The sequence below is a fragment of the Manacus candei genome, unplaced genomic scaffold, assembly GCF_025592945.1.
Source record: "Manacus candei isolate 608988 ecotype Guabito, Panama unplaced genomic scaffold, ASM2559294v1 h1tg000008l, whole genome shotgun sequence".
NCBI lineage: Eukaryota > Metazoa > Chordata > Aves > Passeriformes > Pipridae > Manacus > Manacus candei.
The window spans coordinates 22,531,479-22,603,567 of NW_026138056.1; positions in this window are offsets into that span (position 1 = coordinate 22,531,479).

Below are 72,089 nucleotides of genomic sequence, written 5' to 3' on the forward strand. Positions count from 1 at the left end.
CAATGCGTGTCAACAGTCCTGTTGAATTCAATCACACACAATTCAAATGCACACAGTCCCTACTTCAGATGTGTTTGCAAATCAAAGCTGCTTGTAGTGATATTAGGTAACATTCTTAAAATTGTCTGGGTTATTTAAGGTCCCACAGCCTGAGACACCAAAATCTGCAGCGGAAAAAAACCCCTCAGATTGTCAAAACATTCAGAGATCCCCTGAGGCTTCAGCCCCAAAGAAGGAGCTTCTGTTCCCATTTAGAGCAGAGGGCAATTAAAAACCTTGGGAAAACTAGTGCAATAAGAATTCACTTGGGGTTTCAAGAACTAGGAGACATTCATGGAGGGAAGCTTCGGCACTTACCTCTACTCAAATGGGTAATTCCTCTACCATGCGCATAGTCTGTAGCAGTGCATGCTCTTCCGAAAGTATTTTATCCCAGTTTTTCCATTGCTGAAAAGCTAGAGAGAAAAGGACTTTCAGTGGAACAAGACCCAGCAAGCTAGAGCAAATTTCAACAGAAAAAATGAGCTTGGGATATCTTTTGTACTTCTTTGAGAGCAAGGTCTTGCATATGGATCTGTTATGTTCCTGAAGTACCTTCCCAGTGGTGGTCTTTCGGGGTGTGGTACATGGACACAGCTGCAAAATTTCTGGCTTTCTGCACCTGAGATGCAGACTTCATTTCACCTTCACACCTCTCAATCATAACCCAGCACAATGAGACTAAACTAACTCGGGAAACTGACTCAGATCTTAGGACCAAGTATTCTAAGTGGTTTATTCTCTGTGGCAGCACGGAGATTACTTGGCTCAGACTTACTAGCAAAAAAAAAGGTGGGTTTTGAGCAGCAGTTTTGTGACTGTGCACTAAATGATGAGCTTAGGCACCTTAAAAAATACTTTTTTTGGAGACAGTACTACTTCCCTTGGGCTAATTATATGAAGAAGAGTCTGAATTTCTTTTGCTCTGATTCTTCCTCTGACTTGAGAAAAAAAATAACTATCATCTCATGCATTATATTTAAATATCCTTTGCATGAGATGAATATAAAATGAATAAAATAACCTAAGTCTGAACTAAGTCTTGTCATGCTGTGTGTCGCACACCTTTGGTACCTTCCCTCTCATAAGAAATGGAATGAATTTCTATTTTTATTTCTGATATTTTAACTTTGTTAATACAGTTGCTAAAGCAACTGTATGGAACTGGACATTTCAACACATTAAGGAATAAGTCAGATGAAGTATTAAGGTGGTGGGTTGTTCTATGTCTTAAACAAGTGAGATTAATATTTAATTTCTTGTAACTTAAATACAAACATGGGTATGGATGATCATCCTTGTAAGGACAAGAGTCTGCTCTTGATGGAAGAACTACTGCAAAATATCTTTTGTCACTTGTATTGGAAAGCATTGACTGAGTAGCTTGGTGAGAAATATGGTAGAAGACAATCCATATTGTCTTTTAGTGACCTTAGAAGAATTTCTCTACACAACTACACATGCACACATACATTTTTAATTAGTCTGCTAAATTACTAAGCTCTAGATTGTCCCTGAGGACCACTGCATGAGTAGTTGATTTGGACTAGCTTGTAGCATTCAGGAAAGTTGTGACCTTGTTTTTTTCTACTTCTCTTCTACCTTTCCTTACTGAAATAGGTAAAATATCAACCAATTCTACCCTAGACAGAGAAATATTCTCAACTTGACTTTGCTGGTTTTGGCTGGGGTAGAGTTAATAGCAGCCAGTATGGGGCTATGCTTTGTGCTTATGTTTAAAACAGTGTTGAGAACTCAGGGATGACTTAGTCACTGCTGAGCTGTGTTTACACAGCTTCAAGGCCGTTTGTGCTACTGATCCCACACTGACAGTGAGGGGGCTTGGGGTGCACGAGGAGTTTCAAGGGGACACAGCTGGGAAAGCTGCCCCCAACTGACTAAAGGGATATCTTACACCTTATGGCACCCTGCTCACCGTATAGAGTTGGGCGAAGAAGAAGGAAGGGGGTGATGTTGAGAGTGATGGCGTTTGTCTTTCCAAGCCACCATTAAATGTGATGAAGCCCTGCTTTTCTGGGTATGGCTGAACACCTGCCTGCCCATGGGAAATGGTGAATGCATCCCTTGTTTTGAATTGATTGAGTGTGCAACTTTTTCTTTACCTGTTAAACTGTCTTTGTATAAGCCCACAAGTTTTCTCACTTTTGTGAGCAGGAGGCTGCATGGGCCTGAGTTGCAGCTGGGCATAAATCATGACAATGATTCTCAGTTTTCATATCTCTCACCCATCCCTCCCTTAAATTGCATTTTTAAAAATGACTTTTCCTTTCTATAACCTTCTTTTGCCCTTTCAACTAATACAAATGAAACAGTATTAAACCAAAGTTTTAAGCATACATTAATGAGGTGGATCAATTATCAGAGCAAGAAAGCTAGGAACTGTTGCGTAAGCCCTGGCTGATAATAATAGATTGATGCTCACAGATATTCCAACTGTAGTTTTGGATATAACTTCCTAAGGTAGATGTATTCCTCTTCACAGCTTCACAGGTATGATCTATTGGCTGGTCCTAATTTGTGTTGAGTACCATACTCAGAAATATGATGTGGCTTCTTTCTGGTCATCATGTCTGTATTTCTTCCCATGGAAACTAGGATCTAGGAGAAGACAACAAGAGGACTTGTTCATTCCTGGGTCTTGCTCTAACACATATTTGGACTCACAAACTGGAAAGTACTCTGAGGGCTTTTGGTTTAAATACAACACCAGTGAGCATGACTAGCTTTCATAGACCACAACAGTTTCTCTACCCAAAGTTTCACAAATCCTTTCCTAACCCAAACCAGCAAGACATGGGGCTGCAGACACATGTTGTCCCTTGGCTCTTCTCCCCACAAGTTGGCAGGTGAAGCTGCCTTCTCCTGGGTTGCTGGGGCAGAAGGCCTGGGGGCACAAAGCGCAACAAAAAGTGTATCACAGGGGATGGACCATGCAGGCAATTTGACACATTTTGAAGATTCTTGACATTCTGAATATAAATCTGTATCTCCAAAGGTGTGGTTCCTGTTAGGAGGTCTATGGCAGTAGTCCCCTTGGCAAAATGCTTCTAAAATAATTGACAAAGACTTCTTAAAATAAGCAAGATTGAGACAGCTATCCTCTTGCAAGTTTTCTTTATGGGCAATCTTTGTGAGGTTTTCCTGTTTTATTCATCTTCATCTTTGGTGATACTGTAAAGGCTGGAGAAGTAAAGAAAGGAGTATATACCTCCAATTTTTATCCCACTGCTTAGAATAATTTCTCACAGACCAACTACTTCATTTCAGCAGACTCAGTTCAGGTCTAACAAAAATATGGCTTTTAGCAGTTGAGAACTTTTATTTCTTAGAACAGTTGACGCTTAAATTCCTTTTTTGCAACAATAATATGGAATATTTAACTGGTTTTCCCAGTCGAGAGCTATCTCTCCATATAAAAAACAGTTGCCTGTTTGTATATATAGGTGTGCATATATGTATATAAATTAGAAAGCTGCAGCTCTGAATAACAGTTTTATGTGCACTTGGATTACTAGATCTAAATCTTTTACATATAAATATCTTGTGGGTATTGTCATACTAAATGTTTAATACATTCTGGAAACAGCTAGTGCTAAAACGAATAGTATATAAAGAGAAATATGTCAAGTTACACTTTAAAAATAAAGTAATTACTTCCTAACATTAGACACGATTACTTTGTATATCAAAGCAGTGTGCCACACTTGTATTTTCAAAACTAGTTTTATTCTTATCATAAGGTTACCAAGAAAAAGGAAGTATAAGTGCATGATAACTATTCAGAGGTTTTATCCACACCTGTATTCTTACATCAAAGTGGGTTCTACTTTTCAAACTCATTTCTCACTAATGCAAATCCAAATTTCAAATTCATTAGAAATGAAAGGAAGTATTTTATTTTCAGCCTTGAAGAACTTTGTCTTTAAGTAATATTAAAAATTTTTAACTAAGCAAGATACATACTTAATTATTTAAAACAAGGAAACTAGTCGGTGGCCACAAAAGAAACTCATTTTCCCATAGTACATCAGAATAAAATTTTTTTAATTAATTCATAATCAGTGTAGCATTCCTGTCTAAAAGAAGTTGGCAGATTTTTGTTTATAGTTTCAACAAAGAGCACATGTTGTTTTCATCAAAGGCTCCTCAACACGTAGAGCCAGACAGTACAGCAGATGCCACTGCGTCTTAATATTGAATTTATATTTTGAAATAAAAGATGAACTTTGGTTACACATTCTTTTGTGTCAGAAATCACCCCTAAGCTCTTCCTCTGAGTCTCCCCTTCCTAGCCCTCCTAGCGAGGCAGCAGTGCTCACTGTGGGCCTGTCCCACTTAGCACTTGCTTCTTGATATGGATATGAGTCACCACCACCTAAAGAAGCTCATTTTGATATTAGGAATTGGTACTACAGGCCATTTAAAAGAGAATTATATGACAACCTATCCTACAGAGAAGGAATAGTAAAAAATGTACAGTATTGTGTATTCCCTCACAGACTTTAGGAAGACTGATGAAAGTACTGTTTAATGTTTATTCATCTGGGACTTTTTAAACCAAAACAATGTTATTTTCCCTATACCATCCATCCAAAGGACACTGGAAAGAGAGTGTAGAAATAACATATGGTCAGATATTTTTCCAAGTACACTCTAAATACTGCACTATACCACCTCAAGATTTACTTTGGACAGTGGTAAATATTACAATTTGGCCTAAAGGTAAGAGAAGTGATGGTAGGGATGTTCAATGTGAAAGAGCAAGGTGGAAGTTAATTATGTGTCTTGTTTGATCTGCAGATCTCATTGAGATTTCTTCTTTTACTTCTTGCAAGTCAAAACTGATTATACACTTCTTTGTGAATTGGTGAAGTCTTGGACCACAGCACAGCTGACAGTCAGGTGGTCAATGCTGTCACAAACAGCCAGCTGCTACAAATACCCTGTAATTCAGGGTGGAGTTGGGTCCAATGCAGGATTTTTTTCCGAAGTTACCACTTTCCTCATTCTATTCTCCCCAGGCCCCAAACACATGACTTAGACAATTTGTGTGGTTGTGTTTTCCTTTACTTCTTCTTCCTGTTGTTGCTACCTCAAGGAGTAGGAGACATTGCTTGGTCTCTCTCTCTGATCAGAATTCCCTCCAAAACTGCATTTTCTGAAAACTGTCTCTTGCCTTCCTGCCTATCTTTGAGGTCTCCTATTCCAGTCTCCTTTCTTAGTTCACCAAGAATCCCCTTGATGTGTACTCAATAATGTTGTCAGAATGTAATCATAGGCATTAGACCATGGCTCCAGAAGGTGATCATCTGCCTAGAGGTGGGACACTTGTGCCAAGAAGAGGCAACATCCACTTAAGGCGTCAGGAAATTAAGTATGTAATTAGAGGGGGCCCATTTCTCAATTTTCCTCTGTTTCTCTCCCTTTTTTTTTCCAAAATACAGTCCTGAAGAGTGTATTGTACTGACTGATACTGACTGAGGAGAAACAGAAAGCACATCTCACTCTCTCTCTCTCTCCGAGCAAAACGATGATAATCAGCAGTTGTGCTGCTCCCTCAAAGTACTTACTTGAACAGAGGTATGGCACTGGCTGGGTTGCCTGTTTTCTGAAGTGTTAGAATGTGTGCACTGTGCTGGGTAAGCATTCTGCTAAATAGATAAACCAAGATACAGAAAATGTTCAGGAACTTGCCCAAGGCCATACGTCAATTCAATAACAATGCTGGGAATTAAAAACAAGGTTGAAGTTTTTCAAAGAGAAATACTTTCTCACAGGGAAAGAAGGCCTTTATCAACAGTCCTGGGGAAAGTGGGCAATTGTGAGCTCTTGAAATGCTTTATTTTTTGCAAAGGCGTTACTGAACAATGCTCAACTTTTAAAAATGGCTTGTTCTAGAACTGGAAATTATTAGCTAAAAGTGGAAACATATTGATAATCTGTTCAGATGTATTGTGGATAAAAAAGCAACATCTACAATGATTCTCAGTCACTTAGTAAATACAGCACAATCTGAAAATCTTGAAGTTTTCATGGAAATACACTGTTATTGGTGTGTTGTGCTTTGGGGTTATTTTTTAGTTTTTATTTTTCCCAAGAGCATGGCTTAAAAACACAGAGGTTACCTTCTGGCTTGACGCAGGAATATGTTTCCACTGGATGCATATGTGGCATCAGCAGAGGTAGCTAGAGTTTGTCCTGCCCAGTCCCCTCTGCCATCGTTTAAGCTTCCAATTTCTACCCTACACATGAAACTCAAGCATTCACCCCCTTACTCATCCAGTTTTTAACAAAGAAATTATAGACGCTTGTGTTCATCATGGCTACTTCATCAAGAATATATTAGGGAAAAGGCCAAATCCTTACCTGTGGTAAGTGTGTTTATACAACAATGAACTCCAATAGCCAGAACATCAGGCATCTGCTCTAGTGTTGCTGATGCTGCATGTGTAGGGCTGAGAGAGAGAACGTATCCCAGTGTCTTCTTTCATTTTGGGACATCTCAGGAGACCCATCACCTTATGAAGCTGACAAGTTCCCCCAGCCATAAGAGGCTGTTCCAGACAGATGTTTGACAGGTACAGCCACAGCTGTAGAGCTGTTAGCTGGTAGGGAAAACCTCTGCCTCTGATCCTGTCCAGTATGAGAGAGAGGCCAGTTGCTTCTGATGTGATTTCCCTCCAACAGGAGAAGAGGTCTGTCTCCCTGGTAAAGCTAATGACAACACTTTGTGACTGGATTGACGGTGATTTAGAGTTTGTCTTTCTACTAAGATGCCATGTAAATACAGCCAGAGCCTTCATCTCTCTCTAGTTTTGTATATTCACAAAAGCTCTGGGTGAAGGAGCTTATCAATTTTAAAGAAATATTTTTATTTTTTTAAAGGTAGAAAAACTTCTGAAATTGCAGGACATTTAGTTCCATTTTAAATTAGGACTTTTAGACAGCATTCCTAACTAACTATAGTTGTAGTAACAGGTTTAATCCATTTAAAGCATGAAACAGAGATGCATTCCTTATAATTGAAAATAAATTACTGAACAAGTTTTATAGCAAATATAATTCAGTTCAACACTATGGTTTAATAAAGAAGTAGCAAAAGAAATAATTTAGTAAACATAGACTTTGCAAAGGTAGTCTCATCACTGACACAAATGCCTTTGCATAAGCTTTGTTGTGTCAATAATACTTAGACAATTATAATGGCCATTTTTTTTCCTTTCAGTGTTTGTTTCACTGCACAGGGTCATGCTTTAGTGTCTATCATATGGATTATGTCATTTCCCTCACAGAAATGTTCTGACAGACACTCAGAAATATCACACCTCCATCCTGGATTGAACCTCTCTGTCCATGTCATCTACACCACGCAATGAGTGGGCTGATCATGTAAGAGGAGACAGTTCTGCCTATTTGCATGGCACATTTTTTTGTTCTCAAATGTTCATACAGACAGTTTCTGTGAACTAGAACAAAGTATTTCCTGACCTTCATAAAAAGTCAAACCTCCAGTACTTTGGCCTTTATGGCAGCAGCACTCTTCCATGTACGGTATGTAGGACAAAGTAAGAAAGATTTTAGGGACAGAAATTCTATTTAATATTGTTAATGAGTCATTCATAGCCGTAAGAACCCTACTTTCATTCAGAATTTATATACTGGGGTATTCTTTTGTGTTCAGAACACTGGATAAAAACACATTTGTCATTTTAAGAGATTATGCAGACACTGAAGACATAAGGCATTAGCTTTTCAAGAATGCAACCCTCTTTGGGTAAGATATTTTGTATAGCATGTATATTGGAGAAATGGTTTGGATGGGAGATGGAAGAACAAATGGATGACAAAACTTCTGGTGTTGACTAAAAATAGCAGCTTCTGCCTCTGTTATGATTCAAAACTACAGCTGGCCCTGTGACTTTCCTTACTACACACCAGTGGATACTACAATGAAAGAAGTTTTTTTCAGAAAGGAATATGAGATGAAAACAATGGCGAAAAACAGTGGTGTGGCCTGGTGACTTCAAGAAAGGGTCTTTTATTTTCTGAAATCTTACTGGTTCTATAAAGTGAAATAAAAGCGAGAAGATTTCTGAGATGATATTCCTAAAAAAGCATGTACATATCCACATTTATCAAACTGTGTCTACTTCAAATTTTTCCTTTAATAAAACTTCATCCCCGTGCATTGTTGTTCACATTCTATAGCAAACAAGTAGATGCAGTCAAAAACTTGAGTCTTTCACAATAACAAAATTGGGAACCAGATTTATCTGAAAGAATTTGACTCAGAGGGAGCACAACAGTGTCACTCAAAGGTATCTTACAGAATGTTATTTTTCAGAATAAATACTTTTAAAAAATGAAGCAGGATCACAATGTTCCTACTTTTCAAGTAGAATCCGACCTGTAAGGAAAAGAGAAATTAGTTTATATGAGTAAAATATAATAAATGACGCTTCTTTGAAATCAAAAGAGCCTTCTGGATAAAATTTGGGTGTTTATTTTTATACATAAAACATATGTACTAAAGGACAATTTATACAATAGGATTTGGGCAGAGTGCACTTTCCCTGGAAAGCCAGCATAGCAACAGGAAAACACTTCTCATAAGGGGCATACCCAGGCTATAAATGTTTATTGTGTTATTGACAATTATCTGTTTAAGACTGGGATTACTCAATGAGTAGTTCAGAAAATACTGCATTATGGCTTAATTGCTTCAGTATCTAATTCATTTTTAAAATACCCTGTAGATAAAGAAGATAGCAAAATAGTGGATGCATGTTTATGAATGGAAATTTTGCTCTAACTGCCTTCCTCTCATAGAGGTGCTTCATGTTTGGTTCAATAAAAAAAAAGTCTGTAGTTGTCCCTTCTTTTCCTCATATCTAATTAACACATTTGAATTTTAGCTAAAAAATTAAGATCAGAATTGCTTGTGAATTCACTGCCCTAACAAAGTGATAGTAGGTGATATTTGTTCAATCTTTTTGTATAAATGACAGCTAACTTACAAAGACTAACAAATATTAATGTTAATGTTGTGGCAACATATGAAATGCCTTTGATCTCAGAGGTATCACCACAAGAGAGCCAGCAGTTGTTCTAAAGCTTCATGGAGAAAAGATATTTCCTTTACTGTTAAAGAAAATTATCTTGTGAATGGATATTCTACAGATTTAGAAGTCTTATTAGGTAACCTAGTTTTATTCCCAAACCAAGGAAGAACCATTTCATGTAACAAATTTTTCAGTGTAAAATTTAATTATCAAGTCATTGGCTTCTATAACTTCTCTTGCGACTATTCCAAAGACTAAAAAGATTTATCAGTCAGGAAGCTTTACATATATTCAGACTATATATTAGGCCATTACACCTAATTCTAATGCACTAAATAATTTCTTATGAAGGGCTGACCCTCTGAATACTGTGGACCAGTATCATCTTGCACTTAAATCATACATTTTTAAGTTTTCTAGCCTACCACCATAACAGAGACTATTCTCCCATCCCCTTTTCAATTTTTAATTTATTTCTATTAGATTGTGGAGGCAAAAATGAGAAATCTTTCACTCAAAGGATTGGTTGCAGAAATCAAGGGTTCCTAAGCATGTTTCCATCTAGAGAGGCAAAGATCCGGTAAGTATTTGAAATATGAAAAAATCATTCTTAGGAAACACATATGGAAAGGCAATTCTGAGGATGTAGTTGGGTTAGAAAACATAGCATGACTCTACTTCTGCTCTCTGCATTTGCCAATATCTTCCTGATAAGGAGGTGAGGCCAGTATAAGAAAAGAGTCATTGCCTCTTTCCTCTATGACAAGACACTCCTATCTATGAAGCACTAAATTAAAACAGACTTTTAGGTATGTATTCATGGCTAATGAACAGTCTATAAAGGCAATATGTTCTTCCCTTTCAAATCCCTCCTTAAAGGACACTTAGTGCTAATTATTTGTGTTATTATAATACCTAGTTATCCCAATAATAAATTGGGTGTTTCTTGTAGTAGGTGCCTTATTTGAACATTCCCCACTATAGAAAATATACTGTTGAGGTATGAGACATGACAGTAAATGGAAGTGGATCGAGCACAGGGGCAAATACAATAATGTTTTACAAATTAACAAGTTTCTTGAATCAGGGTTTTTTGACCTTTTCATCACAAACTGTGTTATGGAATTTTACACAGAAGAACACATTAGAAAAATCCCAAAACCCATTTCATTTTAATGGCATTTCAGATCTTGAAAAGGTTTACAATTCAACTGGCAGCATCAACAAAGCTACCTGAGACCTAACACGGATACAAACTTCATCCTCCTGATTTCCATGGCCCAAGGAGATGTCTGTCAGGAAAACCTGGCCTCCAAAGTCCCTTTCAGAGCAAGGTCCTCTCAGACATGGTGGTCCCAGAGCTCTCAGTGTCTGTGAAATTAGTACAGCTACTACCAGATTTGTTTTAAATTAGGAATTCAGGAATTCCTCAGTCCACAAATCTAGGGTAACCCAGAACTATATAGTGTCCCTTAACACTGAAGACCCTTGGTCTGTTTGGACATATTGCTCTTTTCTGCCAAAATGCTTTCCTCTTCAATAAATTGGAAAGGAGGAGAAAGAAAACCCATTGTACTATTTCTATTTTAAAATAATATCCATTGGCTTAATTGCTATTCAGATTGAATAATTTAGAGCACAGCTAAAAATCAATAGTATGAAACAGAGGAAAAACTTGATCATTTTCAGTCGCCCTACTATTTTCTTTCATCTAGCAGATAATCCTATCAACAAAAAAAAAGGAAGTGCAAAATTTTTGGCACCACTAATTATAATTCTTTCAATTTTTTAATTCACAGTGAATCACATGAACAAGAATAATTGACAATTGGGGACTTATTTGTGCCAGATTTGAACAATTTGCATCCATTTCAGGAAAACAGTTACACATGTACTTAAATTTCAAGCAGCTGAAGAGTCCAAAGTATAGCAACTTTATAAACCTCTTGTAAAAGTACCTCATACGTTACAGGGCATTTAGCTAAAATTCTGACCTTTAAATCTTGTATTTAGTTTGTTAATCTCCATAATATAACCCATTAGGAGGTATTTTATAAACACAACATATGTACCTCAAAACATGCATATTTTTTCCAAAATGTCAACCGAAGGACACCTCCTTTCTTTTCAAATGTTGTTTTTTGCCTATACACTGACAACAGCAATATCACATATGTTTGCCTACTTCATCTATGCAACATGTAGCAATTCACCAGGAGAACCAAAAATTCCCCCTTTCCCAGACACCTCCTTTAATCTGCCAACGGTTCTGCAGGGTTGCCACCTAGACGAGAAAAACATCATGTCATCTTCCCAAAGGATCGCCACCAGAATCATTGCGCCACCAAAAGGGCTCTTTCCGGGGGGAGAAGTGGGGGAGGTGAACAGGAGGAAGCTCTCCTGCTGCAGGCCTGTGGCTGTTGGGCATATGGGGAGTACGTGGGCACCACAGGCAAGACTGTGGCTGAGCTGGGCTGCACCTGTAGTGCAGAAAACTCATATTGCAGAGATTGTGGCAATATTGGCACTTATTGACAATTTTTGTTGTAAGCTGGCACTGAACAGGTATGTTGTGTACAAAGAAGCATGACTCTTAATAAAGTTGTTGTAACTTTCCAAAGTAAAAAAAAAATAAAAACTACAGGCACTACCTGTTCTTATCTAACTTTTATATTTCAAGTTGGGGGTCTTCGGATTTGTGTTTTTACTTAAAGAATTCCTCTTCAGAACACAGACATTATGAGTTCAATGACAAATAGAAAGGCATTTATTCTAGCTTCTCTAGCATGCAAGCATGACCTAATGAAGAAGACAGCGTTTCTTTGTATACAAAGGAAAATAGAAACAACAAATCCAATTTTTTTCAAAGTCTCTTTTGAGGACATGTACATGTCTGAGCCCAAATCCTAAATCTTATAATCTCTTTGGAAGGGTTACATCAGAGCTTCTAATCTTATTTGCAGAATACTCCCACATCTACTGTTCACTTAAACACATTAAAAATCTAAATGGAAAAGTCAAGAAAAGGTAATTTTTATCATCAAACTTTTCTGAAATAGTACTTACAACCTTTAAAGAACAATTTCCTACATTGTGTAGGCTATCAAGAGAAAATAGCTTGGCTTTTTTTTTTCTTCAGAAATAAGGAGACAAAAACCGGACCCACACCACTAATTACCCCAATTCGACTCACATGAGATTTTTTTTTTTCTCAGAATGTCCTTTAAACCACCTCAGAACTTACTCAAACAAAATCTCACCTCATACTTATAGGGTGAGAGCACATTAAATAAAATGCCAATAAAGTTCCATGCCTTTTTAATTTCATACTTAAGTTAACATAACATTGGCATTAGGTTTTGTCCATGAAGAAGTGACCTAAGAGTGGTAGAAACCAAGGAAAATGCATACAGAATTTTCCTAAGCCAACCACCTAACATTTTTTATCCATAATTATTTGTGCTACTGAGTTTCCTATACAATCTATTCTGGCACAATGCAAGGCAGAGAGCACCAGCTGAACAAAATGCTCCACATGAAAGTATTATATTTTGTTTCCTTCCCAGATATTATAATAAAATAGTGGATGTAGAACCAGATTAGCCTATTTCTTCAGCTAACAATTATTTCTTTTTAAATTCCAAAAAGTTTAATGTCTGCCTAATCTTGAGTGATAGCCCTAATCAAACTTTGTGTTGTCTCTTTCTTGCAGCAACTGAAGAGTGCTTAAAAGTAAACAGTAATGATGGGAAGGGAATCCCTATAGCAGAAATTAAGAAATAAAATACAGGGATTAACCTTCAGCCTTATGTGCCTTTATCTCTTCTCTGCCTTGAAACTAAAGGGAGACTGTTTAACCATTAAAAAAGATTAAAGGTATTAATTAGACTAAGAGATAGAAACCTATCACCCTTCTGTCAGAGCAGACCAGAAATAAACCTTCTTCCAGATTAAAAAAAATAAAAATCCATACTTTTAGAGTTTGATCTAAACAAAAGTCCTGTTGATCAGCTTTCTGTATTGCTATTGTTGTCTAAAAGATTAAACAAATGAGCCTGAAATTGAATAAACATTTTGACAAATTTGTATATGAGGGGCAGAGCCACTGCTTCCTCTTCATATCAAAGTAGCAGCACTACACACAAACAAATATAATTCTGTTGGGATTTCATAAATCTATGTAAATAAAACAATGGAAGAAGATTAAGACAGCCCTCAGCAGTGGAGCTCTGAATTGCCTTCTTTTTTTCTCCCCCAAAATGAGGAAACCACACAGTACATTTAAATTATGTAGAAAGTATTATAAATGCCTTTTGCAGCAGAAACAGATATTATACCAAACTGCAGCTATATGCCATGTCTAAGGATAGATTAGACATCTTTTAGAGTCAGTTGTCAGTAGAAGATTACAAAATATTATTCAAGACAGAAGACAACTGGCAGAAGAGAATATACTTTTATCTAAGAATAACCCGTTTTCGAATTTTTCAAAGTTGTGTGTGATTCTTTTTTAAAATCTTATGGTTAAAAAAATTGCAGCCTTCAATCAGACATCCTTATAAAAAGAATAGATGTTAATAAGATACATTCATCTCATCATATATTAAAGGTGACCCTGTTAGAAAAATAGATTATGATGAGGTTGGAAAATTGTAATGGGCTATATTAAATAGCAGTATTTGAAATATGTTAAAGTCAGCTGCTAAACAGCAAATTGAAAAAATTATTTTAAAGGTCACAATCAAAGAAATACTTTGGATGCATAGTATTAGCTAAGAAAAGGTAAGTGACTATTCTATGGAAAAGTTCTTTTATGTGTATATATATATATATACAGAAATACTGAACACAGTCACACAACTTACAAACAAAATACACATACCTAACTGCTCTTTTTTTTTCTGACTTAATTCAGTCTGTACCTAGAGCAATCACCCTGGGGCAGAGTACACCAGGTTCACACAACTCTAAATAGCAAAACTTTGGCTCCCAACATTTGATACTTAATACTTCTTTACTTTTAACAGCTAAATGAAGAACAATCTCAGAGAAATTAAAGTAGAAAGAAACAGAGCACTAGAGGAGCTTATGCCTGTGCTCTTTAGCTGCTGAATGAACCTCAGTATCTCATGTAGATGAAATATGCATAACAGAATAGAATGATCTTTCCTAAATATTTTAGTCTCCAAACAAGACAAACTATGTTCTCTGAAATCACTTCAGGATAAATTTGAAACTGTTTGGTGAAAAATTAAAAAAAAAAAAAAAGACAGTTGTGTGGATTTTGTTGGAAAGATAGTTTCTAAGGTAAGGATTCAGTCCATAGGCTTAATTCAGTAAAGGTCTTTCTGTAAACATTAAGCCAAATTTTATTAACAGTCACATGGTACAACAGTGCATTAGCAATTATAGTGAAGGTGCCCAAACCCTGACATGGTAAAAAGTAATATTTTTTTTTCATCTTATAAAGTGATCTAAAAATGCGCCAGAGAAGACAAATAACTAAATACTGATGCTCATATGCAGAGCTCCAAAGCAAAAATAATTTCTTTTAAAAATACATCAAAAGCATTGTCCACAGGAGTATTAGTCAAACAAGCAATTCTAAAGGTGCCTCACCACCTTCACATTAAAGAATTTCTTTCTAACATTTAATCTAAGTATCTCCTCTTTCAGCTTAAAACCATCACCTTTTGTCCTATCAATATCTGCCCATGTAAAAGTCACTCTCCCTTTTTTTTATGAATCGCCTCTATGTAGTAAAAGGCCACAATAAAGTCTCTCTGGAATCTTCTCTTCTCCAGTATAAAAAACCCCAACTCTCTCAGCCTGTCTTTGTAAGAAAGGTGCTCTATCCCTTCTCCTAACCCAAACCACTGTGTAATGGGAGTAAAAGCTGTAACTGGTAGTAAACCCCTCAAAAGGAGCCTCAGGTTCCTCATTAGCCACATTGTTGACGAAATCCAAGTTTTCTCCACCAGCTATGCAGTGTAAACTGCAGTTTTCCAAAGGAGCAAGAACAGGCCAAATACAAGGTTGGCAAGAGGCACAGCCACAAAACAGAGCACAGAAAGCTCCTTTCTACTAAATGCCTTGCTCCAAAGCAAAGGGATGCTTGAGCTCTTCAAAGAGAAATGTACCAGAAATTTCCTTTGTTTTCCTGTGTAGGGTTAAAAGGGTATTTCTGCTGCTTTTCAAACCTGCTTACTGAAAATAACCAGAACATTTTTGAAAGGAACTTCAAGAGAAAGACAGAATAAAAGGAAAGAAATCTGCTGAAGCAAATACCCATTAGGGAAAACTTCAACCCATGTACTTAAAATCTAGCAAAACTTTTTCAGGCTGAAACATTTTTTACAATATGAAGTATATTTAATACAAAATATCAAACAATCATAATATGCACATCAAGAAAAATACCAAAGACCATGCCACAGCTAAGAACTCCAGCATCTATGCTAAATGGCATCCAAGGCAAGGGGATACCTCTAGCAGCTGTTCAGCTTTAGCTCTCCCTCTAGTACTTGGGGACCAGGGTAGGTGGTATCACCATGACCCTAGACGAGGCTACAGCTTTTGAAGAGAAGCCTTAACCAGTGTACTACTATTCAATAACATCAGCCAGGATCATGTGGAAGTCCTCAGAAGCCCATCAGCCTGGGCAGCAATTCTCGTGAGTGGGTAATTGTATGTGTTACCACACAAGAGAGAAAGTTTGCTGGTGAACCAGAAAAGTGAGTTGCAAAACCAGCACCATTTTTAGCATGTAGACAATAAACATTGCAAATACATCACAAGCATGATTCAAAAAGAAAATGCACACAGAAAAAGTGTGAGAGTTTTCAGTCTCTTCCATAATCAGGAGCTTTCTACAGACCTTTTTCTGAGTTTAAAAAATGATCATAATATAAATCTGAGGAAAGGCCTAACTTACTATACAATGTACATAAATCTTTTTATTCCACTTAAAATGTGAGAAGAAACTACAACATTCTTCACTGATATCATAAGTAGGTCTTTTCTTGATGCCTCTGTGTACTTCATGCAATAAATTGTGCCTCTTAAAAAAACTTTAACTTTCTCAAGAAACCCCCACTGAAAAACTGATATATGAAAAAGTCCTCCATCCTTCACACAAACAATGGGCATTATTTCATTCTCATAATAATCTTTTGGGGCTTTGTTTTCTCATCTGTGGAACAAGCTTTTCATGTCTAGGTGTCACCATATTTATAAAACTACACCCTCTCGACTTTTGTAAAATCTGTAAAAAGGGAATGGTTGAATTCCACCATGTCTTCAGAAGGATAGGAAGGATTGCATACGCTGACTTAAGGTACAAATCAAGTTTTAGCTGTTTGTCTTGAAAGTCAAAACTGAGAATAGAATATTGGGGGTGACTTGTAGATAACGAGGTGTTGTAGTTTTCTAGACACGGAAAATAGTAGATTAAGATATGACAGATCAATTTTTTTAATTATTTGTAGAATTATACTGTTAATAATTTTAACCTCTATCTAATATTCAAAATAAGAAGAGAAAAAAAATTGGTCTCATTTTTTAAATTTAAGAATGAAAGAAAAGAAACAAACAAAGCCAAACAGACTTTCATACCTTTTTAGTGGGAATTTACAAAGACTGCAAACTGCTGTGTCTCGGTCCAAAGTAAATTAAAATGGTTGAATTACTATGTAAAATACTCAAAACAAGGTTCATAATGGACGTTCTAAAGGAACATTTGCTCTGGCAGTGACAGTGACTGCCTCTGTAATAATGTATTTCAAATTATTTAGCTGACTAAGTGCTTCAAAGAACACAAGAATATATCATTTTTAAAATGTGTTGATGCAGCTGAGCATTTTAGGTGAATGCAGCTTCTAAAGCATTTAAGATGGCTCTCCTTCCCAGACAGAGATGATCAAAGATTTTGACACATGGAAAGCCTGACTCTTCCTTCACATGCACCAGCATAACTGTTGATTTCAGCACTGTTACTCCAGTGATTTAGCAGCGTACATGAGAGGAGAATCAGGCTCAGTATGTGTAATATCTCACCAGCATGCTTTACATTCCTGTTCGCCTTCCTATTGATGCATGAGCTGCTGTATGGTTCTCTGAGGGCCATTGACTTTTGAATCAAAGTGATGATACGATTGTGCTGCTGCATTTGCATGTTCTTACACCTTCTAAATTTAAACAAAAACAGAACCCACACACATTAAAAAAAAAAGGCAGCATCATTTTTTTATATGAAAACTAAGATGAATTCATTCTAATTGTAATTAAATATTCACATGACTTAATCATATTGCTATTGTGCTACCTGATAAGCTTATCTGTAGCATACAAACTACAGAACACGACACATGAGAAACTTCCCAAACCCTGACTATATTCCTCTAGAACTTCCTTCTTCGTCTCATCCTCTCTTTTTTATTATGGGCAAATGCCCAACTGACCAGCCCTTCAGATGAATGATCTGATTCTTCAAACAAAGCTGTAGTAGAACTAAAAGCTCTAATTTCATTCTGCCACCCATAGACCCTATGGGAAGGATTCCAGCTCCCGGTTTCCTCTGCCAGTGACTTCTAATGGTATCTTAAACTTACCCTTCTGCTGATTTGTGCAGAGCCATGAACAAACCAAACCTTGCACTGTGACCATTCCCAACCAACCAGAAAAAGCAAACTAAGCGTAAGTAGTATCTGCTCAGCTTTGAAAGTGCCATGTCTTACTGTGAGCTCTTCAAGCTGTAGACAATTGATAACAATGGGATTTAATTGTTTTTAAAAGAATGCAGCTATCTATGATCAGCAGGTACAGTAGAGAGATTTAAATTCAAATTTATACCGATGCACCTTTGTGAAAATGTACATCAGCCTACATGTATGCAAGACACTCAGTCCTAGGGAAAGAGCTTATTCTTAAACCTAATTCTAGGTCAATGAACCTTAGTTCATGCGAACAATATCATTTTAACAGTAACCTGGGTTTATTGCTCTAGAAATTTAATATTAATAAACATCAGTGATGAATGTGATAGGGCATTCAGAACTGCTAGCTGATCACATTTAGTAACCAGGGAACATTCCACTGTGTTGTGGAGGAAGGACTGTACTATCTTCATTTAAAATGCCTTTTTTTCCTTCTCCTCCCAAGATTTGGAGCATCTGAATTTAAATGTTGGCACAGCCTGTCACACACAAAATGTTGGCAGCTGTTTAGGCTGTGCAATAGAGATATTGAATTTAATATAAACAATATTGTAACATTTCAAAATGCTTATGTATTTTTTATTAGCTTGTCCCCTTCTGCTTACTGTCATCCTTGCATAGTTCATTATCAATAGAAATTCACCGAGTTTCGAGACGAAGTTTATACTAGTACTTGGTCAACCTTATGAAATGAAAAGCAGTAAGAAATAGTCTGGCACAGATGTACTAAAGTCATTTATAAGTTCCACCTTAAAATCTGATTTAGTGCAGCTCCCTAAAAACCAAATGCACATCTCAGGCCAATAGGCCATCTCATTTTCAATTATCATGAAGCCAGATTAAGTGCCCTGTCAGCTTTCTCAGCCCCACAGTTCCAACAAAGCCTCTCCCTGTCAAGGAAAACTGCTGCAGTCGCTGCCCTAAACCTAGGCCACTTATTGTTATACTCTTTAATTTAAAAAATAAATAGAAGTTCCTCATGCAAACATTTGCCAAATGGGATAAGAATACCTTCAAAAATGGCTTTCCATAAGGAAGCTTCTGAAGTAATTGAAATAAGGTTTAAGCTATACTTCTTCACCTGCTAACTTACTCTTAAGAGAGTCCTGTGTGCATCCTAGAGGCACTGAGAGATCATTATGCTAATCTAATCTAATGTTCTGTCATTTTTTGTTTTCAATTGCCAAATATTATTCCCCTCAATTGTTTTTAAATATAAAATGAAATTAACTGTATCTGTGAGGGTTTTTTTGCAAAGATCACTGTGTTTAGTTGATAAGGTAGAATTTGACAAACAGGCTGTGTACTACTCTTTCTGCCATTGGCTTCTTAAATGTCTTCTGACAAGTGATTCAACACCCCTGAGATACAGTCCCCATATCTGTACAATGGTAATACTAATACTGATCTGCTTTCTTAAATTCTTTGATGAAAACTCTATGTAAGAAGTAAGAATTAACAGGATTAGTAGCCTTTAAGGGACAGAACTGACTAGTCTGATCTCATGTATATTGTAGATCGTGTTATATCCTGGCACTTTTATTTGTGCTGAGCCCAAGACCCTGTGCTAGACAGCTATCTGACGACTTTGAAGGATGTGGAATCTAACATATCCTTGGAAGTTTGTTCCAGAGCTTATTAACACCCTACTTTTACCCCATTATTAATCCGTATCTCATATTAATCTGAATTCATGCTAAATCCAAGCTAAATCATTAGTTCTCACCTCTCCTTTTTTCTACAAGATTAAAAGCCTCTTTTGTACCTGGCATTTTCTCCTTGCCAACCTCCTTACACAGTGTGATCAAGTAATTTCTCAGTCTTTTTTCAATATTATTATTATTACTACTGCAAATGGAGTCAGACTGAAAATCTCTGCCTGAACACTGAAATCTTGTGCTTAAATACAAAATGAGAATAGCACAGGGTATCAGCAGTGCTAGCTCTCCTGCAGTGCCCTGCCAATGTTCTTTAATCTTGATCAGGAAAGACCACCTGCAAGGCTAAGCTGATAGTCTCATTCTTCCTGTCCATTCATTCCTGGGTCGCTGAGCTCAGTCTGCCAACATGGGTATCAATTAGTGCAAAAACATCATCAGAATTTCAATTAAGCTGTGCTAGTGTCCCTGCATCTAAAGCACTGTTGTCAAAATTGTGTAAATTGAGACAAAAAAGCTATGATCTGTAATTAAGTCTGTTCTTCTTTAGTCTGAGATCAAGTACTTTTCAATAAAAAAAAAAAAAGAAGAAGAAAAAATAAATTACTTTCAAAACATTGGGAAAAAAACATAGGACAGTCAAAGATGTTGTTATTCCTCTGGCTCAAACACATCTTTTATTTTTAAATGACATTTCACAGGCCATTAGTTCATAATGTGAAGTGCTGCCTTTGGACATTAAGAGTAATAAAAAATCCTTCTGCAGAGAAACTCATGTTCAGGTTACTTTTCTTCTTAAACACATTTTCAATTTGTAGACTTAGTGTGCAATTGTCATAGAGATACCCTTGCAGTGATTTACTCTTTCTTGCTTTGAAACAGAGAAATCTTTAGGAGACACATGTACATAGATAAAAATGCTGATGAAGGCCAAGGTACCTAAAATTACACAGAAATACTTATATTAAATATGGGGAAATCTAAAAATTTTCCAGTCTAGCTGAACCTAAATGTGATTTCTGAATCTAGAAATGAGGTGGATATCTCCCAGTCACAGACCCCGGTTCTCATGGGGAACTTCAACCACCTTGGTATCTAACGGAAAGTAGAAACAGAACTCAGCACACACAGCCTAGAAGATTCCTGCAGAGTTAGTTTTTAGGGAGCTGCACTAAATCAGGTAACTTTTTGACATAGGTGGTGAAGGATCCAGTGAGGAGAGGTATCCTGCTGGACCTTGTACTATCAAACAAAGAAGGACTGGTTGGGAATGTGGGGACAGCCTTGGTTGCAGTGACCATTAGATGGCAGAGTTCAGGGAGGAAGCAGGGCAATAAGTGGGATTACAACTCTGAACATCAGGAGAGCTAACTTTGTCCTCTTCAAGGACCTACTTGGAGGAACCCCACAGGTTAGGGCTCCAGAAGGTAGGGGGGGTCCAAGAAAGATCATTAAAATTCAAGTATCACTTTCTCTAAGCCCTAGATCAGTGCATCCCTATGAGTAAGAAATCAAGTAAAGTGATCAGAAGACCTGCATAGGTAAGGAACATCTGGCAAAACTCAAATGGAAGACAGAAATTTACAGGATATTTGAAGAATACAGAAAATAGATCATTTGGAAGGAATATAGGAACATTGTCAGAATATGCAGTGATGTGACAAGGAAGGCTAAGGTCCACTTAGAACTAAATCTGGCAAAGGATGTCAAGCACAACAAGAAGGGCTCCTTCAGTAACAGGAAGTACATCAGTACATCAGTACTGATTTTGTACATCAGTAACAAAAGGCTAGGCAAATGTGGGTCCACTGCTGAATGAGATGGGTGCCCTGGTGACAAAGGATACAGAGAACATGTAGTTACTGAATGTCTTCTTTGCTTCAGTCTTTACTGCTAAGGCCAGCCCTCAGGAATCTCAGACACTGAAGGAAAGAGAGAAAGTCTTGCCTCCTCCCTTGGTTGAGGAGAATTGGGTTAGAGAACATTTAGGCAAACTTGACACCCTCAAATTCATGGGCTCCAATGGGATGCAGCCACTAGTGCTGAAGGAGCTGGCAGGTGCTATTGTTAAGACACTCTCCATCATATTTGAAAGGTTGTGGAGAACAGGAGAGGTGCGTAAGGACTGGAGGAAAGCCAGTATTACTCCAGTCTTTACAAACAGCAAGAAGGTGGACCCAGGAAACTAGAGGTCAGTCAGCCTCACCTCCATCCCTGGAGACGTGATGAAACAACTCATTCTGGATGTCATCTTTAAGCATGTGGAGGAGAAGAAGACTGATAGTAAAAGGCCCTAGCAGCTGACTCATTGTCCTCAATGCAGTCACCTCACAGACAGTCCAAACTCCAATATTTAGTTTTGCTCTTTCCTATTACCTGACATGTACGCCCAAGTACAAGTAAAGCAAGCACTGTTCCTCTAAATAGCTCAATATATAGGAGTTTTTTAAAGTTTAGTAGCTTAGTTTCCAAACACATACATTGGTCTGTGGGAGAACTTTGGTCTATTTAACCCATATTTTAACAACATGGACATTCTTTTTCCTTTTGATAAAACTTAGTGTCTATACTGTAGAACAAAAATGTGGAAATGTTCTTTACAATTGGGCTTTGATTTTTACTCCTTTGCTTTTGCTAGTTTTCCAGAACATTGGACTACTGTTGTCATATTGTCACAGCATCTCAGATACTTTTCATGAAACATCATAACCTGGAAAATAAAGAGTTTCAAAATAAAGATGAAAGAAAACTTTCTTCTAAAAAGCCTTTATGTAGATGCAATCTTTGCTTTGATAAAACTGTGTCTCAGTGTGTCTCCTTGATATCTCACAAAGGTAAGATATTACAAATGCCAAATCTGACTATTTTCATTAGAGCGTTCCAACCAGACATCTTGGGGAAATTTTGGAGGACATTTTTTGGAGAGATTCAAGTTTCACCCAATCATGTACCAGGTTTTCAGATAGTTTCTTGCTCAAGCTGTGTGTTCTGTGCAGGAAAGTTAAAGAATTCTCAATCATTACTAAGAAAAGTGACAGATTTTAATAAACATGCAGAAAATCCAGCTTCCTGGCTGTAGAACCATGTGTATATAAACTCTGTATATCCTTAAATATACATATCTCGAAATTATTGGGAATAAAACTACATGAGAAAAATAAGTTATGATTGAAAAACTTGTTGACATAGTCAATAAAATGTATAGAATGTAGACTAGTAACACAAAAGTCAAGATTTGTATCCTAGCAAACTTGCAATTTATAGCACAAAATAAGGCTCAAGCTTTTAGACTGACAAAAATCTTACCAAGGGCTTATAGTTCCACCATTTATAAATAAATATTTCAATGTCAAGAACCTGAAGGAAATGTCTAATCTATATTTTACTAGCATGATCTAAAAGGACCTCTCCCATGATAGCTCTCTGGTTTTATTAGTAGTTTTTGCTTTTTCACTAGTAAGGTAATCTTAAATAAAAATACTTTTAAGTCAGTATTGGAAAGGACACTGAAGAATTTTTGAACAAAACATGAAAAGTCATCCACTAAAATCAGGCCTATATTATTTGGTAGAATGTGTAAGATCCAACTTCATGCATTCTAAGATTTCTGAGTAAATTTCATGTTTTCTAATGCACTAAGGGCTGGACGAGAGCTGCCAACTATGTATTGCGGTTCAAGGGTGATGATTACATTTACTGTCTCTCAAAAGTGACAGAGCACTGTCCAAGCACCCAGACACAGAGGGTGAGAACCACAGATGTAAACCATGGATGCAGAAGATGAGAAATTTGAACTCTGAGGCTACGTAAAGATAGTTTTGTATGACCTCTATGTGTTTATGGCACTACTGTGTTCTCAGTCATTAAATAGAGTGAACAAAGAGAAGATCCACAAAACTGTTCCTTGCCAATCTTCCAGATTTCCACACAGAAACCTGCCCAGGCATTCAAGCAGTTTTAACCTCTGCCAAGATTTCTCAAGAGCTCTAGGATCTTCAGCCAACAGCTCACAAAGGACAGAGATGGAGTGGGGCTGGAGAGGGGTGTTTGGTAGTTGAATGGCACTGAAGCTTACAGAAAGATAGCAAGTATATCTTTGTCCTTGCACATTTCATTTAATTCTCAGATTTAAACCTTTCTTATCATAAACCATCTCACCTCTGTTAAGTGCGTACACCAGCCTGTCATCAAGCGGAACCTGCCTAATCCGCATCTTGGCCTCATTCCTCAGCTTTGCTGTAGCCAGATTTCACTGCACTGTGGCCAGACACAAAGTGGCCAAGGCTCAGATTTGAAAGCCAACAGCAGGAGAACCACAGGAGGGCAGGGAGCACCTCTGCTGGTACACTCAACAAAATGGAAGGACGAATTTCTATCCACCTGCCGCTCCCCAAAGCATGAAATAGTTGTCTCTGGGGAAACATGGTAAGTACAAATTGCACTCCACTCCAGAAGAAATAACTTACCTTTGAACAACTTCAGATACATAACCAGAAAGGAGCTAGCACAAAGCTTTCAGCATAATCTGAGATCAAAATACAAAACTCTTAACAGCATGGGGCATCACATGCATTTGAGAAACCCCCTATTAAGCTTCAGTTCAATAAACTGATGAATGGATTACAGTGATATAGCTGTATGGAGGTTCTTTTTTCCTCTTTGACAGGTATGGTGCTTCTAATATTCTGCATGCTAATAGCTGACAGCCAGCTTAATGAAACAGGCAGGACCCAGACTCCTAGGGCCCAGTGCCCATCAGTCTATACCATATAATCTCTAGCTGACAGGAAGAATCTGGCAGCTATGTTCCACCACTGATCATTTTATCTTTAATCCAATTTTAAAATACAGTTTACTTAGTGAAAACTTTTTCATTTTATACAACAGGAGTGAATTCTTAGTCTTTACCATGGGGAAAGCATATAGGCATATGGAAAAACTTTAGAGAGGCATTTTCTCAAATATTTCAATTCAGGCAAATGCAAAGTGTGTGTATATATGTGTATAAGGACAGTGAAATCACAGACCTGAAAATATTTGCATGAATGTCAGTGCCAGTAGATGTGGAACCCATCCAGTTCCCATCTTTGTGGTCACTGCAAGCACTAAGGATTCACAGGCATAAAAGATATTTCCTACATCCATAACACAGAGAGGTCTGATTACTGCTACAGAAATAGCAGCAGGAGTCACAAGCTGTCACACACCCCCAGCACTCTCATGACTGGGTTAGAAATGCCAAGGTTACAGTTAGAACCAGCACTTGAAACAAAGCTTAAGGAAAAAGCAAACCCAGTGTGAATGCGGCTTAGAGGTATAAGCAAAAAGATTTTCTCTTTCTCCTTGGTGCCTACCAATTCAGGAAAACATAGCTTTGATTGTCCTCAAAAAATAAATGCACTCAATTATCAATTGCTTCTCTCAATGGGAACCATCTGTAAGACCCTGAGTATTTTATCATCCTCTGAGACAAAAGAGCCTCCTGAGAAAATATATGGTACTTCAATAAATATTATCTCTGGATATCATATCATTCTTGCAACAATGTATGTAGAGATTTTATACACATTGTGGTTCCTATAACTTACATAAAATTTGCAAGCTACCCATTCAAATACCCAAACCAGATAATCAATGTTAGTAAGTCTTTTGTGTGCTTTTTGTATTTGTTATCTGTGGGTAGAGCTGACAAGCATCCCACCCCAGGATTGCCTGGCACCTCTCATTGCAAGATTTTGCTTTCATTTACTTGTAGTGTGATCCCTTTCACCTTGTGGGCTGGCAGCTTCCTAGTTGATACCTACTTCAGCCTGACAACCTAGGATTTATTGGAAGACTTAAACTGAAAATCATATTTTGTTTCTGAACAGGGAAAAGGATACAGTTTTGTTCTTGTGGAACAAAACTTTGATACCCTCAATGTCCGATATGCCAGCACAGGGATTTGCCCTTAGATAGTAAAGTGATGACACTGTGCTTCAATAGCTTCACAGAGTTCACATGAGGAATTTCCTTATACAGTGATTGCTGGTGGATAAACCTTAATGGCCTGTAATAAGGGCTCTCACCTGATGTGAAGCACCTAAAAGAGATACAGCTTGCCTGACCTAGTTGTTCCAGTTCCAGTAACAGTCAGTGAGGAAGGGTGGCCAATTTTCAAGAGTAATTCATCCCAGTCTAAATCAGGTGTCTGGGGCAGATGACTGGAATTATCTTTGGCAGATTTCCTTTGTCTTCCACTGATTGCCTGAGTAACCAACATTTAACTTCTAGAAAATTAAAAAGACATACAGTCTATCATATCCTAAATGTTAACAGTGGCATATGCTATGTTCAGTCACTCAGGTCCTTTTCTTCCATGGAGAGAGAAAAGGATGAGACGAACCAACCTGCTACTGTGACACTGAATTCAGAGACTCTTCCCGCCAGATTTAGGAGCTCAGAGACACTGGATGCCATCAGCAAGGTCTCTCTGTGACAACTCTTCATAGATTTTCAGGCAGACATCAAAGAGCTGAGGTTGCTATAAAAATCAATAGAGCTACATTTTTAACTTTTTTATGCCTCATGACTCACTTTTCTATCTTAAGCCTTCTGGGATCCCATTTTCCAGCTTGTTCTTTACAACCATGAAGGGAGAAAATTTTTTTCCTACTTAAAAGCAGAGATTTTGGTGATTTCATATTGCTGCAATGACATAAACTTTCAAAATGCATACACAGTTTTTCTGAGAAGGCTATGTGTTGGTTGTTCTAATTCCTCATTATAAACAAGTAACAGATCATTCTCAGGGTGTGGGTTTTTTTAATGAGCTCTATTTAGAACATGTCTTTATTTATAGCTTCCTCACAAAATCTTGAAACCCAAATCTTCCTAACTGATTTCCCCATCTAATGCATGTGCGAGCACACTTGTACGTTTCAATTTTCTTTGATATTTGGTCACTCTCATCACCATTTTACCTTGACTAAATGATTGGTAACAATAATATAAACTCCCTGGCAGCTAGTTAGAAGAAAGAAGAGTTTTCTTTTCAACAAGAATGCCCCCATTCTCCTTCATGGCACTGATGTCACGCAGATCTTACACATTCAGGATTACACGGAAAATACTGATCCTGGCTTCAGCACTTCCTGCAAAACATTAGTATTTGCACATTTACCTTAATATGTTTTCAATCACTCCAAATGCCTTATACACATGAAGTCTAACCACCATGATGTGACCAACATTTCCTGTAAATATAACCTATTTGGAGAATTTAAATATTCAAAATGCATTTGTTTTGTAAGCTGCCTAATAACACACTGGAAATCCATGTGGTCTATTCACAAGAATTCGTTTTCAAGAGCCCCATAATCTTCTCTCTCATTGAATTTGGGAGACTAGATTAATAAAACAACAGCAAAAGTAGCTTTGCTGAAATATCTGAATGATTTTATTGAAAAAAATCAAGAAAGCATCATTACCAATGTTAGAAACACCAGCAATACCTGAAGAAGGCAGATGATTCTCAAAATCTCAACATATACCCATCTCAGAGGCTACAAGGAATGGGCATAGATGATGAGGAGTACTAAGATGGAAAACTATGTAACAAATATGAAAGAACTTTTTGTTTATAAAAAAAGAGATGCTCTCTGCATAAAAATCAAAGTATGGATAGATCAGAAAACCTTACAAAAAGGTTTTTTTTTTTTTACAATTATGAATGATTGCTCAAGGGAATTTTTATATGTCAGTTTTATACTTCCTCATGTTAAATGAAGTGAAACCACTGAGACCTCAGGCAGCTAACTGCATCACCAGGCAAGGATGGAGTTAGTAATTTCCTTTTTTATCTGGACAGTAAAAAATCTTGCTGTGCCACCATAACTTATAGCTTGTGACAAGGCAAAACTTTATGACTTCTGGATTTCTAAGTGGGTCGTAGGAGAAAAGAAAAAAGTCCAATGTACCAGAATCCTGAGTAAAGAAAAAAGTCCAATGTACCAGAATCTTGGGGTTTTTTTAGCATAATGACTTGAAGATGAAGTTTAAATTAATGGATTAATGAATATTTTCCCATCTATCTCTCATTCTCTGTATTGCTTTTAGAGTCCCATAAAAGGCAGTCTGAAACAGTTACTGCCTAAAAAGAAAGTTCATCTGGGGTAACTCTTAACATTTCAAAAGCAAATTGTTCAGATTTGATAATAAATGAATAGGACAACATTTTTTTTCTAAGCCTACACTACAGAAAAAAACAATGTAATGCTCTTCATCCTGATTTCACTAAGGCCTGGAAGTCTGATGAATAGGAGCAATCATCCAAAAGCTCCACTGTCAGTCTAACTTTGTAATTTCGGTTCAAGATCTTTCCTGTAGGCTACAACAATACTGAGACTGGGTTAAAGAATGTCTTAGGCTCTTTTTTATTTTTGTATAGAATGCTATCATTATGGTAACTCTGCACTGCAAGTATAATTTCTTCCCAAACATAGGGGTCTCTCCAGTCAAAATTTGCCCCTGTAATAATTACTTAGCTAAATAAACGCAGATAATGCACCCTAGCATGAAAGGAGTACTTTCTCTTTGGCATTGTCCACTATCTGTAAATCTCAGATGTTTATTCATTAGGACAGTGACTAGAAACACAGTCTTCCAGACAACAGTAATAGCCATTAAGTTATAGAGTCTGAATATTTACTATGAATATTTTAAGTATTTTATATTAAGTAGATTAGCTTCACCAAGAAGGGATGAGGGATTAATCTTAGAGCATGCTACTGTGTGATAGCTAGTGAATTCTTGATCTGGTAGAAGATTTTCTGTTGGGAGGGTAAGATATAGTTTCAAATCTGCGTACTAAAGTAATCAGGAGAAGAAAATGAGCCTGTATATTACGCATGAGTGTTTCATGCACTGGGCTGTTGAGCATTTGAGATGGGTCACTGGGTTTTGTTTGTGACCAAAGCTGATAAAGACATTATGAAATATTTTATTAAATCAGGGCTTGCCAAGAAAATCAGAAAAACACACCCATGGTTTGTGAATCTTGCTGTGGTTTTGGCACTGATCAGTTAGTTTGGTGTTTTCAGGTGCCCTGCTTGAAAGGTATCATGCCAAGCAACAGAAATGAAGGTCACTAGGAATTCTCTGACTGCTGTCTCATGCCAAGGTGCCCAGGGCATCAACAGGGTTAGGCAATAGCTAAGAATCATTGGAATGAGGTTCTTAGACATCTATTAAATTAGGAAGTTCTGTGAATTAACTCTTTCAGGACCAAATCTTCATATCTCTGGTCCAAATGACAGATCACACAGGAAAAACTGAAGGACCCAGACACCCTATAGTCAAACATTTGACTGGAAGAAGGGAAACATTGCAACCATTTTTAAAAAGGGTGGAAAGGAGGACCTTTCAGCATCACCTCTGTGCCTGGGAAGGTCATGGAACAGATCCTCCTAGAAGTTATGCTAAGGCACATGGAGAACAGGGAGGTTGTTTGAGACAGCCAGCTCAACTTCACAAAGTTCAAGTTCTGCCTGACCAACGTAGTGGCCTTCTATGATGGAGTGATTACAGCAGCAGACAAGGGAAGGGCTATAGATGCGATTTATCTGGACTTGGCTCTAAGTTCCCCACACTGTTCTTCTCTCTAAATTGGAGAGACATGAATTTCATGGGTCAAGAGTTTGAGAAATTGGTTGGATGACTGCACCCACAGCAGTCAATGACTCAAAGTCCAGCTGACAAGTGGTGCCCCTCTGGGGACCATACTGGGACCAGTGCTATTTAATGTCATTGTCAATGACACACACAGGGATCAAGGGCACCCTCAGGAAGTTTGCATACCACACCTGGCTGAGTTGTGATGTTGACATACCTGAAGGACAGGATGACATCCAGAGGGATTTGGACTAGCTTGAGAACTGGGCCCAAGGGAACCTCATGAAGTTCAACAAGGCCAAGTGCAAGGTCCAGCACCTTGGTCAGGGCAAGCTCCCGATATCAATACAAGCAGAGGGATGAAAAGATTGTGAGCAGTCCTGTGGAGAGGGACTTGGGGGTGCTGGTAGATGAAAGGCATGAGCTAGTGATGTGCGCTCACAGCCCAGAAGGCCAATCCTACCCTGGGCTGCATCAAAAGTGTGGCCAGCAGACTGAGGGAGGTGATTTTGCCCCTCTACTCCACTCTGACAAGACCTCATCTGGAGTGCTGCATCCAGCTCTGGGGTCCTCAGTGCTGGAAAGATATGAACCTGCTGGAGCGAGTCCAGAGAAGGTCCATAAAGATGATCAAAGGGTTGGAGCACCTCTCCTAAGGGGGAAGGCTGGGAGAGTTGGTGTTGTTCAGTCTGGAGAAAAGAAAGCTCTGGGGTGATCTTACTGCGACCTTTCAGTACCTGAAGGGGGCACATAAGAAGGATGGGGACAAAACTTTTCGCAGAGCCCGCTGTGAGAGGACAAAGGATAATGATTTTAAACTAAAAGAGGGCAAATTCAGATTAGATTAGGTATAAGGAAGAAATTATTTGCAATAAGGGTGGTAAAACACTGGCATGGGTTGTTCAGAGAGGAGGTAAATCTCACATCCCTGGAAACATTCAAGATCAGATTGGATGGATCTCTGAGTAATCCGATCTAGTTAAGGACATCCCTGAGCACTCCAGAGGGCTTGGACTAGATGGTCTTTAAAGGTCCCTTTCAACATAAACTATTCTATGATTCTATCTTCTGTTTTTGATTTACTAAGCTCAAAAGGAACAAAAGGACATTTGTTCAGTATTCAAGGTCATATTGTACAGCAATGGCACACAGCTTTACTGGCTGAATGACCCACCTCTTTCTCTGCAAATATCAACAGACATAATGCAGGCAGACCTAATCACAAATGCAGTAGACTCGATGCTTTCTGGAACTTATGCTTGGACCTCCCATGCACCATACTCCGTGTGTTCAGGGGTTGACTCACAGAACAAGTGCAGTCAGGAGTGGGTCCTCACTACTCAATTAATACATGGAGCCTGTGGCCCGTTTTCTTGGAGCCCTACCGCTATCATGTGGCCAGAAAAGAAGACAGCTGGGATCATGCAGCTGCCACCATCACTAGAATAATTAGTTTAGCCTGGAGCAAGCTCCTGTGCGTCTCCAAGGTGCCCTGGGAAAGAGAGTAACCAGGATTAGCAGACAGACTCTCAGTTGAACACTTGAGAGATGAGATATCAAATTGATTTAATTCATATGTTGGATGTTTTTTACAAAGTCCTTGAAAAATTGAGTGATTTGGGTCAATGCATGCAAAAGCTTCAAAGGAATAAGGATATTTTTGTCTTAGTTACTAACAGGCATCCCACTGCTACAAACATATGAGGCTTTATAGGTGATGTCTACCCTGATAAATAAAACAGACTAGGGAACCCTAAAGGCAAATGTCATAATGGCTCACAGCCATCTGGTTAGATTCTCTTTCTTCCTCCCCAAAACAATGTGGTCTAATCCAACCTGCCTATTGAGAGCAACCCCTCACTGGTGTTATTCTCCAGAACATGCCAACATTTTGTCTCAAAAAATGCTATTTGGCACAAGCCTGAATTGTGCCAAGGACAAGTGCTACTAACCAAATACTGTGGACATTCATGGTCTGGCACCCAAGCCCCCACCCTGGCTCCTCTCTGTCTACTGAGGAAAGAATAGCTGCAGAATCCTGTCAACTTCAGTGAACTCCTTCAGCCCTCACTGCAAGGTCTGCAAAAGCACAATTGCATCCAATTTCAGGGCCTGGAGCTCTGTATTAAAAAATCTTAATTCTCCAACAGCTTTGACCAGCAGAATTCAACATGCACCACGTATAAGAATGGTGATGACAAAATATTTCTCAGTTGGCAGATGTTTCTCCTAAATGCTGATCTAACCTGCCATGGTCCTGGAAGGATTTTCCATAATGTGATCTTGTGTGAGAATATATTCAAGGCACCAGAGTTTCTGTCCTCTTTACCAGAACAATTTTAAAAGACCATTTTAGCAGATAATTTTCGCTTTTCTAAATTGAAGGGCATCTCATTGCAGGAGGATTAGACTAGATTACCTTTAAAAATCACTTTTAACCCAAAATATTTTGTGATTCTATGATTAGTGTAAAACTAATCAAAATCAAAGCATTTTTTAAGATTTCAAAATGCAACAAAATATCTTAATATAAAAGATGGCATGGCTGGCTTTTAAAAATAACTTACAGAACCTGTCAAGTCTTTCATCCATTCATGACAGAATGCTGACCAAGAGTTCAACAACATATCAGCAAAATAGATAACCATAAAATGGTATGCCCATTTTAATGTCATAAACTGTGAGATTCTCCAGAATTGCTCAAATCTGTGTGTTTTCCTTTGTCTGATCAACGTAAACAATCATCTTATTGGTAACAAAGCTCATGGACAGTAGATGTCAGAATGACAAAACCTGCCCCTTCACTTGTAGAAAATTTATGCCAGATATTGAAAGTGCAAACATTAGACCTCAGCTGCACACACCAAGCTGCACACATGTTCATACTAGATTCTTGCTGGCAGAAGAAAATACAGAAGGAATGTATATTCAGGGCCTTCTCAATGTTGCCTTTGGTGTTCAATTCATCCTCACTGCTTCCTTCAGAAAGAATAATTTTGGGATATGTTTTGAATTTCATCTTTCCTCATTTTCAGCTTATGCCAATTTTCAAAATCCTTTGTTGAGTTACAGCCATCATGCTGGACTTATGGAAACTATTTAGTGGAATGTATTTAATAAAAGCCTATTTCTATAGTACAGTCAGCTACAGCTGTAAGATTGGGGCATAACATTTTATGGCAATATATCTGCATATCATACAGAGCTGGAATTTTTTAGCATAGCTTTCTGTTAAATTCAAATAAACCTGCCTGCCACTTAGACATCTGCCTGCCTGCCATGAAAGAAATAAGCCCTGGCACAACCATCACATCTTCAGCCTTGTCTTCACTCACTGGGTGGGTCTGTCCAACTCACATTAACATTAATGGGAATTCCATGCATCACTTGGTGAAAATACTCACTAAGATCATTATCTTTCTAGGCAGGTTAGGATGACATCAATCATGCATCCAACACAATTGCACAATATGCATTCCTAAAGTATCAGAGCGATAAAAAAGATAAAATAAAAAAGCATAGACATTTCCAAACACTTTCTTCTTAAAATAGTGAGAAGGATCTAATGGAGAATCTTTGAGAATCTTGTGAGAAGAACATAGTTGTATGTTTTTTTGTAATTACAAAAGATCTAAAACCTAAGCTCAGCCTTTCTCTTTCTAGAGAGAGCAGCAATGTGATAGTAAAGACCAACGTCATTATGTAAGCAAGTCACAGATAAGATGCACCCAATTTATCACAAACATCCAGTGGGTGAAGAAAGAAGGGACACAATGCTGCATTCAAAGCAAGGTAGCTTTTGGAAGCCCACACTTCTTTCAGGATACCATGGTATCCCACATCCTATTACATGGATGTATCAGCAGCAAGCAGCAAAGGAGTAGCAGGAGAAAAGGAAATACTTTCATCTGAGGATTATCAAAGCATCAAGGTCTACTGTTGAGGTAGGCATCCTGGCAATTTTCCCACCTCTCTCTCCAAAAGATTACATTACTCTGCTATTTTCTCCGGTAAAAGGTCTAGGAATAAACATCCTTCATTTCAATTTAAAATACAAATACAAGTTGCTAGTTGTGAGTGAGAGTTCAGCCTGGGCAGACTCTTCTTCTGTGCTCCCTGTGGAAGAATATACATGCAATACTTTTCTGTTTACATCCTTTGAGCATCAGGCACAAATTTGCTTCCACAGCCACTCTGCCACTGAGATCACCTGGGCTTTGGTAAGAGAAATTTTACTGAGAAATAATAAGTGAAAAAAAGGAATAGCAGAAATCCTGGCAGGCTATAATGAACTTGGTTCATCAGCTATATTGCCAAACAATCACAGCTCACTGACAGCTGGATTTTCCTGATATAAACCTCATGAAGTATAACAAATCCAAGTGCAAGGTCCTGCACCTAGGTTGGGGCAATCCTTAGCACCAATACAGTCTACAGGTTGAAATTATTGAAAGTACTGCTGAGGACTTGGGGATCCTGGTGGATTACAAACTAGACATGAGCTGGAAAAGGGCACTTGCAGCCCAGAAAGCCAACCATATTCTGGGCTGCATCAAAAGCAGCATGGCCAGCAGGTCAAGGCAGGTGATTCTGCTCCTCTATTCCACTCTGATGACACCCTACCTGGAGTGCTCTCAGAAAAATAGTATGAAGAAGACATGGACCTGTTGTAGCAGGTCCAGAGGAGGTCCACAGGTGTGGTCAGAGGGATGAAACCTCTTTCCCATGAAGCGAGGCTGAGAGAGTTTGGGTTGTTCAGCTTGGAGAAGAAAAGGCTCTGAAGAGACCTTACTGCGACCTTTCAATAAATAAAGGGTCCTATTACGGAGGGAGACCTTTTGCCAAGACCTGACAGGACAATGGGCAACAGTTTTAAAGTGAAAGATACACTGGACATAAGGAAGAATTTTTTATCGTGATAATGTTGAGACACATGATAATGAGGTTGCCCAGAGAAGTTGTGGATGCACATGGCAGGAAGTTGGACTAGATGATCTTTAGGGATCCTTTCCAACCCAAACCATTCTATGATTCTATGACAAAGAACCCTCTTCCTTTTTCTGCATTGCCATTCAGTCTGCATGCAAGGATGAAAATCACATCATCTTTGAGTTAAAAAACAGGTTTTTCCATGTCTAAAGTTAGAAGAGATGGTGACAAGTGGATGCTGTTAGAGCCATTGTCAGACTGGTTCCTTTTCTGCCTTCACCTCCAGAGCAGCACAGAGGAAGCAGCAAGTAGAAACAAGGAAAAAATTACCTGAGCAGGCACCAGAATAAGCTTCCACTTAAAGTCTTACAACTGTTGTGTTGATCCCAGGTCATAGGAGACTGAAGCTTCTTAAAAGCTTTGCTCCCAAACTTCATCCCATGCTGAAGGGTTCATGCTTTTAGCTCTTCTGTTGTCCAGTTGATGCCAGACAAATTCATGTCTGTCACATAAGAGAGCAACTTCAGAGAGGTCCCAAGCATAGGACAGTTCAGAGGATTAGTCCCTCTCTATTAATATTCAGGACCATCAAATCTCATGCTTTAAAAATCTAATTTTGAGACCCATTCCCCCTCTCCCTTAAAAGTTGACAGATCAAGAGTTGAAACAGAAATTAAGATATTTAGTACCTTCAGAAAAGCTACAGGCCTTCATTTTTAAAAAAGCAACCTTTCAGTTATTGATTCCATCTAGCAAACTGTCATTCCAGCAAGTCATACTGGGATCAACAAGGGAGGAACAAGAATTACAGATTCTTCAGTATGCTTCATTACTGTGTTTATACACCTGCTAGCACATCAGTGAATCACCAGTGCTGCCACACTACAAATAATAAATAACATTAACAGGAGAACTCATATTTGTATTCCCTCGTGTGCATATCACAAACCCATTTTAAGATGTTTCCAACTCTCTCAACTCTGAATACATTAGAAATTATTTCAAACAGAAAGTCTTCTTAAAAGAATGTGATAGTTTCAAATACTGGAAATTTAGTGGAATAAACATAGAATAAACACAGACCCCAGTGCACCAATTCAATAAGGTACATTCAAAGAGTAGCACGATGATGCCTTTTCAAGTCACTCAGATTTAGGAGGACAAAATGTTAGCTTTTGTCCAGAAATCTTGCTTGTGTTATTGTGTGTCATAATTATTTGCATTAGGGCATTATCAAGAGATAGAAGATTGTCTTTATAGTGTTTTTGTGGGATTGAGCATCCTCGTGAACTAAATCTGATTTGCATTTCTAAAATAGGTGGTCAGAAGTTATCTAGGACATAACAGTGCATTTGAGCAGTTTCAGTGCTTGAAGAGAGCAAGCTTTAGCATACTGATAGAAAATTCAGCAAGTGTGTGAAAAACTTTCTGAGGGATCAAACTGATTGAGCATGTTGGTCAAGAAAGATGAAATCTTTTGCCATACACATACACATAAACATGATTTCATCTCTGGTCTCTCATGATTAGATGACTGTTTCTAGCAAAATAGATTCATAAATAAATGGCAAAGCATGTGGAGCCAAGACAAAACAGTCTTACAACGATATTAAGAAACTGTAGCTTTTTATTCTGTTCAAAGAATTCATGTATTATTGGGATATTTTCTGGTTTATTTTTGTCATTATTCATTGGCACATGTGGGACATTACTTTTTTCTCAGTGGATCAATCCCGTACCAGCTAAAAGCATTCTGTAATTTCTAGTCAGGTGAGCACTGGATGGCTGCAGTTAGTCTAACCAGGATGCACTGCCTGTTTTCCAGTTCAATCAGGCAGAAAACCTGCTGCAGGAATATAGCCATATACACATTCCGAAACTGGTTTCTGCTGGAAAAAAAGTTCACTTACTGGTTCTAAATTTGATTTCCATGGAAATTCAGACCAGTGAAACTTATAGTGGTGGAGATCTAAAACAAGAGGGATATCTGGGTTGAAATCCTTCCAGCACTTGTTCTTCAGCTTATTTCCCCAGCTATTGCCCAAAGATGTTGGAATAACAGAAATATGAGCAAATAAAGCTGTCTGTATTCCCCTGGTTTATATGTTGCCACAAAATCTGCAGACTAATAAACCAAGTAACCTCATCAGGAGAAAATCTCCCTGCTCTCTTCACTGGAAGGGCAGAGGTCTGGAAGTAGGAACTGTGCTGCCAAGAGGGCTGGGGAAGATCTCTGGGCATCACAGGAGGCTGCTACAGCATCCAGCTGTCAGAGCAGGGGCTCAGATGGAGATGTAAAGGGATTGGGACAGCAGCGGTGAGGACCAAGTACACAGAACAATTCCTTTGCTGACAAATTAAGGGGCAATACAGCAACCAGAAAAATAGATGCAGTTCTTTTGCTGCTATTTGGCTCCCTACGGAGACAAGCCTGCCCAGGAAGCAAACATCCTGGGAGTATAGCTACAGGTATATTTGAGAAGAAGAGATGACCTTATCATGGAAAAGTGGCTTCAGGGGAGGTTGGCACAAGCACAGAAAACTCCTCTCATACAGAGAAGCTTTAGTCACTACCTAACTGGAGGCCCATCATAAATTTGAATCCCTAACCTTCAAGTCAGGCAGCCCACAGAGCACAGTGGGAGGAGGAGGGATGTGCTGGAGAAGGTAGCCTTTGTTTAGAAATAACTAAATACAAAAAAACTATGTTTAAAAATTTAGTTTTGTATAGTTTAACTCAAAAGTCACAGCTTTTCTTTTGATGCCTTATGAACTTGTTTTTCTGCATTGGATATCTCTGAAAAAGAATTTGGAGGAAGAAGCTAATTCAAGCTCAGTTCTTTGTGTCCGCTTGCAGCATTGTGTGTTTGAATAATCAGACCAATAAATTTAGAAGATGAGTTTTAATACCTACCACTGTTATGCTGTTGGTACTCCACAGAGAGACGTAATAGAACAACTACTCAGAAGCTAACATCATCCGGTCAGATAACCAGTTCAAACTTCCACCTCATGTTTTTAGGGGGGTGGGAGGGAAGAAAATTAATGTTCTTTTTACATGGAGCTTAAAAAAAGTGTAATTTAAGAAGATTAGCTGACAATTTAATGGATTGATCCAAAGATTGTTTTAATTTGCAAATAATCTTCTAAATGTCATGAAATCTCTAAAGTAACATGCAAACTATCTGAGTCCAAAAATAATGAGCTATTGATTCTTTTGTTATGAAATCACTCTGTAGGTTGGCAATATACCTTTGGGCCACAATCTATTACATGAGCGAATTACAGTACCTGATGCTGACAATGAAGAAATGACAGCAAACTTTTTCTCGTTAAAATCTAGGTTGGAAAAAATCTCAAAACTAACTTTTCCCTACTAAATAAATAAATAAATAAATAAATAAATAAATAAATAAATAAGCACCATTCCTTCATACACTCTATTTCTGAACAGATACCATTTCTGTATATAAAACCTGATAAAATATGTTACCTGAAATTCCCAGAATTGATTTGCTACTGAATCTAAACCACCTGCATCTGTAGACTATAAAGCCATATTTATCTATGCATAGGTATAAGGTCTTAGAGAGTTATATAAATGCCTAAAACCATTTTGGAGGCTAAAACTGTCAAAACCAAGTAGCACATAAAGCAGTTGAGCACCTACAGGCACAGATGACAAAGTCACTGAGGACTACAAGCTCTCATTAATTTCAAAGCTGAAACATACTGCAACCCCAAAAATCAGGAAGAATAACTTGAGTGTATGAGGTCCATTCAGTTCAGCCACCAACACAGCACCAAAACTTCCCAGTTCACCCAGAAAAGTTCTAGTCTTTTCTTAGACCACCTTTATATCAATAATTAGGGTAGTTTAAGTACAAAGTAAAGCAAAATGGAAACTTGAGCTCAGGGTACTCTACAAAGCCTAAAATTTAAACTGGATTACACAATACAATCATTATGACACTTTCCACTTAGAAATAGAAGCTTTTTTTCAAAAAAATCTTCAAGACCTTTGTCCAAACATAACTAGGGGCTCCCTGAAGCAGTCGCAAGTTAAAAAAAGAACACACTGCATCAGTCTCCAAAAGTGGCTAAGTTGGAGTCCAAGCCTGAGGTCAAAGCAGGGTATGAAATACCTGTATTTGTATTCTGATCCTTATCAGCATAGTGTCTCAATGCCTATTCCACCAGCCAAAAGGGAAATGCTGAGGGCCATCAGAGCCTCTGATACCCATTCCTGCTTTAGGCAAAGCTCTGAGGATAGAGATAATGGTATCCAGTAACTAACCCCTCAGCCCAGCCCTTACCATGGCCCAGTTTCACCCTCTTTAGTCCAGTTTACCACAGAGACTAGCTGCTCTTTTTCCAAATCTGAGTTTCTGGTGAGATGGTGGTACTCAGCCTTCCTCAGGGTCCCATCACAGCTCCCACCAAACACTTGCACTTCTTCAAAATATTGGATTTGTAAGGATAAGGGATGAGAGTAGAGGAAGAACAAGGCTAATAGCACACAAAACAGGATCTGGTTGGAGATCCAGAGATTTTGCTTGTGCATGGAGAGGTTGCCTGATTATTTTGATTCCCTTGGTAGAGGCTGAGTCTCTGTTTCAGTCTCTGCTAGGTATGGTTGCTCTAGCCCTGAGCAGCTGTAAAGTTGATAAAGGACTGAAACTCATCTGTCAAGTATTCCCACTAATGTTGAGCATAAATTAAGCTGACCCTGTTTGTCCCTGGATTCACAGACGATGTTTTCCTTTTGAAAAGAAAAGTACTGCAACATTGAAGAATTCTATCTTTTGAATACAGGTAACAATATAAAAATGCTTGATCAAAAATTGTTGAGGTTGCAAATGGGACTAGGATATATTCCCTGAATACAGATTACAAAGTGTTCCAGGTTTCCTTTTGATCACTTGCTTTCTTTTCTTGAAGTTTTTTAAGAGTTTTACTTCCATTGTGGAATTATCTTATAAACTGTCTTTCTTCACTAAGCAAATAAAGGTTAATTATTATAAATACAATGTGAAATCTATTGTATTCATCCATTGTTTATAGTTCTTGCAAAATAGTATAAAGACTTTCTACATAAAGACAAATCTTTAAAACTGCTTCAGGCTTCAAATTAAAAATTATTCCCTTTTGTGTTGATTACCAAGGGACATTTGGAGGATCCCCTGTGATCACGGGACATTTCCATATAGCCTGTCACGTTAAGGTGAAAAATTCGCAAGGACACTCTAACCATCTGTCATCAACTCGGTTCGGTGACACAGAGGGCTGGTCTGAAATGGCCAATAGGCCTCATGCATAACAAAGCCCTTGCACTTTTGCATTGTTTGTGTTTTGACCTGGGCAGATAATCCTTCAGAAAGGGGGGCTGTGTTTTGCTACTTCTTTTTTCCTTACACGGTGACCATTTCAATGCTGCCTTTAAAAGAGAAATCATCCATCCATCTAGAAAATAAATTTAGAGAACTGTCTCTCTGTTACTATTATGCCTAAAGACCTACGTTGCAGACTGAAGGCATTTTATTAACAGCACCGTGTTTTATGAAAGACAGTGAAAAACCTGCTCTTCTAAACTAAGGGTCTTTTTGTGAGTGACATAGTCACTTCATTTGAACTGTAAATCTAGGTGGTTGTGAATGCTTAATACACCGTCAAGGTTTGTTGCTAACAGTCTTTCATTAAATGGCTAATTTAAAAGCAGACAGCATCTGCAAAAAAAAAAAATAGCACCTTTCTGCAGCTTGACAAAACCATGTTAGCCTGTTTGTATAGTCACTCATATAACAAGGACCATTTTTCATAGCAGAAGTCAAAGATAAACTGTTCTTACCATGGTGTCAAGCACCACTTAAGACTTGCAAATACCATTTCCTCATACAATAGATGCCCCTCCAGCCTATCAGGTTTGTAGCTGACACACTTACAGCATTGCTTAAAGGATTTAAGAAAAAAGTTGGAAAAATAAACTGTCAGAAAATATTTTTATCCTGTCAGTTATCTACCTCAATGACTGGAAAATAAAAGTCTGATAGAACATTCATCCCAAGGCTCTGTCTGCCTCAAAGTCCAACAACTAACAAAATTTTCAGAAACAGCCGTTGTTAGAAATGAGTGAATAGATGAAGGGAAGAATGAATGACTATATGATGGGGACATCCCTTCTGTTAGTATAACAGGATCCTAACAGGATCCTCTAGGTTTTATTTCATCTTCAGCTCATACAATATTTGCATCTATAGAAGCAAGTCTATATTTAAGGCACAGGCAAGCCTTCAGATAATGGATTGTACATACCTAGACTTATTTCTTTTATAATTTATTTTTCAGTCCAACCTTGTATTTTATATTTTAGTAATAAACCAGTCCTTTTAATTACAAATGAAGTCAACTCTTTCCTCTGCAAAAACAGGCTCCACTGATGCTAAAGGGAATCACACCAAATTCTGAAGGATAAATAAATCCCTTGAGGTCCACTCCTTCTCTCCCATCTGCATCATGCACAATATATCAGGAACATGGAGTCATTAAAGTATGGGAGGGATTACTCTTAGCTCCCCTTCTAGTTCTGTATTTCACTGAGCATGGTTGCCCATAAACAAACAGCCTATCATTGTTCTATTGTTGCATTAGGTTCTGAAGGGATTACCATTTAAATCAAATTTCCATACAGAAAATAGGATCTGTAAAACCATGGGCTAGATAGACTAAACACAAAACCCTGGTGATCTGTATTCCTGAGTTCCTGCTTTCTCCTGGGCTTAGGATCTAAAAATACAAAAAAAATTTCTTCTGATATAATTCCCTCCTCTCTCAGACAAAATTGTTGAGATGTACAAAGACCAAATTCCCTGAAAGCCAGAGTTGCAGAGAGAATTTCCACAGAGTTTAGAGGTAAGGTGATGCTACAGATGCTGAAAACCCTCACTGGGTTCCCCCTGCAGTACGAAATTAGCACTTCTGCTTGTTGAAGACACAATCATGTCTTTTATATATGTTTGACTTTTCAAAGCAGCATGACATGCAGAAGAGAACAACTAAAAGAAGTTGTCTGTATTCAAATGAAAATTCCTCTCAACAGCTTTACTGTGTTCTAGATGACCCCTTTCAAGCACAGATGTGTGACACACATCTGGCTCAGAAGTTTCCAAGCATCTTTTCCTGCATAATATTAATCATGCACAAGTCATCTTTAGACATTTTTGAGCTATAAATACAACTTTATGTATTCCATCCAAGCTATAACTAAATTATTTAAAGTGTTTGGATACTACAGCATTATGGTAAATATTTGGGGGCGGTTTCAGACAATAAACCTGACGAGTAAAGGATTCTATTTTTTGGTGCATTTCTGTGAAAAGACATAGCAGAAGTAATTCAGGAACTGCTACAGAACTAACCAGTAACCTCTGTGACAAACACTGGGAACTCCAGGGTAGGTGGAAGCACGGTTATTTGTGATACAGGGTTTGCCAGCAGTCCACCTCAGCGACAAAAGCTCAGTGATGTTAATTCAGATGCCAGCAGTCCACCTCAGCGACAAAAGCTCAGTGATGTTAATTCAGAGAGAAGTGCTGAGGTTCTGCCAAAACTAAGCTGGCAAAAGCTACACTTGCTTCTGATACTATTCAGACCCCTTGGTCCTCTTTATAAGGGTTGGTCAAAGGTATATACTGCAACCTTGCCTGGAGTTCTCTTAGCCTACCCTCAAGGAGTTTGTCATTCTTGGCACACACTGCTCAGGACAACTCCCTGCAGAAGGCCTCATCTCTCCCTTTGGGCCTCTGGTAATGACCCAAATACCAAAATGTTTTAGCCTCCAGGGAAGAGAAGAGCGGGGGTCCATTCTGTCTTGGGCAGATATCTAGAATTTAGAAAACAGGTATGTAAAGAAAAGAGTACCTGAAAGTCGTGCACATATCATACAAAGCTTGATCTCCAAACAAGAGAAATTTATGAAAAAATAGCAAGGCATAATTTAGTAGGTGTGTCAATACCTTTTCAGTGTGCAGAAATCTGTTGTTTGATTTAATAGTTTCTTTTTTCCCAGGGCTGCATTTGTCCCAAGAAGTTTTTCCTTTACATTTTATTAGAAAAACTTTAAAAAGCATTTCTGAGAGCACAGCCAGAATCTGACAAGCACCTTTGAAGCCAAAGTAAAGAGAGCACTTCAAAAGTAAATTTTACTTGGGATTGGAATAAAAACTTTAAAAAGAAGTAATGTACAATATATTAAATGTTTCTTCTTATTGTCTTCTCTCTTGTTCACAGATTCAGTATTTGTATGACCATGCCTTGAAGAAGTTTTCTATTTATGATACCTAAGCATAACATTTAAATTCCTTCCAATATGAGTTTCTAAATGAAAATGTGACCATAGTACAGAAGCTAAGAAATGCATGTTTCCTTAAACACAGCTAAGCTAAGCTTCCAATAAATTGCATGTTGTATTTAACTGTGGACGACTCTGAAAAAGCATTAGATAACAATGTTCTGATATATCAAGATTGAGATTAACAACTGCAAAAAGTATCTTTCTAGGGCTGCAAGTGCTGGATTAGCATATCATGTTAACACTTCTGACATCTGAAGCTGTGATTTCCATGCTTTAAAATAAAAATAACAGGATTGATTTAGCTTACTATTTGCACGTAAGTAGAGGGCTGAATTTCCCTCTGCCTCACACATAAACACAAACAGTCCTATTACAAAACACTTGACAGTTTTCATTGTCTTGTTAATATCGTAGCCACATCTTTCTGCAACTTAACAGACTTCTGTAATTTGGAATTCATTACAATTTGTGTTGCTAATTAAAATTTTGTCTGGTGAATTATTTCTGTAAGAAAGACTATTTCTGTAAGAAAGATATTTTTTTAAGCTGTTGAGTGAAATATTTTTTTAACTGACATTAGACCTGTCTGGTAAAGAAGAACATACCTTCACTTCATGAGAAAGCTCATACAATAGTATCTATATCAAATCTATAAAGATAGTAAAAATCTAAAAGGTCTCAATGGAAAGCTTTTTATAAAAATGAAAATAAATTTCAAATAAAGGCATCTGAACAATATAATTTTTTAAAATGTTACTTTTTTCATCATCAAAAGAAAAAAATAACAGTGAGGTGTTTCATAAGTATAAAATACAATCTATAGCCAATAATACAACCAGGAATGCTAATGGGAAAAGTACAATATAAGAGGTTGAAGAAATATGGAATATATTTAATGATTGAAACACATATAATTGTCAGAAGCAATAAGAAAACACTGTAAAAGCAGTTCCTTTATTCACTGGTCACTTGCTACCACTATTTCATTGCATCACAGCCTTTCACAACAATCCTAGGAATCTTGTGGCTAAAGAGATTTGAGTGTTTATGACAAGCCACTCTTTCTTAAGTACTCAGCAAGGACTAACAATTTTCTTTTGTGGTTTAAGCAAGGATAGACCTTCCATTTAACCTTTGCATCTGAACTAGAACCTCTAGTGACGTTATGCATGACTTCATGACCAGCAGTCAGAAGTGAAAATGTAGTGCTCAGCCCTGCCTCCAACAGAAGAGGAAGCTTTACCCTGGGAATAAGGCTGGGTTGTCATTGCCAAATCAATATTTTGACCAGGGGCAGAATCCCACTCTCTGAATCCACCAGTCAAACCTGAGAGGATCACCAGTTGAAGACAGACATGCAGAGTTTGATCCTCACTGTGTTCGATATGTGGATGACTGCAGCTGCAGAGACATAAAGACACGCTTGGATACGTAGATGGACCTTCAAAGGCTCCATTCTGATAAAGTATATAACTGTACAAATATTGTGTTCCCCAAAGAACACAGTATACATATGCATTGAGTACCCAGGTACTCAATTGTTGGGGTTTTTTTCAGAGAAAATATGAAAACAACAAATTCTGTAGGATTTTTGAAAATCAGTTCACTGAATGATAAATTCCACTTATGGTGAATTTGTTGAATTTATGAAAATACTTACAATCTGTTATTCACACTTTCAGTCAATTAAGCTATTTAAATGATATATTTTAATTTCATTCCCAAGCCTTCCAAATTCTGTTGTCTCATATTTGATCCAAATAAAGACCGATACTTTATTTGTCAAATATATTTATTGTTCTCTAGACAGGACAAATGGTAACTTCTTTTCATTTATTTGTAGCAAGAGCTGAAATGGAGAATTTTTCCAGGTAAACAGTGAATAAGAAGATTCTAATGTTTCAGTATACCATTAAATAACAGTTATATAATTTTCCATTTCTTTGATATGGACTGGTTTTCTAAATTAATATTTCGTATTTATTTTCCACCCCAGACTATCAGTTGAGCTATATCTTCCTGAAATGCTCAATGAAATAAGCTGATATTTGTAACTTTTATATCATACTGCATTACCAAAAGAAATGGTGGGGGTTTTTATTATTTCTGATTGTCTTTTTAAACATTTCCTGAAATCAAGTAGCAATATTTTTTTCCTGCATTGTCATATGAAATGGTGGCATACCTCCTGAAAGGCATTTTAATAGATGGAGCCATAATTTCAGATACTAATGTTAGAATGATCTTATTTCTAAGCACTGAATATATATTTCTAAGTAATCTTTAAGCACGAGCATTACCTGTGCTAGGGAGTAACATTGCCTCTTCACTCCTGTGGAATCTTCCTTGCCTGTAACCTATAGAAAGGATGATGTGTATTAAAGGTTAATATCATGCAAAAACATTCCTAAGAAAATAGCTGGATTCTGATATACTGGTTTTGAAGATGTTCCTGTTAAGGTTCATTACATTTATGCACTGTGCCTGCGCTTGCTTGTGCTTGTCCAGTACCACTTGAGTATTGTGGTTGGTACAATGGCAATTCTACACATATCATTTTTAAAATAAGATAGTAATAAGACTCAGGTTCATGTTAAACCAAACTTGGTCATACCACAATATTCTATAAATATTTCTGAGCAATAAGTAACGAAAAGACCAAACATACATTGCAAGCTGTCTCCCTACTTCCATAAACATTTTGTAAGCATGGATTTTCTTACAGAAGGCGAAAGGAGTGATTACCAAGGCATGGTTGAAGAAGTAGATACATCCATCAGGAAGGACAGATGGGACCAGATCTTGCCTCAAGGCTGAGAGAGCAGCTCAGAGAAAGGGGAGCATAAGGACAGCTCCCTAGGAGAAGATCATCACAGTACTTTGTGGGACTGACCAGGTTTCTTCTCCCTCCAGAACTGATGGCATGCACCCAAACCCTGAATAAGAGCCCTGGAAATGAAAGAAGGTGCAGAACTTGGAGAAGTCTAACATTGAATCTGATAAAACCAGGCTACCAAGGCTTTTCTTCATCACTTTAAACCTTGTGAAGTGTGTTGCAAAGGGATTTTTTTACTTACTTGCATTCCTTACTAGGCTCCTTCTATAGGAACCTACATGGTTAAAATTTTCTCAACACTTACTTTTCTCAATAAAGAGCCAGCCCAAGGAGCAGGAGCATATCCAAGACTCTCAGCTATGGCTAAATCAGAGTCTAAGTACAGGTTCAGGCACAGTCCACATTTTTCTGCAGTGTTTGGTTGTTATTGGTCTCCCTGTTACCAATTTGGTTGTAACTGCCACATTTGGAGTTTTGAGTGCCTGGATTCTAAAATACCCTGTGGATTCCTATGCAAATGTCAAAAGCATACAGTGGAAATTTCCTTTCCTGAGATATTGTATCATTCACTGTGAACAGTGAAAATCAAAGCAACTCTCACTTCTTGCATCAAATGAGTCTTTCCCTGTGTATCCAAATGAAAATCTCATCCTACTGGTGTTTGCATATCTCAGAAAGCAACAAAAATCTCAGAGTAAATTATTGTCTGGAAGTGATAAAACAACAAAAAAATACATCTGGTGTAACATCTAGTCTCTGCTTTCCAGTGGACAAAGGAGATTAACTGTAAGAGAAAAGGGAATCATATTTTGAAAAACTGCAGAGTGAAGTCTTTGCCTTTACTTCCAAGACAAACCCCAACCTGTGTTATATTTTCATTGAGGTTTTCCACACAGAAAACACATGAAGGAGAAAACTCCCTGCCATGAGACTCTACCAAACTCTCTTCCTCCTGCACTGGACTCCTCACACCAGAGGTGTCCAGCAGCTGTCTGTGGACAGCATTTCTCTTTCAGAAAACCCATCCCCCTCTCAGCCCTGCTCTGCCCTGTGCCACCACACTTCTGCATCCTGACTATCACAGAAGCTACTCTCCCAGGCTGTGACAGGGAGAGGGGCTGGCACACAACTCCCTGAGAGATGCTTTTCAGAACTAGTGGTCTGAGAGCTGGTGACTCCATGCCCTGCCCTAAAGGGAGGAGAATAACCACCAGACCTTGAATGCCCAGGAAGTCTGCGGGATTCCATCTACTTGGTGTTTGCCCTGCAGAAGAAAGTTTTCTCAATAAAAAAGAAGGTGCAATAGGGCATATTATCATTCTTTTATAATGCTACTAAAGATCATTATGTTATGCTTTCAAGATCCCAACACAGTGGCAGGAGGCTGTACTCTGAATTAAATAAAGCATTCACCTCTTAATCAAAACAGGAATATATGCCCTGACTTTCACTAGAAAGTCTAACAATATGAACAAAAGAACACCAAAGCAGAGTTTGAATTATTCTTCTAACAAGGTAAAACAGTTGCATCTAGTTACATAAGAGACAATTAAATACAGCTCTCTTATATCTGATAGGTAACTGTCTGGTCAAAACATGATAGCTTTGAAGTTGCTACCTATTTTCAGTAACATCCCACAAATCCATGTCCCAGTATTTTATTACTTAAGTAGAGAAAAGGTTTAGGCACTATAATGTAATTCTCTTGTTATTTTATTACTTTCCCATGTGAAATTGGGGGACATAATAGGAGTATGAACAAATATGTAGAGTAGGGTTATTCATCCCTACATGGTTTTACTCCTTAAAACTGGATAAGTACTTTCCAAAAATTGTTTCCTAAGCATAAAATGCCTTTAGCAGCTTTAATTTCAGGAAAGAGCAATAAATCACTTTAATACAAGAAGCAATATTTGATTACTCTGCATTACCCAGTAGCCCCTTTACAATTATAATCCTTTACACTCTTATCAATGAATATATCACTCCTAACTCTAACCCCTCAATCACCCTCTCCCTAATCCTGCTCCTATTGTTTGGCAACAACACTCCTTCTATTATTTAATATTAAATTATAGAGCACATATGTGATGTGATAAATTGCATTTATCATGCATCTTTTAATGCAGCTGCATTAATCATGTCTCTACTTCACTCTGCCTGCTAATCCATCTATGTCCAGGACTACTCAGTCCCATCCAAACCTTTAGGGAGAATTGAATAGGCACGATTAAAAATGGTACTCTTTTCCAAACAAGGAGTTTCATCACAGGAATCACACTGTCCCAAAGCTCAGCACAAATAACTTGAAGTCTGTAAAGGGTTTAAGAGTATGTTTTCTTATGAACCATGAGACTCCTTGAAGTTAAAACAGAGAGACTTACATTTTCCACTGCTACAAGACTCTCCATTTCTAGCCCAAGGTTATTATCCATGATCTCAGACCCTAAAACTGACACATTTGATGCTTGTAAAATAGGTACTTCTAAAGGTCTTTAATATGTCTCAGCTGCTGCTTTCATTCCCTCCTAACCCTCCAAAGATAGACTTCTAATACACAATTAAAAAATACTGACCTTACAAGGCACAGGAATGTAGAAGAGGGAACTGAAAAGAATTTTAGAACTCTCTAGAACATTTTAAATTACAATATCTATGAATTATTTGTCCCACATGCTGTCTGTCCACTGGTACAGGGCAGCAGAAGCATATTATTAGCATCCACTGAAGATAAACTGCCACATCTCTGTTGATCTCCCTGTGCTGACTTTATTCCGCACCATTAGATGCTCTTTTTTGCCTTAAATTCAATTCTTAAACATTTATTCAGATAATAACTGAATAAACTCATTTTTAAAAAAACGTTATAGCCTTTTCTAAAAAAAAGTTACTGAGGTTGAAAGTGTTTCATGAATTTATACCAGAGTCACCAGGCTGCTATAGGATAAGTAGTGTGGGAAAGTAAGGAGAAAGAACTGGGCAAGAACCAGAAAAAATGTTGAAAACTTTGTTCCAAAATAATTTTTCGAAAAATCTTTTAGTTTACCCAATTAAAAAAAAATTGTGTTACAAAAGTCCATTCATATATATTTTTAAATCACAAAAATGTTCAATAAAAAAATGATACATTTATGACACAAATATCATTGATAAATATCAAATCATTTTCCACATTTTTGGGATAACTCAGACACTTAGAATGTGATTAGTCACAGCAGCTGGGAGTACTTATGCCATTAGAACTAAACATATGAGCAAATGTTTTGTTGGATTGGGATTTATACATTTTGTGGATCTGTAAAGTTAAAGTAGTGCTTTAGGCATTCATATAGCCAAGCTGAAAGGCTGTTCGTGAAGTGCTGTCTGTAACAGAGTCAAGCCCTAACAGAATACCATGCTCTTTTTGCCCCAGACCCATTGCCCCAGACCCATAATAGCCCCTCTGACCATTCCTTACTGACTTGTTTCCACTTGCTTTTCTCCTCCTCCTCTTCCATCATTTCTGTTTCTTCTTTAAGTCTCTTCCTCCCCTCTTTTGCTCTCTCCCTCTAGCTTTTTTCCTGTGGTTCTCCAGCGAAGTTTGCCACTGAATGGTGGAATTGAAGAGCAAACACTGGTCAGCTACTAAAGCACATTTCCCTCATCCTCTTACTGTCTTTCTCTCACCATTGTAAATCAAAGACAAGATGCTATTAACCCTTTAGGGTGTAGAGTCAAGGAGAAGAGGGGATTAAGGAGGCTGTAGCCATGTCACTGGTACTCCCACACATCTATACCCAGGGAAGCAATTGCACCTACCTCAAACCCTCCCCTTTGTGCTCCTGCTACTTTCCCTTGATGTCATGGGATCCTAGTATTTGAAAGAACTTCCTCCTCCAAGGTATTGGGATTTTGTTCACTGTAGTCAAGTCAGTTTTCATAACTTTTTGTCCAAAAAAATGAACAAGGAATCAAAGTGATATCTTACTTGCATAAAATGGAGGTAAGAGCTTAGAAAGTTTACTGCTATTTCTCTCCTGTGACTTCACTGGCCCCACTCCACCATGTACCAATTTTTCCTTTCACTAAGACGAAAAAATACTTAAAATTCTACATATATCCTTTCTAATTCCTGATCACTTCCATATCTCACCATATTTTCTTTCCCTGTTCTATCAGTGACTCTGCCTTGTGGGTTGGAGAAATACTCACTCCATGGCATGTCAGTCAGCCACAGAAAGCAAGTTTTCAGGTCAAAGAAACATTTGCCTTAGGGGATTCACATGTCTCAGGAAGACACTTGAACTACTTCATCTCCCGACTGCTGAAGTACCTTTCTATTGCAAACTTCTGATGCATGTTCATTTCCAACTTCTTATGTATGTCCCTTTCCACCCCTTATACATCAACTGTGGGTGGTAATGCAGCTTATTTAAATCACGTTTTTATCATGTCTCAGAACTGAAAGTCTGACTACCCAGATACAGTTCCCATCAGGATCTACTACCCACTTCTGTTTCTGGAAATTCATCTGATCTATACTTACAGATACTCAACAACTGGTCCTGATGGTTTCATGCCTGTTAGGTCAGACTGCATGTTGCCATCAGGTCCAGCTAACATATCAGACTGTTTTAACAAAATTAAAACGTTGAAAGCAGTGGAAAAGGAATTAAGTGGCAGAGTTCAGGCCATGGAGCTATAGGAGATCATGGGAAAAGGATTCACTTGAACCCCAGCTCTGAAATACATTCAAAACCCATCTGCAACTAAATATAGAACCATTCAAACAATCCTGCTGGCTGTTAACTCTCCACCAGCTCAAAGTACTGATTTTTTCTCATTGAGGACTCCCAATGAAAGGAGATAGGAAATTTAAGAGAAAAGAAGAAAAAAACCAGAAAATATTGATAATTCAGACACCCTCTTTTCTAAAGCACAACAGAATTAGCTGTTGTCCTGATACATTATGGTCACTCACAGCCTTAATTATGAGAAATCATTTCAAAAAGAAGTAACAGATTTAACTTTAAAAAAAGCTTCAAAGCTTTACCAACAGCAGGAGACCTTCTCTTTAATTGGGAGCATGTATCTGAGCAAAACTAAAACTATTCAGTAAAAGCAGATTTTGAAACTGCCCAAATATAAAAATTATTGAATTAGAATTATTAATATTCACATTTTCCATTGTTTTGATGCTAAAAAACCTAGTCAAAGCTTTATACTCTTTTCATTATTGCCATACATTTGGACTGAGGCGGTGCCTAGGCTCCCACAAAACCAGATCCTTCCCATTTCAACAGTAAAAACATCTCTGTCCAAAAAATCTTGCAGAGTAAGCCAGCAGACAACAACTAGATAAAGGCAGAGAAGTGGGAGAGCATATGGAAACAGTCAGCATGACAAGTGGCAGTCTCAGTTTTGGCTCAACTCTCACCATTTGCAAATCCTTTTCATCCAGCAGCCTATCTATGTAGCAATAACCAGAGGTATTATTAACAGGTTAGCATCCTCTACCTGCTTGAATTTATCATCCAGGGATGAGAAAGAAACAATGCCAGTAAGAACCTCATTTCATTGCCTTTATAAAAAAAAAAAAAAACAAATTGTTGCAAATTCCCAGGAAATAAATCGAAAGCAGAAATTAAAAAAAAAATGGACATATTTTTTTGGTGGAATAAAAGGTTGATTCTCACAAATACAAGAAGTGTGAACTTTATTGAAAGAACACTCCAGTTAAATATATTTTAAACAGTCTCTAATGCAAAGTGTAAACTAATACACAAGTGAAAGCGGTTTCATTGTACTTAAATAAATATCTCTTGCTTCATCTTTTGAGTCAACTGGATTTCAAGTTACCTTAGGGAGCTTGGATTTAGGAACCACCAATGTTTTAGATATATAGGTTTACCTAGTTACATTAGAACAAATCAAATGCACACGGATGAAAATGCACATAGATAAATTCTCATGAGGATCTAAGAACAACACAGGATTTTTCAAGCAATACAACCTCAACCTCTGTTGATATGAAACATTTGTTTTCTACTTGAAATGTATCACAGGCAAATAAATCATTAGAAATATGAAGACTTATTCTATGTAACAATCACAATGAAATCCATTTAATGAGATTTCACAGCACGAAGAAAAGTTGCCCCATTCCAGTTCAGTCAAAACATGCCAGCCAATCTTGAAAAGTTATTAAAGAAGATGAAGATGGTATCTTTTTATCCCACTACATCTCTGAAAGCTGACATGCTTTTCTCTTCAATTTTAGGGAGCAGTAGGAAAGACTAGAGGTACCTAACTCTGCATAAAATTGATTTGAAAATTATATCTTCATTAAAAAAATGAAAATCTTAGAAATTTCTGAGAAGCTGCAAAATAGAAAACAGGGAAATGCTCTTATTATTATGTTATTGTTAGTAGCACTGTAAATCATACTTTTATTAATATATTAACAATGTGACTTTTGGTTTCCAAAGTGAGAGTATTTTAACTTTCCCTTCAGGTAACTATTGAGGAAAAAGAATTAAATGTAAATAAATCAGTAATGTAAAAGGATTTTGTCTTGCACTTAAGTAAGGACACTATGAAAATGTCTGTCTTTTTCCTAATTAAGGGTTTGTCTCTCATATAAGAGTAGTCCCAATTAAGTTTTACCTAACCTCAGCACAAGTAGCACCACTCACTACAGTTGGGACTGAAGCAGGTGGCATTATACATGTATTTAAAATTAAAAATATCATTAGCTTTTTCAGTCAGGCTGTTTGTGTTATGACTATCTATGCCAGCAGCCTTATTCTGGGTAGTTACTATCTGCTTTCTTAAAGCAGTGGTGGAGTACAATGCACATTCCCCAGCTCAGCTATGTGCCATTGCTTTCATTCTCTCCAGAATGAAAAAAACGTGAGACCCTTTGACGTGAGAAACGAAAGACACCACTTCAATAGCCAGTTTAATATTTCTATCTCTGAAGCAAGGAAAGTGTGGGGAGGTAGCAGTCAGCTCTCTGCAGGCATGATTTCCCAAACCTTGCCTTTCACCTGTAATTTCTACTTGCACACGTGCCTTTATCAGGACAGTGGGTGAGTCAGTCAAATGCAAAAGGACCAAACCAAGGAAAAACTATTGCTTTGCTCCTGCTCACTGTGCAGCCACATAGGACTGGTGCATCATGGCAGGGGAAGTGATGGCAACAGCCTCTCAAGGGACATCTCCAAGGACCCTCACAGTCCTGTCACAGGCCTCTGTGGCACAGTTTACTTTCATCCTTTAGTTTTAAATGCTGTTTTGACCTTTGGAGGACAGTGGATGAATGTCTGTGACTGTTATAGGGATTTGGAAATCTAAATCATCCACACTTGAAAAACATCCTTTGTTTCAAGAACAGAGGTGCTTCTGAGATGCCCATGAGAGAGCAGTTTATTGCCCAACACAGATAAATGACATTTTCAAACTGGTTCCAGGTGAGGAACATATTCATTGTGTTCAGCTCTGCACTGTGAGGAGTGCCTCCTGCCTTAACCCTGCTCATCTTTACCATCACATAAAAATACAACATATCAGCTGTGCAGCTGTAACCAGGCATCCTAAGTGACAGCCCAGCAGGAAGAACAGCCTTTATTTGTCACCTAAAGTTAATGGAGTAAATTCAGAGACCCCCTCCTTCCTGCCTTTCTCCTACAAAGAGGACTCAAGGCCCTGATTAATATGCAGCCCTATTAACTCTAGTGGCTCTAAGGAGGTGGTGACTGAACGGGAAAATTAATGACCTCCTGTCCAGGACTTGCCCCTTGTTTCAGAGTTAAAATAAAAATTGCAATCTGAAAGGAAGCAGAATTTTTAAATATTTAATTGTAAACTGGTGAAGTAAACACATGCCAGAAATGGCAGCTTTGATAAAATTCAGTTTTCACTCTTCTTGTTTAATTCAGCTTTATCTAGTGGTGTCTCAGCCAAGTTGTTGCTTCTTTCACCCTCATCACTCAAACCTCAAGCATAGAAAATATACTTTTTTTCCCCATGCTCTAGAGGACTGGGTTTTGTTTGGTAATGTCACATCAACCAGGAAATAAAAGAGATCCTAGTTGAATAAAATGTATAGTGAAATAATATCTATTTAAAAAGCACTCCAAAACAAAAGCCTCTAAGAAAAAGATAAACAAAAGAACGAGCCCCAAATACCCATCTCACCTTCTAAACTACATGCTGCAGGTCATGAAATCACAACAACCACATCCAATTCACTTGTTAGGAAAGAAGGACCTGTAAGAGATAAGTTTGATGCTTGGCTTTTCCCAGAACCCTCCCATTGTCCTGCGGCAGTGAAAACAAAGAGCAATGGGGGGGGGGGGAGGGGGGTAAGGGGAATAAAAAGAGAGAACAATGCCTTTTCAATCTACCATTTTAACTATTTTAACTAATATTATGAGTGGTGGTGGCTAGGATGGCAAGTACATGCTACTGTGACTCCTTCACAGAATTCTTAAAACAGCATATACTTAGCATCTTTCATTTGATGTGTGATGTTTAGCTCTAGCTCTCAGGTAAAATGTAGAGGCCAAATAAGCCGCCCATCTGCAGCAGTCATGAATTCAGGATTTTCTTTAAAGATTCACACCAAACACAAACTTACCTAATTTTATTTTAGTCTGTCCCTATCTGAAGAGTGCTCTAAAACCAAAGACTTGAAGAAATTTGCATGGAATATTTAATTACCAAATGGCCATCCTTCTTTGAATTGCAGTATCAAAACCTCATCTGCACTCAACATTGTGATTGTGTGACTGTCTGAAACAGTGATTACCCATTCCCAAACAGTGGGTCGTCAGAAGTAGCTTCACAGAAATACAAGAAAGAGTTACAGTCCCTTACTCATTTCTCTTTAGGCATCACAATGGAAAACAAAGTCAGAATTTCCTCCATTTAAAGTTAAATCTCTCTTCTTTTCAAACACCCAGCTTAGTTCTTGTTATCTTGTTTGTTCCCCTATTACGCACTTCACCAATTCTTCTTCAGTAAACTGTGGTTTTCACTTTTGTTCTATATTCCACAGGTTATATTCACTTACCATCTTTTACTTTTCAAGTCTCACATCCTGCATTTACCTGGAGTAGTGCATAGAGGCTATTCATTCACTCATTTTGGTAGACAAAACACACTGTCTTTCTACTTCCATAACAGTACACTTCAAATAGCTCTTTCGGGTTTAATAAATACCTGAAGCAGAACATCTCTAGTTTCATAAGGATTCCTCTGCACTATAATTGATGACCTTGGAATAATTAGCACCTATGAAAGGTAGAATAGACATTTCTTCTATAAACTTCTCTGGGAATAAATCACCATCACTTACAATATAGTCAAAAAAACAAGCTACCTGGCAATTAATTGACTGGCAACAGAAAACTAATATACACCTGCACCAAAAACAGTGGCATAAGCTCTTCCATCCTCACCTCAACTCCACCTCATGCCAGGATTCAGCTGTATGGGATATTGCCAAATAATTTCCACAGTTGTGTTTGGAAAATGCTTTACATTTGCTGTTAACCCTTTTTTCAATGTCACTTAGCAAATACTCAAAGCAGCATTATTGGGATGGATAATTATGAATTATCCTTTGTTTAGGTCAGTCTACTTTTGCTTTTCTTGAAATATCAATTTATTTTGTTTTATTGTAAAATAATGAAATGAACAGAGAAGTAAGCACATGTAATAATTCAGAGATACCCAATGGTGCTAAGCTCTAAAAATATCAAGTACAAAACAATAAAATGGTTGTTTAGAGTCATATAGGTATTTTGGGACTCAGTTCAGATAAGACTTCCATGGTCAGTCTCCATTTAACTGTTTACTTAGGATCTTGGACAACAATAAAGCAATTTAAATAGGATGATGTGTGTAGCTGTGCTGATATTGATCGCCTTGGTGCATTTTAAGGAACTGCAACATGAGTCGCTAAATCCTCATATTTTTCTTCCAACATTTTTATTAATGCAGGGAAATATAAAAGTTCAACTAACACACGAAGACAGATATCCTGTTCTTCTTATATGTTCATGTAATATCCCATTATAATAACAAACAATTAATTTTCTCTCTCTCTTGCTTCAGCTAACAAGGTGTGCTGGTGAGTTGAGTTCTCTACACCAGTTTTACAGTGGTCTAACTCCTTGAACTGTGGTGTAAGGAGAATCTGCTTTAGCAAGTTTTAATGTTGCATGTAAAAGGAAAGATTTGAGAGAGAGAGGAAGGGACAGAGCTGCTTTCATTTCTAATCCATGTTTTATTATCTAGTCTAAACATGTTAATCAAACAAATCCAAACTGCCCTCTGTTTGCCAAAAGAAGGGCTTGTGAACACCACGGACTCTCTAGAGCAGAAACGCCTTTTCTGGGGCTGCAGGGGGCTGCAAAGATCTGAATGATCAGCTCTTTCTGGCTCAGGCTCCTGATTCTTAACTGGATAATTTATAGAGAACACAGAAATTATTCAAATATCCTGACAACCAAGAGAGAGTCAAAATTAGGTCTGCTTTTCAAGTTCATTTCTTCTTCTCAGGGTTAGAAATTCCCTTAGCCTTTCTTCTGTTAAGGAAAATTTTATTCAGGTTCAGAAAAAGACCTATTCTCAGTGAAGACCTATTCACTGTTCTTTTACTGTGATGCAGTTAAGTAACCATCTGCCCATCCTCTATTACTCATTTAATTTATACAGCACAGTACATTTACTTATATCTTTTCTGTCTGAACAGTTTTCATTTTAATGTCATTATAACCTGATTTTTGCCAGTCATGAGTTCAGTCTCAGCTGGAAAGCATGCACTTTCCTCCTCTGTTGCCTGCTATTTTCCTCATTTCAGTCTTCTGTCAATGCTATTTTACTAACACACAAAACAGGATATATGATTAGAATTAAATAGCAACATTTTAACATTTGTTTCACTATTACATAAATATTAGGTACATCCTAGAATTCAGCTGGCAACATACATCACCTGCAGAGCCACACATTTGCTAAATATTTAATGGAGAAAGTATTACATGCCTTTTAAAGCATATTTTTTACCTGTGTGATTTACACTCTATATAATTATTGTTTTTTGGTTTGTATTTTTTTAAATACAGTCGTTTTTTCTCTCCTTTTAAAACAAATATCTCCGTGTCACTCTACTTAGCAGCTGTATTCAGTCATAAAAGGGCCACTTGGTATCAGAAAACTCATACATATTTGCCTAATAATGCCTTTTAAGTAATCTGCCCCTTTGTTAATGGCTTTTTTTTTTAACCAGCCATACACTAGGAATCAAAATTAGCATCTAAATGAGGATGTTTTAAACGCATGCCTAGGGGTTGCAGTTTTCACCTTATTTTTTTTAATAGTTTGCCATGTTAAATTATGTAAAATAGAAATGGTTTTTTAGTTTTTAATGAGCTAATGTAGACCTATCAACCCTCTCTCCCTCCTCCCCCCACTTCTCTGCTTAAAGAGTCCACAAACTGCTTTGCAGGTATGAAAAATGGCCATGAAAGAGAAAACCCAGTGTCAGCAGGCACAACATATCCCTTCCTCCCCAGCAGCAACGGCACCACTCACTGCATGAAGGAACATTTGTTTGAAGTCCTTACTGAAACGACCCCATTCCCTATTAATCGCTTACAATACATAAAAAGAAGCAACTATTTTTATATTTAATTTCAGGAGAAGAGATTTTATTACAGCTCCTTTTAAATTGGTTTTTCATTTAATTATAGGGAAAGATTAAAGAGAACTAACAATGTGTGCTGTGGCATGGCCAAATGATGATTGGAAAGGGGAAGGAGAGATGCTCACCATCTGCAAGAAGTGAGAGGAATTACAGGGTGATAATCTGAAGTTGCCAGGCGAGATAGCCCACGGGAAGAGGAGAGAGGGTTAGTCTCTAGTGTAGAGGGGATGCATATCCCTTACCTGGGGAGGCCTACAGGTATCACCACCCTCCTCTCAGGGCGGGTTGATCCTGCAGGGCAAAGGTGTTCAAGTGCAGCATCTGACAAGCAGAGGAGTAGACTGAAAAGGATCCGTACCTGTTAACTTCACAAGCCAGAAACATGAGAGCTGGAATCCAACACAAAACAAAACCCTAAAATTAACAGAAACTAGGGATATGTGGGGTTCCTACTTAAGCTTCTGTGTAATACTGCTGCAGTAGTTAAAACTACTCGTGTTCCCTTTGCCTCCTTCAGTTTACTGAAAAACCTTCAGTGGTGTCACATGCACAATCAAAACAAATTCCTCAAAACTGAGTCAACAACAAAACATCTCTGTTGCTGTTTTAATCCTCATGAAGATGATTTCACAGAGGAATCATATCCCCTGACAACACATCTCCTAATGTAGCCCAGGACACCATTAGCCATATTTGCTGCACATTTTTCTGCATGGTTACATGACTGGTTCACGTTCAACTTGGTATCCACCAGGACCTCCATGGTCTTTTCTGCAAAACTCTTTTCCAAATCAGTGGGCTCTAGCATGTGCTGGTATCTGGAATTGTTCCTCCCCAGGTGCAGGACTTTGAAGTTTTCATTTGAATTGTGTGATGTTTATGTCGTTCCACTTCTCCAGCCTGTTGAGGTCCCTCTGGATGACAACATGACCGTCTTGTATGTCAACTACTTTTTCAACTTTTGTGCCATCAGTGAGCTTGCTAAAAGTGGACCCACTCAGTCCCATCACCCAGATCATTAATGAAGGTATTGAACAGGATTTGACCCAGTATTGACATCTAGGGTACACCACTGGTTACTGGCCTCCAATAAACTTCATCCTACTGATTAAGTCCTCTGGATCCAGATGTTCAGCAAGTTTTCAGTCCACATCATTGCTCACCCATCCTATAATTCATCAGTTTATCTCTGATCATAGAATAATAGAGTGGTTCAGGTTGGAATGATCATCTAGTTCCCACCTCTCTGTTGTGGACAGGGACACCTTTCACTAGACCAGGTTGCTCAAAGTGCCCAACTTGGCCTTGAACACTTCCAGGTATGGGGCATCCAAAACTACTCTGGCCAACCTGTTCCAGTGTTTCAGCACCCTAATTTCTTCCTCATATCCAAGCTAAACCCACTTTCCTTCAGTTTAAGGCCATTTCTCATTATTCTATAACTACATGGCCTTGTACAAAGTCCCTCTCCAGCTCTCCTGTAGTCCTCTTCAAGGTCCTGAAAGGTCCCAACATCCCCCTGGAGCCTTTTCTTCTCCAGGTTTAACAATCCCAGTTCTCTCAGCCTTTCCTCATAGGAGAGGTGCTCAGTCTAATCATGATGATCTTATGGGAGACAATGTCAAAAGCCTTACTGAAGCTAGATAATATTCACTCTCCTCGCCTCAACTACCGAGCCAGTTTTTCCATTGTGAAAAGTTATCAGGTGGGTCAAGTGTGACATTCCCTTGGTCAGTCGATGCTGACTACTAATTCCTAATGCCTACCCTGTCCTTTATGTGCCTGGAGATGGCTTCCAGAATTTGTTCTGTCATCTCCCCGGGGACTGCAATAGGCTTGTAATTCCCTGGGTCCTCCCTCTTGCCCTTCTTGAAGACAGGAGTGACATTTGCCTACCTCAAGTCCTCAGGCACTTTTCCATGAAGTTTGAAGATAAACAAGACTGACCTAGCAATGACATTAGCCAGCTCCCTCAATATTCATGGGTATATCCCACTGGGGCCCATGGATTTATATTTGTTTGTTTTGCTGAAGTATTTGGTGACCTGATTCTCTTCCACCAAGGGCACAGTGATTGTTATGACTTATAAATATCATCAACACTTTATTACAGGAAAAAAAATAGATGAGAGGGTGTATCTGCTTCCTCTGTTCCCTTGGACTTCCATGATTTTTTCTCATAAACACTGATTTCCAAACTACTATTCATAACCTCCTGTAAGACTTCTGGTTGTATGATTCACTGCAGCAAGTAGCTGATTTCCTTTTCTCTGCTTCTTTCTGTAGTCCCTCTGGATGGTCACATGGACCTCAGTGTTATTTTCTTCGACTCTTTTGCTTCTTTATTCTGTGTTTGGCACTTCTGATCTGTTCCTAAATGTTTTCAGACCAAGGGAAAATGTTTCAGCTCTCTCACCAACAAAGAGCCTGCCATCACTGAAAAAGGACAAGAGTTGGAACCCGTCAAAGAGCTCCAGTCAAGTTTTCAACCAAAATAAAAGCACACCTCAAGACTCACTGGACTCAGAATAGAAAGTAGATATCTCAAAGCAGCATCTGGTGATGAAGGTACGTAAATATTTCCATTTATAAATCAGACAGGAACTAGGAGAGCAGAAAATGAATAAGGGATCGAGACATCTTTAAGTCCTTAGCTCACTAGTGCAAAGGGACTTAATTATAGTCACTTAACTTGCAGATATTTTCTCTTGCATAAACTAAGGTCAAAAGACCTAATTTATAAATAAAACATTCAACAAAATATAGATAAAGCAACCCTTCTGAGATGGGATTGAATCAATCATATTTCAGGAGACACCATACGGATACATCTTTTCTTCTCTGTCCCTGATTTCTCTTCACTTGTATAAATGTATTTGTTCTACAAAGGGTCTAATGATGTACGATATAAATATTTGTAATATTTCTTTATGTACTGTCAACACAAGTAGAAGGGTCTGTGTCCTTCCCTTAGAAAGGCAAGTGGAGGAGCAGTCTTTGCTGTACAGACCAAGGCCTGTTCATGTCCAAGAGCACAGGAGTGGCCAAACAGAGTTCTGTGGTTTTTCTTTATACAGGGTTCAATGTTGCTGGGGTATTTGGGGAAGGAGGAGGGAGAAAAGCTTAAAATTTTTAATTTTACTTTTATGATTAATGCCAAGAATACCTAATCTTTAAGGTGGACCATTCTTCTCAACATGGCAGAAAACCAGATAAGTTGTATATCAGAAGCGAGCAAAAAAATATAATTAGGTCATTAGTAAAACCACCTGTTTAAATGAATATTTTGATATGTGGAGAGATTTTAATACACAGGATAGGCCTTCAGTTGTCACTTCCACAACCTCTTGAGAGAAGAGTACAGACAAGGATAACAGGATCTCATTACCATTTTAAATTCATTTTTACTTAGATTCAATGAACTTCCAGATGTTATTCAGTGTATCTGAATCATGGAGGAGTTGGATATTGGATGTAATATGCACCTGAAACAAAACTGATCAATAGACTATCAGGCAGGCAGTAAGCACTAGTAACACTAGCTCTGCTAGGCATAGCTACACCATGGCAACTAAGAGCAAAGGGTGTAAGAGTTACTCTGCTAGTCCAGATAAAAGATTCATCAGTGTTCTGTAACAAGCACATGGGAAAAGCATGAAGAACATAACGTGTAGTGATATGTTCCCATCCTCACGTTAGCAATCTGCAAATTAGGCATTTCAGAGGCAGGAAAACTTTGTGTTCATCTCTCAGTATCTGAACAATTTCCAAGTAGATAAAAATGATAAAAAATACGATTGGAGATAATTGAGGTGTTTCTCCTCATGCTATTGGACATAGGAACCACTGATGCTGTTCGCCACCACATGAAATGTGGGATGTCCTATCCAGGCTTTTCCTAGTAATAGAAACATGCCGACATAGCCTCTGGGGACTTGGCTATTTTGCAGGAGCTCCTGCCTACAGTCACTCTATCCTGACATGCAAATGATTGCAAGAGTGTGTCAATGCAGTGAGTTATCATATAAAAGCAGCAACAGAATATTTCACTTCACAATAGTTGTGGTTGCCAATATTACCATGGAGAAAACGTCCTAACAATTTCTTCATCAGACACATATCTTGGAAATAAACTATGCATTTGAGAAAGGCATCCATTAAATCTCAACATTTCACATTATTGGGGAATGTGCTAGCCCCCATGGTAAATTTTTCTGTTAGTTGACTGTTTTCAACATCTAGTAATTGATACTTTTGCAGTGTTCACTAATTCTACATGTTTCCATTTATTTTTATTGACCTTTCCTTTTTTATCTATTATGGGTAGAATAAATCAAGTAGGGTATCACAGGACTAACCAAGACAAACTGAAGTTTAACTCAGGAATAATCCCATTTAATTAGAGACATAATCACCTTAAATATATGCCCTTCATTACTGTAGTATCAAACAAGGCAGAATATTCCATCAGAATTTACAACTTCTGTTGATAATCCTTTAAACTGATAAAAATTTTAAATGGTTGCTAATAGTTAAGTACAAATTTTTAAACTTTTCATTCAGATTCTTACCATATGTCTATTTTTAATTTCCTTTGGATTTTCTGTTAGTTTTTTTCTCTTTTTATCTGTCACATTTTAGAAATTGTGCTTACTTACTCCTTATGCTAGGCTTTGACTTCATCTTATGTATTTCTAATAACTATTTTATGGTTAGTTTTTAATCATTCCATTTTCTTTTCTCAAATCTCTGTTCTCTACATTTCTCTAGATGTAAATCCACTTTTCTCCTCTGTTCATTCCCTCAATTATATTTCTTTTTGTTATTTTCCTTCCCATTTTTTTTCATTTCATATCTGATATTTCATTGCATATGCATATGACAAAGTAAATGTAGATTCATGGAAACTATTTCACTTATATCCATCCTCTTACAGCAACCTCATGCTATCTACATTAAATGGAAAGTGTAAAGAAGCAAACCATAATAACCTCTGTATTTTCAAAGATATTCTCTTCACTAGTAATTCAGCTTTAGGGATGTGTAAAACATTTACTGGATGTGCTGTGTGGCACAGTAACAAAGCCTTTGCTATTTGCTCAGCAGAGTTAATTATACTTTTCAAGGACTGTTTTCTGACTGCTGCTGTTCCTCTATATTTGGGGGGAGGGTTACACCTTTCTAAGGTTGCTCTCTTTTTGCTTAAATATAAGTATTTCATAGTGTTCATATCCTTAATATTGGAAACTGGAAACAAAACACAAGTACAGCAACACTTCGTAAAAAACATGGTCTACAGAAAAGTTTACTTTGATCCAATTAAGGCTCTACAGAGTGAAAGAGACTGCATTTCTGCAAAGACACCTTTACGTGTCTCTTATATAGTTTAGATCTATTTTTAATAGTCATGACTTGGTGTGAAGAAACTGTAAGTTTGTATCTGCTGTTATGCTTAAATGTCTTCTTAACTGTGCTATTGACCCTAGAGCTGCCATATTTCTGCCTAGCATTTACAAAAATTATGTATCTTCTATCTAGACCAAAACGCACACAATAGAAGAGAGTACATCTAGGAAAACCCAAACAGATGGTAGTGCTGGCTATAGCTGGCCATGTTGTGTCACCTCAGTCCACTCCAACTGAGAAGTAAAATGTCAGTTTAAACCACTTCCATCGAGGTTTAGGTATGAGGGAAAGAGATGGACCTTGAGGATACCAGCAGACTTGTTTATTGTCAGGCCCAACTTTAGCAATCCATTCAGTATATTCTAAGCTTCAGGCATAAGAACATGAGAGGTCCCATCGATCGCATAGGTCTATGTGTCCAGCTTAAAGTTAAGCATATATTGAAATATTTTGTTCAACAAGGATAGAATTATTGTTTTGTTTAAGGTTGCAGTGTGTGCAAACTTCTTAGTGAAGCTTAAGTCTCCTCATTAGTACCTGTTTTATTTAAACATTTAAAAATCTTTATGTACTCACATAGGTGTCAATCATTCCATTCATATGCTTACTGCTAAGCACGTATGGAAATGGTTTCCTCAACTGGCACTAACACATAACCCAACCCAAGCTGCATTATCAGTAAGCACTGTGATCTCAATTTACCTTCTCAGTGCTAAGCATTAGCAGAAGTACTTTAGAGTTCATGGTTGTACATAAATAAACACAAACCAAAAGCAAAACGTATTGAGGAGTCTTCCAATCAGGCCAGGAACTCTTTTGTCAGTGGTTCTGTGTCTGTCTATTCAAGTTAGTGATTTGTATAGCACAACTAACACTCTGAAAACATCTGACCCACAACACACCTGTGAGGTAAACATCACATCCAGCTTATGAGTATGCTGTCTGAGGCCAGAAATCAATATCTGATAGTCCATAAAGGTGAACATGAAGTCAGTAGCTGTTCACAGTTCTTCTGACTTAAACTGTCAAACTGAATAGTCTTTTCGATTTCCAATATTCCACCATAGGAAAGCCATCAGTTCAAACACACAATTTTTTTGCTGATTCAAAGGTTATAAGCATTAATAATCCATCTGAATTCTACATGCTCTTATTCAATTCCTGACCTAGTTAATAGTCTCAGATACTGCATTGACACTACTTAGTACTGAGTATTATGGCATGGTGAGCAGTCCAGGATGTACATGCCTGAAGATATTAGTTGGAAATTAAGGGATAAAAAACAACTAAGGTAGGCACAATATCAGTAAGATATCTATACTCTGGACTTCATCTGTACATGTTTACATTATTTCAATATCATATCTTAAATTCTGCAATTTTCCTGTTGTCCAATATGAAGGTTTTATATTGCCCAACATAAAGTTTTCTCAGTCAATCACCTAATGTGTTAACAATTTTTTAATAGGAGGGACATGGCACCCTTATTGTACAGGTAAAACTTGAAGCATAATGAAAAAAATTTGATAAACCTCAGGTTACATTGCAATCCTGCTTCTTAACAAAGCACAGGCCACTAGTTTGTCGGTCTTCTTCTTTAGCCACCAGATTTCTGCCTTTCAAATACTTTCTTTCAACATTCATTAGAGGCAGAACATGCAACCTTCTTTATTCTTTTGCTTTCTTTTTGCACTAACACCTCATCTCCAACCTTTCCTTCTTACTCCCACCATGTCTTATTGTTTGGGGAATAATTAATATTGATTAATACAAGTTTTCTGCATGCAATAAACAGTACAAGGAAATCAACCTTACACTGAAGCTTTACAATGTAGTGTTAATAACCCTACTGGCTGGAAGTTAGCCAGCTAGCTAATCATTACTGCATAAGCATAGGCACCTCACAGCATGTCATATCTCTGAGGTGCTAAACAATGGATTTGTTAATCTAGTATGAAAATAGTATGAAAGCACTACCGGTTCATTTTGCTTTACTACTACTTCAAAATCTTCCCTAAGCTTTTCTACAAATCTCTTACATTGCAGATACATTTAGTGGGTTTTGGTTTACAAAACAAGTCTGAAAAAATTGATGTAGGAATGAATACAGTTTTGCAGTATAATATATATTATTTCATTCATTCTTTTCACTTGTCTTCTTCTGTGATTCTTCCAAGTAGAAAAGCAGAGAGTTACAAAATTTATGTTGTGGGGGTTTTTTAATTCCCACTTGAGTCCAAAATGTCTCTCTTACTTATTTAGTAATTGTTATTTAATAATTTTTTTGTAAACTGAAGTTTCCAGTTTGCCATCAAGTACATTAGATGACAATTACTTGTACTTAACTATAAAAATACCTGTATAGCAATAAACTAATTTCTCTTATCTCCATAATCAATGGCATGATAAAACCACCTATTATTCGTTGTTGTTTTCAGTCACACTGAGCTAAGAACAGTGTGAGAAAAAACCAGAGTGATCTGAAAGACATATAATTTAAAACATATGATGATTTTACTCTTTTTGATAGTAAATTTGGATGAAAGAATATTTTATGGAATTTGCAAACCAGTCATCAATAACATTTTGCTACCTTTGTAAGAAAAGAGGAGTAATTAATACTTTCTTTTTGCAGAATGCAATGTTCACTGTACCTCTGCTTTTTATTACTAGTGGTAGATGGGGAAAAAAACCAGAAAGGTCACTGAGATCTCATCTTCTAGTAAAGCTGCCTTTACTGCTCTGCTCAATCTATTTCAATTTATTCTAGAAGTGTTTCTCATTATGGTCAGTTGAAGTCAAAGTTTAGCATTGGGTAAGATAGGACACATATCTATGGCTACTTGCTAAATTCAGGATAGAGTACCTTTATAGCCTGGTGGGAGACCTCTTACCTGAGGTGTTTGGACTTCAAAATAAGGGAAACAGACTGGGAGCTGAGAGACCTGACCTCCATGGAAGCTGAAATAGCAATTTTTTGGGCAGTAAGGCCTTTTCAGTGGTGCCACCACCTTGGCCACTGCAGAGCCCTGCCAAGCCATCTGGGCTGACTCCTGCACAGTGTGGCAGCTTCTGCTCCACTGGGTGCAATCCTGACATGTTTCCCCTATACTTGGCCTCCCATGCAATGTGGAAGCCATGGCAGTGGGTTTCTTTCTTTGTTTTTCCTGACTTGGAATTCTGTTTCTACATAACAAATCTACTTTTATTTGCTTCAGAAACTAAAAATTTTTATTTTTCTTTTATGGCAAATGTCCTACCTACTCTTATTTTCCAGGCTCTTTCCAGCTTCCCAGGTCCTCTCTTCCTCTTCTTATTTAATGGACTGTTTTCTTCAGCTATTGAACTCACAGATTTCCTAATTTTATGTCAATGTGCTATTTCTTGCTTGTGTTCCTAAATTCAGCCACACATTTTGCCTTGTTATTTCTTTCTCTTTACAATTCCAAACTTAGGTTCTGCTATAAAGAGTGTGTATGTGCTGTTTCCCACTCATCTGTTGCACAAAGGCAGTAAGGTAAATGAGAATAAACATTAATGTCAGCCCATCTTCTGCATCAACAACTCTGGAACCTATCGTGTGAAACTATTTCAGAGACAATTCAGGTTTAGCTCACTTCTGAAAAATTATATATTTCAAGACTGTAGCCTGGAAATCTCTCCAATGAGAGATCCATGAGGAGCCCAGACTACCTGGCTCCTGTGCGTTTTGGATGGAGTCTGAACTAAGTCACATGGAAGGTAAACAATTTATGAAAGAACATGTAGTGTTAATACTAGCATGAAGATCTCAACCAGAAATCTGATCACGCCACAGGGCTCTGACCAGTCCTTTGGATTGCCCTGTTTCCGAACATCATCTTCAGAACTGGAGCTCCTCCAGCTTTCCTAGGAAATTTCTCTGTTGACTGCTAAAGCAAGACTGCACTGTCTCTATCATACTCCCTTTACGTGGTAAGCCATAAATCCATGGTAAGGTTTTAGAGGAACTGTTTTTGCACTTTTATTTTGTATTTAATATCTTCATTATGGTTATCTTTGTTAACCAGGAATTATCTCCATGATCTGGGAGTAGTCTGTCCAGAGAAATGATTTAGGAAACAAATGACAATGTGTAAGAGTACAAGAATTTAGTCATTTTATCAAGGTCCTCAGTCTGACAGGTGCTTTCTGAAGCAGGTAAAGTGAAAAAACTTAGTCCAGAGTTTTGTAATAATATATAACTGCATAGCAAGCTGTAAGACCAATATCTCAGAGGTAGATGAGCTTTGTATTACCTCACGCAATACAACTTTGTATTGTCTCTCTTTCATCTTTTCATGTGGAAGGTGAGATGTTTATTTTGCCAAGGATGAGGTATCCCTTGATTTGATCATAGATGAACCGCTACCAAATAACAGATCCTTGATGCAGATAGAATCATTTAATACTGGAAACGTTAACTCTGTGTTAGGCTAAACAATGGGGGGTTTGGATCTGTAATTTCTCCTTTTTCTTATAGAGCTGTAGAAAGTGCAATGTTCTGACACACTGATTCAGTTCTCTTTGCTTGTCTAACACAAATACTATTAATAGTGAAATGTAGAGTCAGATTATTTTCCATGTTCTGATCAGGTTTCATCTTGAACCTGGGAAACTTTCTGTGGTGAAAAGCAGAATCAGAACTCTCATACTGCTCTGAGAAGTTTGGGGTTTGATCAATAGCCTTTTCCAATGGAATAACTGGTGGTGTGTTGTTTTTTTTTTTAATAGTACCTGAGAACTTTGCTCTGTCTATGAAAAAATGTCTTTGAATCTCCTAGAGGCAAAGGGATAGACAAGAAGGCAGGGTCATGGGAGCAGTTACCTTGCAATCCTACACTTCTGTCAGAGATGCACTCAGTCAATGAGCTGCAGAGGCAAAATTGGGCTAGGCTTTTTAAGAGTTTCGGCAAAAGAAAGAAGCCAGGTTGACTTTCAGATGCTTGGGGGAGTCTGCAAGGCTTGCAAGTAGAAAAGTCATCTTTAAACTTGAGCAGGATGACAAGACTAAATCAATAAAAACTGAGCCCTTCTGAGATGTTTTTAGAATCTCTTTTCAAAATAGAGCAACCATTCTTCAGAGCAATTTAAAATAAAATGGCAGTGTTCCACAGACTGTCCCATCACCATGAATCTTACTGAGATCCCCTCAGTGGGTTATTTTAGAAGGAATTATAAAATACAATGAGCCACAAAAAGGTCTACTTCAAACATATTCCGGTCATGATGAGGTGCCAATTTGTTACTGTAATTTAATTCCTCCAAGTAATTAGTTCTGCAAAGACAGGAGGGACAGAGTGTCAATCCTGGGGGCAGGAAGAGGTCTTTCTGGCAAAATACCAACCATTCAGCTTTCTGGCAAGAATCCCTGTGTTTCTGTAGAAGATACACAGGACATGTAAAATTAACAACTTGAAATTTAAAAGGAAAAAATGGAAGAATAGAAAATAATCACCAATGAAATAGTTTTACAGCTACAGTCTACAATTTCTTTATTTTGCCCTCAGCATCTTTCAGACAAGTATTTAGAAGCTCCTGCAGGGTCGGTGATCTTCACTGCATTTGTTAACCTGCCCGTGTCTGTACCTGCTTACTGAAAGCACACCAAAGCACACCTCCCACTTTCCAATCACAGTTGCAACAAGCTATTGGGATTGTGTATGGGCCTTAATTTTAAATAAATAATAATTAAAAAAATAAACCACAAAACAAACAAAAACCCCACATACAAATAACCCACTACTTTTATTAGCAGGCTCAGACAAATCTTAGAGGACCTACACACATTGCTGAGAAGATGCTATCTCTGGTATAGAATTTGGTTTGCTATAACATTACATTTAGAGAGTACCTGCTGCCTAGGAGAGCCTGGCAGAGTATAATTTCAATGAAGTCACCAAATTTAATCCAGGATTTGGATTAAATTTGGATTTGAAACAGAGAATGTAGCAAAGCTTTGCTATTCCTGGTCTTGACATTGAAGTCAATGTTTTCATGTAGAGTGCTTTTCAACCCATAAAGTGGTTCTGTGAATGATTTTATAGAACGGCTTTCTATACAACTCAAAAATATACAGGCTCTGCAGTTTCTAGATTCTGTTAATAAAGAGGCATAACTTCAAATGTTTTCTGTTAAGACTATTTCCAAAATGACAGCAGCGGTATCAAATGAGAAAGCTTTCAGGCCAACCTAGCATCTTCGGTAGTTGATTTGCTATTGTGATAGAGACTAGCATTTTTCAGGGGAAATGTGGAAAATGAAACTGAGAAATAAGATCGTACAATGAAATTTGCTTTCTCTTGCCTCAGAATAGTAAAATCTTCTCAATAACAGCAGTAATGTGGAAGAATACCTGAGGTGTGAACCGTGGGGGAATCTGGCAGAGTGGCCAGCTAGGATTTGTTGATGTTGTCACTGTTCTAAGTGCTGCTACTGTTAATAGCAGAGAACAGTATTCTTTTCTTAAATCTCATGACTATTTCACCCAATCTTTGTACCTGTATACTATTAATTTCTCTGTATCTGTTCCTACATCTATATTGTTTGTGTCTTTACTCTGAGTTTTTATAGAGTGGATAGTACAATGAAGTTGAGATTTCTTGTCTCAAATTAATACTGATAATATTTTAATTCAGTGGTAATCTGCTTTTCCACCCATCCAGCCAGGTGAAGTGTAAGTATAGAACTAAGGAGTTCATTTTCCGTCTCTATACATATATGGCAAAAGGGATATTTTATTTTCTGCTATTAATGGTGCTGGCTATAGTAAAATGTGTCAAGGTATGTACCTGTATGGACATCAAATGGCAAATGTGCCAGTTTGTATGCCTAACGTTGGATTCCTAAAAAAAGAAATCCATACTTTCTACAGAGCCAAAACCACATTCAATTGTCAATGAAATGAGCTGCAAGACATGCACAAATAAAAATAAATAAATAAATAAAAGACAAATAATTTATTCATGTGCCTCATTACAGAGTAGGTGCCTACTTTTGAACTTTCATGTATGATTATCTGGCCATTAAAGTATGATAGGCCGAGTTTTTTAGGAGCCTTTGATGAAGCACTTGGAGAAATCTATGCAGACTATTTCCATCAGATCCAGTGACTCCTTTGAGAAACTGGAACAGATTTGAAAGAGAGAACTCTGTTCTTTAAAAGTCAATGCTGTTTCTTGTCTGGTATTTCTCCCGTAAACAAAGATTTTGGTTTACCTTTCCTCCCTCCCCCCTTCCCAGTGAACAAAGAAGCACAGAATTCATTTTGCTTCTCTACATGTCTTTGTTTCCTTTGAGCTTTCCTTTACTATATCCATCATCTATTGGCCCTACAGACTATCTCACAACTCCTGCCTCTGATGTGTTTGAAGAGAATTCATTTTTAGTTCTTATGCCTTTAACAACCTGCTCTTCAAAACCCTTTTTGGCTTGCCTTATTGTGTTTAACACCTACTTGCCAAAGCTTTTCTCCTTTTTCTTCTTTTTTTTTTTCTGTTTTCCTAACTTGAAGAGAACTTCGATTTGGAAGTCAAAATTCTTACACTTAATAATGTCCTTCATCTCATTGTTTATTTTCTACTCCCTAAAACATACCAGTTTGAGAGGAAAGGAATTGTTTTCCCAGAGACTCTTGTGATAGTTAGCATTCATTTGCTGAATCCATGGCAGTATCTTTAACCTGTTGCTTTTCTATTCACAAGCATTTTGACATTATTTTACCATTTGAATCCCTCTTCGATTTCTTTTTAGTAAGTTTTGCATTTCTACGTAATCCCTCCTTTTGAAAATATTCTATACCAAAGTTTATGTCTCTACCCTCAGAGCCTCATTGGTCCCTTTCACGCTTGAGAGTAAATCCAGAACAGGAACTTGATAGTGTCTTGGGTTTCTTGACGAGGTTTTGGTAGCAAAGGGCCATAGGGATTGCTTCTCTGAGAAGCTGCTAGAAGCTTCCCCCTATTCAATGGAATCAATGCCAGCCAGCTCCAAGATGGACTTGCTGTTGGCCAAAGCCAAGCCCACCATCGATGGTGGTGGATGAGGGAGAAAAACTACAACTGCAGCCAGAGAGAGAAAAGAGAATATGTGAGAGAAACAACTCTGCAGACACTCAGGTCAGTAAAGTAGGAGGGAAAGGAGATGCTCCAGGTACCAGGGCAGAGATTCCTCTGCAGGCTGTGATAAAGACCATGGAGAGTCAGGCTGTGCCTCTGCAGCTTATGAAGGTCCACAGCTGAGCAGATATCCACCTGCAGCCCTTGGAGGACTCTACAAAGGAGCAGATGGGTGCCTGAAGCAGACTGCGACCCCATGGCAAGCCCATGCTGGAGCAGGCTGCTGGCAAGACCTGTGGCCCTGTGGGGAGAGGAACCCCTGATGGAGCAGGTTTGCTAGTAGGACTTGTGAGTCCATGGGGGATCCGTGCTGGAGCAGTCTGTTCCTGAAGGACTGCACCTCGTGGAAAGAAACCCACCCTGGAGCAGTTTTTGAAGACCTGCAGCCCACGGGAAGGATCGACCTTGGAGAAGTTTGTAGAGGACTGCCTGCAGTGGGAGGGAGCAGGGGAGGAGTAGGGGAAGAATGTGAGTCCTCCTCCCTCTGAGGAAGAAGGAGGGGTACATCCAACTTGTGAAGACCTGGCCATGGCCCCTATTCCCTGCCTCCCAGGGTCCGTGGAGGTGAGGAGACAGAGAAAATGGTGAGTGAAGTTAAGCCTAGGAAGAAGGGAGGTGTGGGGTGAAGGTGTTTGAAGATTTAGGTTTGGGTTTTTTTCGTAATCCTACTCTGCTTTCATTGGTAATAAATTAGTTTTCCTCGAGTCATGTCTGTTTTGCCTGTGACGGTAATTGGTGAGTGATCTCTCCCTGTTATTATCTTGACCCACAAGCTTTCTATTATATTTTCTTTCCCTGTACAGCTGAGGAGGGGAGTGATAGAGTGGCTTTGGTGGGCACCTGGCATCCAGTCAGGGTCAACACACCACAGCTATAGTCTTAATGGTATACTTTTCCTCTGTAGGCATAGCATTGATATCCTGCATTAGATGACAGTAGTTGCTTGACTCACCTGATCTGACTCTAAGCCATCCTTTATGCACAGGACCAATGCTCCACCAGTACAGTTGTTTTTTCTACATTTCTGTACCCTTGTACTGTACAGTTTTTCTTCTTATATTACTTCTACCAAGATTTTATATGCATATTATGTCAAATTCTCAACATATGTTACCCAAAGTAAAGCAAAGCACTGAGACCCAACATATACAAGTAGCATTTTTTCGCAAGGTCTCATATGAATGTCAAGTTTCTTCATGATTTTATTTTACACAGCATGTTGTTTTGTCTGACACTCCTTTTGGCTCAGAGGATGACATTAGAGAAGGTCTCCTTTGTCTTTGGAACAAAAATACTGGGGGGAAAGTTAAGAAATTATTTGTTTTCAAGCCCTTGACTTGAGTAGCTACTGGGATAGCCATCAGTCTTCTGAAGAAATGGAAGAACATTTCTATTAAAGTTTGGGGCTACTGAGAATGTCAAAGGAAAGGATAAAAGTTTTATAGCTTGGTGTTGCATATAAGGTATTTTTCATTATTATTACTAATGGATTAAATATACAAGTAACTAACCAGAACTTGGGTTCTAAATTAAAGTCAGACATACAAAAAAGAAAACAGTTTCTAAATGTATGTCACAGGCAATGTCAGAGCG